Genomic DNA, 72,089 nt, shown 5'->3' on the forward strand with positions numbered 1-72,089 from the left:
CTCTCCTTAAGTCTCCTTGTTCGAACAAAAGAATTTCTTCAACGGACAGTCTCTCTTTTTCTCCTATTCTCTACTTGATATCAGACTTTTCTCATCGTGGTGAATTGTTTTCTCTACTTGAATTGTTGTTTGCTCCAAGAGGAATATTTTCTTCACTCTTTTCTGTTTCTCTCTCGAAGACGTAGATAACACCAATATTTATATGTCTCTTTTTCCTATTTAAACAGAGGTATATGGTGTCGTCCTCTATACGAATGCAATTTTTATTTCGTTATCACCATACAGAAAAAAATAAAGGTTGAAAGACGTTAATAAATTCCTACTGGAGATTGTAATACTTCATATATATATTTCTGGAATTTTTGTTTCTGTAATAGTAGCCGTTTGAGGTATATCAAAACAAAACAAAAAAAGATAAAATAAAAAAATAAATAACTGGGGGAGCAAAAATGTTTCACAGCAGCTTTAAATCTTTTTCTTCTTCTTTTTTTTTAAGTTTATGAGAACACTAAGGAAGTTGCCCTACTTAAGATAATGATCCAAAAAGTGTTGGTTCGATTAGAATTTATGGACCAGTTTAAGCAGTGAGGCTATATCAGACGTGGACCTACATTTTAATAGTGGGATTCGAACCACATGAGAATCGAACTTGGGTTTCCCACACCAAAAACGCGTACTTTAACCATTAAGGGGGGCGTAACCATTTATGCCCCCCTTGGATCCGCTCCTGTATATATATATATATATATATATATATATATATATATATATATATATATATATATATATATATATATATATATATATATGGGTGTCTTAAAAGTCCCTTAGATATAGGTTAACTCCGTTATTACCAGAGATACAACAAAATGTAAGAGTGAAAACTGTCTCCAAATATGATGTTTTCAATTTAAAGTGAAGGGATTTAAAAAAAAAAAAAAATCGGACGAGCCGTTTAGGCTGTATCCTCTTTATGCGCCCAATGTTAAATGAAAACCCAACGTTGCCATTTATGTGGATCCACAACATAAAGTATATGGGGGGCATGTTTGAAATGGAGGTTGGCCATCGACACGTTAATGAAAAAGACAGTAATTCATTCACTTATGTTGTGGATCCAGCCGTCCAGGTAAACGGCAACGTTGCATTTTCATTTAATATTGGACGTATAAAGAGTGTACAGCCTAAACGGGTCGTCCGATTTATAAAAATGCCTTCACTTTAGATTTAAAAACATCATATTTGGAGACGGTTTCACATCTTACAGTTTGTTGCAACTCTGATAATAACAGAGTTACCCTATGTCAGGGGACTTTTGCGACATCCTGTATATATATATAGGGTGTTACATAAATATGTCACAGTATTTTGGGAACAGGTTTTTCACATCGAAATAAGAAAAAAATTCATATGGACCTGTGCTCACAAAGTGGATAGTTTTTGAGTTATAGGGTACCAAAAACGTGAAAGTTCATACGAGTAGCTCCACTACTACGGAACCGATTGTAGTCGGATGAGGATATCACTGAGGAATTGGTATGGTGAACTATCCAAATATCCATCTTTCAGAACCTCCGGTACTTGCACAACCATTTTTAGAGAAGTTGTTTGGTAGTACTTGATCACTCTCCACGTACCTCTAAAAATTGGTATACAAGTACTAGATCATTCTTAAATATGGATATTTGGATAGTTCACATACCAGTTCCTCAGTGATGTCTTGACTCGATTACGATAGGTCCTATAGTAGTGAAGCTATGAACTTTTAAATTTCACTTGTTTCACGTTTTCGGCACATTATAACTCCGAAGCTATCTACTATATGAACTTTTTTCTTAATCGCCCTCAAAATTGCACCTTCAGAACACACACACACACTTATTCCATCGCTTCTGTGATTGGTGGAAGCTCTCACGTAAAGCCTCTTTAATATCTTCTGAAGTTCAGGCTTCGCGGTAGTTTTGATCTCTTCTACGTTGGCAAAATGGAAAGGCCCATTTTAAGCTTTGAGAAGAGCCAAACATCCAATATTGATAAACGGTTTTTAAGGTTATCAAATTCTCTAAATCAGATGTTCCCCAATTTGAACATGAACTTGATGTTTACGCGTTGCGAGATAGGTGATATTGCTCCAAGGTGATATTGCTCCAACTGGATCACGGGGGTCGCGGTGGCTCAGTGGTAGGACTCTGGTGCTTGGGGTCCCGGGTTCGATCCCAGCCCCCCGCCAAGTGAACTTTGTGGTGGACAAACACCGTGCTCGTGGGTTTTCTCGGGGTTCTCCCGTTTCCTCCCACTTTCTTCATTCCACCATTTCACTCATCTCTCATAATCACCGTCTCCTTTAGCCTAACCGGCATAACCGTGGGACGTAAAACTCAAAGATTTCATTTTCATTTCATTCCAACTGGATCACCACACACTTCTCCGTTCAGCTTCACTACTCGTATACTGCCTGTTAAGACATGTTCCCACTTGTTAAATTAAGAATTAGACAACCTAAGGAATGTATTGGCTAAGATGTATTCGTTGTGATTGCATCACACATGCCAGAACTACAACATTTCGGTAACTTTTAATAATAATAATAATAATAATAATAATAATAATAATAATAATAATAATAATAATAATAATAATAATAATAATAATAATAATAATATAAACAGTATTTATTATGTTATAATTTGTAGTAACTTAACTAAATTTTTCTCAATTGCCCTTTGTATTTGTAAATAGAAGTATTCGATCCCGAACAGCACGATTATTACATAAATAGGGTGACCAGATTTTTTTAAATCCAAAAGAGTATATCCAAAAAAACAAATTGACAGTAAGTATAAAGACAAGATGAATTACAGTATTTTATCCAATGCGCATGCAAATGAGTTAAATACTTCACCATCATTCATACTTCTGCGACGATCTTGCTTTCTTGAGTAAGTTAATGTCATCCTTTATTGCCAGTCTGAACTTTTCACAGGTCATGCTTACATTGAACTTCACTTTCATCACTTGTTCCAGTGTCGACACTGTGAGTTGACTTTTTTCCTCGCTCCAGCAAGTGTTAATAGCATTAAAGAGCCTCTCACAATCAACATTAGTGCCCGGTGAAGTAAACAAGAATTCCACGAGTAGCACAATCACTTTTAAATTTGACCCAGCCCGCACTAAATCTTAGTACCCTATTTTCCATTTGCCCATCATTGTCTCTCTTTTCTCTCCCCATTGTTCAAGGTGTTCTTGAACACATCTGGATATTGCACAGTAAGTGTCAAAAATATCATTATCACTGAATTCCAACGAACTGTCTACATGTTTTACCTGCTCATAGAAATATGCAAACGACTCCTGAAATTCTTCATAGATAACTGATGTGTCAGGTAGTAAATATTTCATCTTGTTTACTTCTCCGAAAAAACGTTGTGACCACATCTCTAAGTATGTTATCACTTCAAAGTAAAACCTTCTTGACACTGAGTAGGCATATTCCTCTTTTATATTCCCTTCTTTTACAAGTTTCGTAAGTAAATTTCTAGCAGAAAACGGAAAAAAGTTTTGTTCAATTCTATCTTTGTATTTCCTCAGAAGTTCAAAATATTCAACAGAAACTTCAGTCGCTGTTATATCCTTCCTTTCAATTTTTGTAGTTGTTTCACTGAACAAGATTAGTTGAGCATGCAGGAAATACAGCCACAACTCACTTGTTTCGTTTCGAAAGAAATTGACTATAGTTATTGGAGCATTTTCATCACTCAAAAAGTACCGCTTAAGTGGTTCATACTGACGTATAATTTTTTATACACACGGAAGCAGAGACAAGAATCTCGTCTTTGAATGATACAAAAGACTCTCATAATGACAGCCAATGAACTCACAAAAGTTTTTCAAATTTTCCGTCCTTACCGTAAAAATACTGAAATGGTTGTATGTTTTAAAAACCATTCCAAACATCGATCGGTATTACTCTCGAACACGCCACAGAATTTCCATTGTGAAGGACATGAGCCCCACACCCAATAGGCAAAACATTTTTCTTCAACCTGCACTCTAGTTCGCTATGCGCATTTCCTGCTGTTTTATTTTCTATGCTTCCAAAATTTACTGGTGCCTTATCAGCTACAAAACCGATGAACTTATTTTCCAAACAAAACTGATGTAATGTACCCATTAATACGTTCGACACAGTTTCCGAGGTTTCATTTGACATGCTATGAATTTCTAGAAGACATGTTTTTACATTAATATCAGTATCTACTTCACAGTACCACATTAAAACAGGCATGAGTTTGGTTGCTTTACGATTGGAAACATCACAAGCAACAACAACGAAAGGAGCCTTTTAAACACTATTACTTAAAATATTTTCTGACCACACTCCCACCACATTTGTTAACAAAGCCTCCGTTTTCGTTCTCGCACATGCAAATTTTTTATTCACTGTTGATTTCAAAATTTTGCTAGTGCAGTCCATGCTTCTAAAAGAGTGGTTATGTTTAACATTATGGTATGACCACACAAGTTCTAGTCGCATTAAATCTAGCTCTTCTGAAGATTCTGTGGTGAAAAAACCATCCAACTTACCTGCTTCGGAAGTTGATTATCATTCAGTGTGCGACTTAGATTTTATATGTTGTTTATATCATATTTACCTTTATTTATTTTTTTTTTTTAAAGAGAACTCCTTACATACCGTGCACTATGCTTTGTAAACATCGTTACTGCGGACCCTTTTAATGCAAGGATAGCTTATTTCAAACGCTTGATTATACTGACATTTTCCTCGCGACATTGTTAATAAAATAAATCCTTCCAATCCTCGAATAATATAATTGATTGAGTGTACGTGCGCCCGTTAATTAGAATAATAATCACTGCACGATTCCCACTACCAAAAACTGACTCACTTTGAAGGGGAAACAAAACCCTGTGCCATGAACTGTACGAATGCCAGATATAAATTCCGAAAATATAAATCATTCCAGGTACTCAATCAATTTAATTAACAATTTAATAATTAAAACGTTGAAAGTTTGGATAAATCTATCACTTTAATTTTGCCGTCTTTACTATAGTTTTAGTACTAACTAATAAAAACAGTTTAGTTATATTATTATTTTTTTCTTTTGCAAAAAGAAAATCTGGCAACCCTACAATGCAACGAGGACGAGAAACGCAGCACAGTGCAGCGCACTGTTGCCACACTTGGTACAATTGTACCAAATTCAGCCCTTTTTGTCATTCATCGGCCCGTTGGTACCACGCTGGCATTTTCAGCCCATTTTGTGAAAAAGTTGGTACAATTCTACCCAATTCAGCACCATTTAACAAATACTTGTCATATTTTCAAAAGTGGCAGGAAGACTTTTCCTACATCTCATGTTACTCATATTGTGTGATGTCATGAAGAGCGAACTCGGATATGATTGATTTGTTTCTCCCTTTATATATATATATATATATATATATATATATATATATATATATATATATATATATATATATATATATATATATATATATATATATATATATATATATATATATATATATATATTTCACATATGGCCATAATATCGTTTTGATTTATGGTCACTTTGAAATAGAGGCGCGTTTGGTTTCCTTGCAATACATACCGAAGATGATAACCATTTTCTCTTAATTTGCGGCCTCTGTTATACTTCCTACGTACAAGAAAAGTTTCATCTACTTCTACTTTGTTTGGGATCCTCCCAGCGGCGTAGCAATAGGGTAGGCAGGGTAGGCATTGCCTACGGGCGCAGGACGTTTCGGTATATTAGGGGGACCCCAAGGTTTTTAATAAAAAAGAAACAAATTATATAAATGGAGCCCCAAGTTTTCGTGGTCTTCACTTTCAAAACATGGCAAGAATAAAAATTCCTTCCCCCCTATCTCGCAGTTTATTACATTTGTGTATCAAATTATTGGTATAACTGTAAACTCGTCGAGGTTTTAGCACTGTATGATTAAGAAATTAATCCTCCTGGTAGTTAATTATTACCGTATTAATACGATACCAGTACTATATTACATGTACTGAGCTTACTAACTATAAATAAAATTCCCCTGTGGAACAGGATTTCAACAATAACGACAAATTCTCCAAGCACCAAAGGTTGGGCAAACCGGGCAACTGCCGGGACGCTAACGTCAGGGGCGCCCAAACGAGCACCCGAAAATAAATTTTCGAACATATTTTCTAACATCACTGTAATAAAATGTAAAATATAGGCTACGACTAGGTATGGGGGGGAGACTCATTGGCAGGGTGAAAATTTTGCCTTCGTCCGCTCCTGATATTGACTGAGATGACGTAGTGTTAAATGGATGAGGACGATACTGACCTATTTAGGCTCTAATCTCAACAACGTGATAACTTCTTCTTCTTTTTTTTGCAGTTAGCGAATTTTTAGCCCTGTTTTAGCGGAAAGAAAAATTTCATATTGGCAACACTGCCCAAAACTAGTCAAATGTGGGATGTGGCGCATACGCGTAAGTTACAGATGGTCATACATTGGTCTATTAAATGGGTGAGGGGGCGCCACTAGGTATCTAGGTATTTTGCTTAGGGGCGCAAAGGCCATTGTTATGCCACTGGGTCCTGCTATTTCGATGTTTTTAAAAAAAAAATTTAAAAAGAGCACTTTCTTGATTTGGACTTGGCAGAGGGGGTGTGTGTTCTAGAACTTTACCTCTTTTAGTTTCGTGTTATATAACCATGTATTACACTGATACAAAATAATGAATTCAGCCCGTTTTGTCTCAATTTGGTACTATTTTTCAGCCCACTCCAGAGCGAGGATTGTGGCAACACTGGTGCAGCGGGTCTGCTACTACGAAGTACTAAACAGTGCTGTCAACGTACAAGTTTTTACAGGGAAAAAAATGCGATTTTCAATGGGAAAATGCGTTAAACGTTAAATGAAATTGAAAATGCCATAAAAGAGTATAATTCGATATTTTTGGGAAGAAAAAAGAGTATAGAGTATATGAACCTCCAAAAGAGTATAATACTCTTAAAAAGAGTATGTCTGGTCACCCTATACATAAACAAAACATTGAGCAATGTGTATTCCAAATTTAATTTTAAGCAAAAAACATTAGGTGCTATTTTTGTCTTTGGTCCAATTGTTCTTTAAATTTCCTCCAGGTAGATCCGGCTTCGAATTCGGGCGGGAGATCATGTCTTTCAGATTCCATGTTAGGATTCTATGTTTCATAAAAGGACTCTAAATTCTAATTCATCCATCAATATTTAAAATTTCCTGTTTCGAAAATGTGAACAATTTTTAGGCTAAAGAAGCGAGGATGATGAATGAAAGTGAATGATTATTTTTAAAAATTGGGAAATGTGAATGTTGGAGGAAACGGGAGAATCGCGGACAACGCATGGGCATAATACTGTCTATCACAAACTCACATTTTGGGGACATAGTAGTTCAATGGTAAAGTGCTTATCTCTAGTGCGAGTGGTCCCTAATTGGGTCCCTGGCCACACGAGTTTGTGATAAACAGAATCGTGTCCGTGGGTTTCCTCGGGATTTCCAAATTTCCTTCCACATTCTCATTCCACGAATTGGGGCCACGACGGCTTAATGATAAAGCCCTCATCTTGATATGTAGGGTTCCTGGTTCGAACCCAGCTCCATCCAAGCGGCTTTGTGATTTGACAAAACATCATGTGTGAGGGTTTTCTAGGGGTTCTCCTGTTTCCCCCATTATGAACACTCCACCACTATCATCTGTCTCATTATCATCGTCTCCTAAGCATCGGTGCATAATCATGGGGCGTTAAAGTAAAAAATCATCAACTATTTCATAATCATTCACTTTCATATTAGGACGTTAAACTTTTTTTTAAAAAAAATCAATTATTTCTTAATAATTCGCTTTCATATTGGGATGTTAAACTTTAAAAAATCCATCAATTGTTTCTTAATCATTCACTTTCATATTATTACGTTAAACTTTAAAAACACCCATAAATTATTTCTTAATCATTCACTTTCATATTAGGACGTTAAACATTAAAAATCCATCAACTATTTCATAATCATTCACTTTCATATTAGGACGTTAAACTTTTTTTAAAAAAATAAAAAATATTTCTTAATAATTCGCTTTCATATTGGGATGTTAAACTGTAAAAAATCCATCAATTATTTCTTAATCATCCACTTTTATATTAGAACTTTAAACTATAAAAAAAATCCATCAACTATTTCTTAATCATTCACTTTCATATTAGGACGCTAAACTTTAAAAAGTTAATCAATTATTTCTTAATCATCCACTTTTATATTAAGACTTTAAACAATAAAAAAGCCATCAATTATTTCTTAATCATTCACTTTTATATTATTATGTTAAACTTTAAAAAAATAATGAATTATTTCTTAATCATTCACTTTCATATTTCCTCTACCTAAAAGGCCTATGAATGAAACAGTAAACTAGAAATCGCACTTCATTTCATTTTCATAAACTCATATTGTCTGAAGTCGAAGCATAACTCTTTGCATCTATGTTTCTGTATGTATACTATAACTTTTTATAAGTTAGAACTACGAAGTATTAGTTTCATGCTCCTTCGTTATCGACTCGCGTGCTTTCTGTTTGCGTGATCCGAGCTAAATTCCCGGTTAATGTAGTTGCTAGGATGCAAAACCTAGTAGGAGTTCGGATCCTACTTTAAAACAGTAAGTTTCGTTTTAAATAATGCAATATCCTGCACATGGCTCTGTTTACAATCAACCAACAGGTGCTCATATTTATAAACACTAACAATGTGCGTCCTACTACCGATTACTTCAGTGTCAGGCGGCAGGAACACCAGCAACACCACTGGTCACGTGACAACGAAGGACCACCAGCGACACCGTCACACTGGAGCAGCTATAAAACCAGGACTTCAGCAGCAACACCACTGGTCATGTGACAACGAAGGACCACCAGCGACACCGTCACACTGGAGCAGCTATAAAACCAGGACTTCAGCAGTAACACCACTGGTCATGTGACAACGAAGGACCACCAGCGACACCGTCACACTGGAGCAGCTATAAAACCAGGACTTCAGCAGTAACACCACTGGTCATGTGACAACGAAGGACCACCAGCGACACCGTCACACTGGAGCAGCTATAAAACCAGGACTTCAGCAGTAACACCACTGGTCATGTGACAACGAAGGACCACCAGCGACACCGTCACACTGGAGCAGCTATAAAACCAGGACTTCAGCAGTAACACACTGGTCATGTGACAACGAAGGACCACCAGCGACACCGTCACACTGGAGCAGCTATGAAACCAGGACTTCAGCAGCAACACCACTGGTCATGTGACAACGAAGGATCACCAGCGACACCGTCACACTGGAACAGCTATAAAACCAGGACTTCAGCAGCTACTATCAGTTATTGGCTGGTCACCTTGTAGTGTCTGCAAATTTCCCAGGTTAATTTTTTGCTTAATTTTTTTTCTTGAATTTTTGTTATTGCAAGAGAATTAGTATTTCATTTACTTCTTTTTAAATACGAATTCGTGTTGAGTATTTTTGTTCTCTGTTTGTCAAAACGAAGGAATTATTGCTCTACTTGTTTTAGCTGTTTATCTCCCCGCACGCTAATTTCAAGTTCAAGCTCTCTGGTAGATAAACGCCTCCTTCCAGGGAAATAAAGATGTTTCACAACTCTATGTATTCTGCATGTGTAATCTTATTATTATTATTATTATTATTATTATTATTATTATTAATGGTAGAAGACTTTAAGAGAAGTCCATATAATCCGTGTGTTTAAAATCTTTTCATTTTTGCTTCTAAAAGTCAGATAAAGAAATATCTGTTTCTGTCCTCAAACTGCAGATGTATTATATGTTTGAAAAGTGTTTTTTATAGATAAATTACAGGAAGAGGATCCATGATACAAACGTATATAAAATCTTTCATGTTCAATATTTTGAATAAGATTATTTATCATTATTGTACATTTCGATGTAAACTACTTCTCCAGAGTTTGAAGGCAACACACACAAAGTCACGGAGCACAGAATACACCTACAAACACACATTCGCCCAAACAGAACTCTTCTTCTCACTTAGCGCCGACCTGGCACTTTTGTGTAAGCCAATCTTGATGTTAAATACTGTTATCAGCATGACGTGTTCTAATCTATCTAGACGGAGTCCGCAATGTCTTTAGTACGACCTAGCTCAGAAATTTTGAGTGGTTCCTAGCAATCTTTGCTATCTCTGCCTCACTCTGCTGGCTTCCCCGGAAGCCTTCCTTATCCTCTTAGTTTCCATTCACACCCTACCCTATTGGCTAACTTGGTAATCTGTTTCAGAAAGCTTGACGACAGCCAGGGGTCTGCCCATAATTGCTGGTCGGCTTAGGAAACTGACGGTCAAAGTCTGCCTCTTTCGAACTTGGCAATCTGCTTCTGCAAGTTTAGCTACAGCCCGGACCTGCGCCCAGAAACTGCTGGCTAACTTGGGAAGCTGACGGTCGAAGTTTTGTTACTCCCTTATTTGATGTGGGTTCAGATAGGCTCTATGTTTATTGCCTAGCTAGGTTAAACTCACTGGTAGTTCAAATAGTCACACTTGGTAAACTTCCCTTATTTGATGTGTATTTGACTAGGTTTATTGCATAGCTAGCTTAAACACACCGGTAGATCAAATAGTTACACCTGTACACCTAAAATTTCTACTAGGATTGACTCGTGCCCTCCCAGTCTAGTAAAGTTTTCTTTTATTTTGTCACTGAGTTTTTCTCTGTGAAAGCGCTTAGAGATTGGAACTTGTCACGTAAGTTACTTGGATTTTCTATAAACACTTATCTACACTAAAACCCCGGATTATGCACTTGTACTATCAGTAGAACCAATAAAGTGCAGGGATACTGCAACGGACTGCAATTCTTTCGAATTTTTGTTCACAAGCGATATACCTAAGGTTTGTTAGCTAATAAAGCTTTTATCAGGATAAACTCCAACCTTTTATTAGAGGTTTAGTCTTGGCCGAGGCCAACCTACCTTGTAAAACTAAAATCTTCAGATTGGTTTTAGCTGAGTTCCTATTCCAGTTTATAACTTTGCCGCTCGAGTTATAATTGGTGATTTGCTGAAACTTTGTTAACCAATTAACAGTATTTTGGTTAGTTACTAAACTCTCTTGTGTGGGTACCGGTCTACGCAAACGCATACCGCCGGCCTACCGCAACTTACACTGATTGAGCTTGCTTGAAGCACTTGGAGCTGCCTAACCCAAAGTCTTTAGCTTGCTTAAAGGTCAAAGCCTCCTTTTTTGCCCACTTAATTTGCTCGGAATTCTGTGGGACTTCTAAGTTTAGTCACCCAATTTGCGTGTAGCTTTGTCCCCCTCCTCAAATCTCCTCTGCTTACCTCCAGCATTGGGGATCCTGAATCCACTGCATCCTTTCCTAGGCTGCTCGGGTCTTGGGATACCTCTGTTTACCCAGTATTAGGTTCTTCTTATATTAGAGTGATTTTGTATTATACACGATTAATAATAAGAAGATTTTTATAATAAAATTCAGTAGTGAGACAAACGATCCCGTGTATATTTTTTTTTCTCTACCTATGCTCTGCCTATACCTGCATAAGAAGAACTTTACAGTAACCTCTGGTGCTGAATATGGAAGTTGAACACTAATCAACAAACAAATAACATATCATCGTTGTAAGTTCCGTATGCATCATATTTCTTTGAAACCTGCCGATAATAAATTATGTTAGTACTAGCGGAAATACGTCATACATTAAAATTTGTAATAGAATTTTTGAAACTTCCAATACCTGCGGCGCCGCAAGATGCGATGCGTTGAGAGACCTTTCTTCTTGTTGTTATTTTTTGTTTCTTGTTAAACTAATAAAAAAATAGAAGCCAAGCAAGGAAATGTGGAAGAATAAGGAATTATACTACCCCCGTAGCTTCCCTTTCAGCAAAAAAAAAAAAAAAAAAAAAACATTACATTAGAAGTACCAGCAGTTTAACAAGTCATACCAATAAAAGCAGTAACGTAGTTCGCGGTAGCTGTACCAAAGGAGACAAAGAGCGGTAAGGAGACAAATGAAGACTAGGTTAGTTGGCTGCTACAAGGAGAAAAGAATCCCCCACAGTCTATAAATTAATTAACGTGGAAAAGGTATAACAAAGAATATCTTTAAGGGAAAAAAAAGAAAACGAAAATACCCTGTCTTTTAGAGGAATCGCACACGCTCTAGAAATTGTTTTGAATTTATGAATCATCTTGTAAAAATCGCCAGCCATTTTGTCATTCTTATAAACACTGCGAAACAATACATTTTGTAACTTGAAAATATAGCAAAAAGACAGAAAAAACATTTACCGTTAAGTATTACGAAGTTTTTCTTTTCTCTTATTTTTTTTCTCTTTTCGTTTGTTTCGTTTCTCACTTTTTACACTTTGGTTGTTGCTGGAAAACCTGATGTAACACAGATACAACACGATTTGGTTTCCTTGTTTAGTTTCAGAGGTTTTTTTTTTTAACTCTTCTATAGCTATGAGACGCGGAAATCTGTTTTTAAACCTTAATGGAGTATAAAAGCCCCGAAGGTCTGGTATAGATACATCATGCCTATATTATTAAAAAAAAAAAAAAAAAAAAAAAAAGAACATGAAGAAACAGTGTTACAATGTCAAGTCTGTTTTTTACTTCTTTTTATAGTCTGCATTGTATATATGGAACAAAGTTATTAAAAAAGCAAAATTTAATTTACCGTAAAAACTCGTTTAAAAAAGCCTCCATTGCTAAGCGATACAATAAACTAGTGTAAACCTAAGTAAAAGTTTGAAAACTTTGCTTGTGTGCGGGAACTTTATTACATATTTATCTAAATGTGAATATAAAAACTTCGTGAATTACATTTTCTTTTTTCTTTACACAGAAGACTTTTGCTAACATCATGGACGATATAAGAGCACGGTAGTTCAGTGGTACAGTTCTTTTCTTCCAGCCCTCGAGACGAGACTCGAGTCGAGAAATGCTTTTTTTCTAAATTCGAGAACGAGATACATGGCAATTCTCGTCTCGTTTCAAGAGGAAAATCGAGACGATATAAATTTCACAAGGCACTCGGACGAAAAAGCGTAAAAATGCTTTTTCAGGCTAGCCATCCTGAATGAGGTAAATCCTGAATGACGTTTTCCTCATTCACACTAGGCAAATGCCGGGGTGGTACCTAACTTATAGGTCCCAGGCCGCTTTTTTCCTTCCCTTTCCCCGAATAAGATGCTCGCCGAAGGACGTCATCCCTCAAACGTGACGGGCTAAATGGTCATTGATGCCGAAAGCACAGAAATCTAAAATCCTAAAACAAATTTCACAAGTTCCCTGAGCAAAACTAAACGGCGTGACAAACATCTTGGCATTTGAAGGCGGCGCTCCAAGATCCCTTTAAATGCTGCTAGAAAATGAGAGTCCAGCGGTATTGCCACGTTTATTTTGTACACATCCACGTCTATCCTCTGCCACCTGATCGCGCTGTAGTTTGCCTGCTTAGCCATAGCCACACCCCTTAACACTCGGCAACGTCGCGTCAGAGCTTGCATTTTATTCGTTTAGCTGAAATGCCAAGATGTTTGTCACAGGCTTTAGTTCACCCAGCCAAGTTTAAAATATGAAAGACTGTTTTAGTGTTACACGACTCACATTATAACAAGTATAAATTAATGAACTGATTGTACGAATACAATGAAGATCATTTAACGATCTCTAAAGACACACAAGTCATTACACAATATCTATACTCCAATAATATATATAGTTTAAATGTTGATATATTACACTCTTCGTTGAACGCTTGTGACAGGAAATGATTCTGATAACTTCTAAATGAAATTAAGAACGAATGAGATCCTAAACTTTGTACATAAATTTACAAAACGATACGTAAAGTATGAAATATTTTTCAAGATGAGATGTAAAAAGCTTTCCCAGCATCGAGACTTGTGTTGATTTATGAAACAAATCGGGGAAGAGGAGCTGGTATAGTGAGCCACTCACTGGATTGATCCAGTTTGTAACAACAATATTATGGCCATGGAACGTCAAACTTGTGTTGAGTTGCTCAAGGTTCTTAACATATTTCAAATTCTGTCGAGAATCGAGTTCAAGATGTATATTTCAACATGTATATTTCCCTACCTATTCAAGAAACATGTTTCAGCATATAAAGACACTGTATTTGTGTATAACCTGCAATATCTTGCATTTCATTGCAGTTTTATTTTATTCTTATTATAAAGTATTGTTTAGTTTAATAGTGAATTGTTCATAATGTTTGTCACATTATCTTCGAAATCTTTGAAATATAAATGTATTCATTTTTTATTTATTTATTTATTTATCTAACGAAATGGAATGGCATAGTAAGAGTTTGAACTATGTTTCCTCTTTTGTTTAGAGCAAAATATGAGTATTTTGTTTCTAAAGAAAAAGAATAGTTATATATAGTACCAGAAATAAAAATAATGGAAACCAATGTGCTGACCACAAACATAAGAAATGAATTCCATCTGTTGACCATAGCTGTTTATGGCTGTAAACTTATTCATAGTTTTTATTAATAGAAAACTCTAGAAGGATCTTCATGCTTTAAAATCCTACAACATCCTCTCCACTTGACATGAAAGGGAAAAGGAGGATTGTACCTAGTAGAGTATCGAATCGAGTCACATCTAAAATTGTAATCGTATTTTTCTTTTTCCTGTTAGCTACCTGATCAATGAAAAAACGTGACGAAGATGGGAAGACCGGTCGCTTGGGTAGGAGTCCTGCATGACATTAATAGTCCTATATGATATTTCTTAGCATGACTGTTTACTTTTAGAAATTCGCGACGTAGCGTTTATTATAAGGAATTCTGGAATACTCATTGTGCCCCTTGTCTTCCTACAACCAACATAACACATCTCTTAAGCAGAGTTGTATAACATTCCAGAATATCAGCGTTACATATTAAGATCTTTTTTAATACAGGGCCTATATGTATACAGGGTGTTTCAAAACAACGCCGACAATGTTTGGGAGATGATTCATGACACCAAAAATATACAAAAGACAAAAAATATAGGCCAACCTGGGTGCACAAGTGCTTCCTTTCGGAGTTATAGGGTGCCGAAAACATGGAAAATTGAACTTTAAATATCCATAGCTCCAAAGCTGTGGGACCTACCGCAGTTCTGCACCCAGGTTGGTCTATACTTGTTGTCTTATCATGGTGTCAGGAATCACCTCCGAAACGTTGTAGGTGTTGTTTTGAAAAACCCTGTTTATAAATAGGATTCTATTTCGTTGGCTTTAAAAGGATATTTTGGTGGACTGGATAAGCTTCTAGTTTGCATGCGGACTAATCTCAATCATGTTCGTCGTTAACGGGGGGAGAGGTCGGGGGAACATCCCCCAGATTTTAGTCAAATATATTTAAAGAAACTATACTACTTTGTATATTTCACTTTTGTCGGAAAGAGGATTTTGATTTTGATTCATCTGACCTCTCCCCCAAATTTAAAAAGTTAACGACACCAGTGCCTCAATGTTAGACCTGAATAAATTATTTCAGTTACGTACTCTGAGTTACGCCTTTTTAAATCCCTGTTACACCCCAATATCTACTTTCTGCTCCCCCTTCTAAACTGCAATAATCAAAACTAATATATATATATATATATATATATATATATATATTCCAATATTTCTGATATCGCGGACCCCCCGAACTGACAGCAAATTAACCACGGCCCCATGAAATCAAAAATGATATTTTTAGCATAAAAATGTGACATTTATCTCGGGTTCGATTCTCGGAGGAGGCACTCGGTCGAAAAAGTGTAAAAAGCTTTCCCAGGCCATTCATCCTGAATGAGGTTTTTCTGTGTTTTCCTCATTCACACCGGGCAAATGGCAGGGTGGTACCTAACTTATAGGTCCGAGGTCGCTTCCTTCCTTCCCCAAACCTTTCTTCCTCCCCTGGACAGCGTGCTCGCCGAGGGACGTCATCCTCCAAACGTGACGGCCATAGATGCCGAAAGCCCAGAAATCTAAATCCTAAATCTCGTGATAGTTGATGCTGTTTTTCAGACGTCAACTTTCCATGTGTCTGGGTCAAAACTGGATAATCTAAGACATAGATATGACTCCAAGTTAAGTGTGTTTGTCTTCCATATGTTCGAGATGGAAAATGTTATCTTGCACAGATACGTACATACGTAATTGCAAATGGCAATAGATGTCTTACAGCTCCTTTGGAAATTTTAGAATATGCAGGTTTAGACTGAAAACAAAACTTCAGTAACGATAACGAAATAAATAGCATTTCGAACATCAAACCACAAGGCAGCTCGATAAGTTGTTCTTTGACAGAACAAAGTTCATATTCCGAGTCTAGAAAGGGAGTTTTCATCTAATGATTTTTGAAGGGTAAATTGAAAAATACAAATTTAGAAATTTAGCTAAGACACCAATTATTCCATGCTTTTAAACATTAAGGTCTGTAAACTGAAATCAGTGAAATCACTCAAGTGTGCGACAGGAATCATATTTTCTATTATCTAAACGGTTGCACCACAAACATAATGCAACAGTCCATAATCATTGGTGTCGACTACGTGCAACAGTATACTAACATAGTAATTGGGCTAAAGCCACAGATGGTAGAGGTACTATTATAGAATTGGGATCGTCCGCGAGTAGTTCAAAAGCTAGACAAAATAGGATCACAATTAACCAACAACTACAGATTTCAAACCAAAAGTTAATATAATAGATAAATAAAATTATACTGTAATAGAGGATAGAGTAAATTAAGTCTACTTATGTGTTTCTCCAAGAATCTTATCCTCAAATCACGTAAAGATCAAATAACAGAAAACAGGTAGCTGTTTGTAAAGCAATAATGTTCTTTCTCAAAATTTCCTGCACTTCTTATATCTTGAAAAATTTAATCCTTCAACAAAGTTATTTTCTTGTTAAAAATTATCCAATAAAACTTTCTACTGTATACTTTGAAGTGTTATTAATGCTAATTGTATTGTGGATCACAGCAAAGAAGAATCTGCTGTCGTAGCTGAGCAGATGTTGATTAACAAAATTCATTTCTTTTTTTCACTTTCATAATATTTTCATTTTCTTCCGATAATATATAGATATATAAATGGAAAACTTATCTTAAAACTTTTCAATCAATTTTTCTTTTGAGGTAAAGTCTCTCTCTCTCTCACTCTTACTCGAAGCTCTTTCTATTGTCATATTTTTTTTAAAAAAAAAGAAAAACGTCGTTTAAAAATAAAATGGAAACGGGAGAAAATTATTATTTTTGCAGATGTGTTGAAGAGAAACAATTTTCATTTAAAATATTGTAGAAGTAATTTACTGTTTGAGGACGGTAAGCTTTTTAAGTTTTACAGTCAATTTTCGTTGTTTATTTTTATAACTTGGGAATAATCAATATTTCATTTCAAGCTGCAACTTTATGTCAATATTTTAATCATTTCAACTTCAAAGTACTTCACCAATGTTGGCATGAATTCATGGATGTTTTTGTATTCATGTGTGATTTTTTCCTTTTTTGAAGGAGAGAACTCATACTATATTATAGTTATTGGATCAGAAGATCAAATATATCAGACAAAAATTTTCTTGTAGGCCTTATATTTAGAGAACTACATGTAGTGTAGCCAAACCCAAAGTATCACCAAACTCAATATGATGTGATTATGCCGTAAAAAAATACGAAAACTCGATTTAGGAGCCGTTCAAAAATTTCGTAACCCATGATCCAAAAACTATGCATTTTTTCGGACATTTCTAAAATTCTTGGCCAAGATTGCAATCTTTTGATCCATTTTTTTGGATCATGCCTAAAATTCTTGTTAGTAAACTGTCTTCAGTGTCAGCAAAAATTTGGATCATCCCTCTCAAATCTGAAGTCATATTTATTATTTTGTCCACCATCTTGTTCTGATTCGTCTTCTATGTATCTGAAACTAATTCATTAGAGAGTAGTATCGGTTTCAATACTATAAGAACATTCAACCATGTTATCCAATACTCATGGTGGATCCATGTAGCGTAATTGAGTGATAGCGAGACACTTAATTTAGAAGATTAAATGTACAAAAAAAAAATATATATATATATATATCTCAGAGCCAGCTACTCGTTCTATAAGTCTGGATGAGAGATAAAAATTTTATCCCTGAGTTCCTTCAGTATAGATGACGCAGAGAAATAAGGTTCTTCGGTAGATGATTAGAAGGCAGTGTTCAAAAAGAGTGTTCCTCCGCCACAAACAAGGACCATATTCATACACTTGGCCAGGGGCGCATCTACGGGGTCCACCGGGTCAAGACCCCCCCGTACACTTTCGCAATAAAACTATATTTGTTTAACAAGAAGATTGATGTATCATGAAAATTTGATCTTACACTTGATTAGTATTCTTTCTCTTATAAAAACAACTAGTTCTAACATTTTGTTTCAGAAAATATAGGTGGAAGTAATTTACCATTACTTAACGTCTTTTCGGGTGCGGAATAATACCCGTTTAATACTACATAGACGTAGTTGTTTCTAGTATTGGACCGCCCCTTCCACACACACACACAAAGCTTAGATCCCTCCCAACAAAAATTTCTGGATACATCCCTCCACTCGGTCTTCCAACTGACCAAGCCGCCACACGTTCCACAGAATTTAAAAACTTCTCACTACAGACTAAGAAAATACCTTTAGCTACTTTTTCAGACTAAAGAGAAAAGCTACTAAAGCACAAAATACTACATATGAAAAATATGGAAAAGCAATCAGAAATGAAAGTTTCAGAACATTTAATTTAAAAAAAGAGTACAAACTATAAATATACCACATTGACTTGATCTCTAATCTTCCGTTGCAAGCGCTGCTATCGGCTGAAGGAATTCCACTCGCTTTCTCTCGCTTAGCAACAGCTGAACCCTTATTGGCTCAACGCGTGGGTGTGTGAGGGTGTGAGCTTTAGTTCGCATTTTTCCCACGGCTCAAGACATTTTGGCAGCACAATAGCATTACTAATGTAAATTTGTGTATATCAATTACAAAGAGAACCAGTTGAGAATGCTCCAAGAGCATTGCCAGAACGAACTTAGAATAATTAACTTTTCGAAATGTATAGGTCTATAAAATTGTATATTAAATTTATCTGATTAACTAATGACGCAATAATTATTATTGAATCAATAACTGTTATGTTATTGAATTAATATTGGTATTGATGAACACCAATATTATTTCTGTATGACGTAAGGTTCCTGTGATATGGCTCCATAAATCTCCCGAAATCGGAATTTCTTTGGCCAATATCTTGGAAACGGTAAGAGTGAGGCGAAAAATTCCATCACTTCTTTGAGACAGTTTTTGATGCTCTATATATAGAATGGAGGGCTCAAAATTGAAAAATTCGCAAATTACAGACATACACACACACATACAGAAATAGAAAATTCAGTTACAAACTTTTTAAGTTCGATTCAAAATGAAGTGATTTTTTTTAAATCAACACGAATGAAAACATCCCACAGAACCCGCTTATCGGAAATATCATTTCTATAAACATGTATTTGTACAGGACATTTGTAGCGCATCTTAAGACCTTTCATTTCCAAAATATCAAAAAAAAAAAAAAAAAAAACCTAATGATATTGGATATTTGATTATACAGTAATTGCTATAGCACAATGTTCTCTTTCTTCCATTCATCGATTCTATTATTTTCACCACAGTCGTTTTTTTTATTTATTAATTAATTTCTTTCTTTTATTTTCAGCATCAATTTGGTACTAAAAAAAATAGTCTGTTTTCCATTTTTCAAAATTTCTTGATTGGTTAACCGTTCATCATATTCCAGCTTCACCAGAATTAATTAGTTGATCATCAGTTTCTTTCTGCATGACCTTCGTATCATGATTGACCATTGCATGTGAAAACATTTCTTGTCACAGCCTAGCTTTGAAGTCCTTTTTTTTTTTTTATCTTATCGCCAATTTCACTGTCAGCAGTCCTTTTTTGTCAGTTTTAAAATCAACGTTTTTCGTTTCTGTTATTCCTTTCATATACGTACAGTGTATGTGTGTTCTTTTTTCTTCATTCTCTCTTTCTTTGTTAAGTGTTTTAATCCAGTTCTCTACACACGAAAATGACAAGATTATAACTGTTCTATTTTCTGTCTCTTCCACCGTTACAACCCTTTAGCAGAAGATTAAAAAAAAAAAAAAAAAGAATTTGACAGGACAGCTCCTCTCTCTTTCTCTTATTCTTTCTCTATCTCTATGACAGTTGTTTTCTTTGGGATTTGTCGCTAATGGAATTACGTCCGGGTGATGGAGCTAATCTTCCACATACACACATACATACATAGTACCAAAGAAAAAAAAGCAATGGACGTTTGTTCTAGTCGTTCAAATAATAAAACCATGAGTCGTCACGAGATAGCTGGATAATTTTTTAAAGGACGTACATAGTAGCAGCTACAAGCAAAAATATAACACTCTTTGCAGAAAGGAGCCTTCCTCAAAACTGTACAACTACATGCAAATATTGTTAAACGTCATTAATGGGAAACCTACCTAATTCTAAGAAGTTACCTTCATCATCACTTAAGTTCCTTACACTCTCATTCACTAGTCCACAGCCTCAAATATTATTTATATACTCACCCGTTCTCACAGTCAACTTCTTCACATTCACTTCCTCCTAACATCAAATAATCTTCATGTTCTCCCTCATTTTCACTCAACCCCCTTACACTCATATTCCCTCCATTCACCCTCAAATAATATTGATACAATCACTCTCACACTCAACTACTCTCACAATTACACTCACTCGTCCTCACCATCAAATAATATTTATCCCATCACCCTGTTCAACTCCCTGACACTCACACTCTCACTCACTTTCCCCTCAAATAATATTAATTTCCTCACTCTGACTTAATTCCTGACACTCATTCTCACTCACACTCCCGTCAAATAATATTGATTTCTTTACCCTGGCTCAACTGCCTCACACTCACACTTTCACTCACTCTCCCCTCAAATAATATTGATTTCCTCACCCTGACTTAACTCCCTGACACGCACACTCTCACTCACTCTCCCCTCAAATAATATTGATTTCCTTACCCGGCTCAACTCTCTCACACTCATACTTTTACTCACTCTCGCCTCAAATAATATTAATTTCCTCACCCTGACTTAATTCCTGACACTCATTCTCACTCACTCTCCCGTCAAATAATATTGATGTTCTCACCCTGGCTCAACTGACTCACACTCACACTCTCACTCACTCTCCACCCAAATAATATTAATTTCCTCACTCTGACTTAACTCCCTGACACTCATTCTTACCCACTCTCCCCTCAAATAATATTATTTTCCACACCCTAACTTAACTCCCAGACACACATTCTTACCCACTCTCCCCTCAAATAATATTAATTTCCTCACTCTGCGTTAACTCCCTGACACGCACATTCTCACTCACTCTCCCCTCAAGTAATATTGATTTCCTCACCCTGACTTAACTTCCGGACACTCATTCTCACTCACCCTACCGTCAAATAATATTTATTTCCTCACCCTGGATTAACTCCCTGACACTCAGTCTCACTCACTCTCCCCACAAATAATATTAATTTCTTCACTCTGATTTAACTCCCTGACACACACACAACTCGATCATTCCCCCATCAAGTAATATTGATTTCCTCGCCCTGACTTAACTCCTTGACACACATACTCTCACTCATTCTCCCCTCAAATAATATTGATTTTCTCACCCTGACTTAACTCCCTGACAGGCAGACTCTTACTCACTCTCCCCTCAAATGATATTAATTTCCTCACTCTGACTTAACTCCCTGACACTCATTCTCACTCACTTGCCCGTCAAATAATATTGATTTCCTCACTCTGGCTCAACACCTTCACATTCACACTCTCACTCACTCTTCCCTCAAATAATATTGATTTTCTCACCCTGACTTAATTCCCTAACACACTCACTCATTCACCCCTGAAATAGTATTGATTTCCTTATCCTGACTTAACTCCCTGACACTCACTCTTACTCGTGCTCCCCTCAAATAATATTGATTGGCTCAACTTCCTTAGACGCATTTCCTCCATTCACCCTCAAATAATGTTGATGCTTCTCCTTCACTCAACTCTCGTCACAATCACACTCACTCGTCCTCACACTCAAAAATCTTGATTCTCTCACTCTGACTCAATTCTCTGACAACCACGCTTTCCCCTGAAATAATATTGATTACCTCACCCTAGCTCAACCCCCTGACACTCACACTCTCCCCTCAAATAATGTTGATTTCCTCACCCTGGCTCAACTCCCTCACACTCACACTTTCCTCTCAAATAATATTGATTTCCTCACCCTGATTCAACTTACTGACATTCATACTCTCCCGCACAAATAATATTGATTTCCTCACCCTGGCTCAACTCCTTGACACTCATACTCTCCCCTCAAATAATATTAATTTCCTCTCTCTGGCTCAACTCCCTGACACTCAGTAGCGTACCCAGGAATTTATTTCGGGGGGGTCCAGACTAAATATGAAGGTATTTTATATTAAAATTCCTAAAATTGCCCCTAAAATTAGGCTAAATATTAAAAAAGTCGAAATTTCGGGGGGGGGGGATCCGGACCCCCAGGTCCCCCCCCTGCGTACGTCCCTGCTGACACTCATACTCTCCCCACAAATAATATTGATTTCCTCACCCTGGCTCAACTTCCTGACACTCATACTCTCCCCACAAATAATATTGGTTTCCTCACCCTAGCTCAACTCCCTGACTCTCACACTCTCCTCAAATAATATTTATTTCCTCACGACACTCCTACTCTCTCCTCTAATAACATTGATTTCCTAACTCTGGCTCAACTCCCTGACACTCACACTCCCCTCAAATAGTATTGATTTCCTCACGCTGAATTAACTTCCCGACACTCACATTGTCACTCACTCTTGCCTCAAATATTGTTGATGCCTTCACCTCCACTCGCGCTCACCATCGTGTGGCAAAATGGGGGTAAGTAAGAATGGCTCTCGTGGAAGAAAAATTAGTGAGGTCCCCATCCCTAGTGTATACATCTTACATGTTATTTAGTTAATTACTTCGAGACAAGTTCATTAATTTTACAAGTAGCGTGTGTGTCTCTGCTAAGAAGTATAATAACATATACAAGCTGCTGGTTAAAAAAGTGACCTTTTATGTGTATTTCACGTCGTACAATACCTAAGTAAATAAACAATTTATTCTAGCAGCTTAAAAGCCATTCCATCAAGTATTATTAGGAATGAACGACTTGCTTTATAGCGGCATTAAAATTAAGTTTTTTTCTTGATTTTTTTAAATAAAAACTAAGCATGAAAATTCACTTTCAAACATGTCGCTTGATGCTAGCTAAGGATTTCTATGTGTCTCATCTGCAGAATATAGTAGAACAAAAATGTAGATTTAAGATTTGATCATAACTTTAATCTGTCGTCTTTCTAGTGTAACAAGGGGGCCGCGGTGGCTCAGTGGTAGAGCGTTCACCTCTGGTGCTTGGGGTCCCGGGTTCGATCCCAACCCCCGCCAAGTGAACTTTGTGGTGGACAAACACCGTGGGTTTTCTCGGTGTTCTCCCGTTTCCTCCCACTTTCTTCATTTCATTCATTTCTCATAATCACCGTCTCCTTTAGCCTAACCGGCATAACCGTGGGACGTAAAACTCAGAGATTTCTAGTGTAACAAGAGCTTAAATAAGTGTGGGTACATTTCAGTATCAGTTTCATGTTAATAATCTGAAATATTATTGTACCTATGTACAACATCAATTTTTAGATTTATAAAGAAAGTAGTATTTGAAATATTATAGGTATATTCCCAGTAAGCAAGCACGTCTAAATGGTAAGTTCGAGTTCCCCCTTAATTTCCCTTGATAGACTGAACCTTAGAGATTGTCTATGTGTATGGCTTTGACAAGCGTAAATATTAAGTCATGATTGACAGGTGTAGCAATTCAAAGGAACTTTAAGGCTAGTCTTATATCACGCATTATTGGCAAATCTGAAACAAGTTTGCAATCGAGAAATTAGCAAGTTTGCTATATAGTCTTTGTTAGGTCTGTGTCAGTGTAAACGCAAGCTTATGCAGGCAGTGGTGGATCTAGAAGGTAAAAACTAGGAGGGGCAGCCACAACCCAGATTATGGTACGTACGTCATGAGTTTACTATAAACTTTCAAAAATATATAATAAATAATAGTTTAAATTATTTTTGTAACTTAAAAACTGAGGAGGCCAAGGTCCCTCGGCCCTGGTCTATGGCTGCCACTTTCTGCAAGCCTTCAGACTTAGCCTCGAAAACTTGAGTAAGGATATTAAAAGTCTGGAATTCTACTAAGGTTCACTGTATTTTTATGGTTTAATTTCTCTTGACAGTGATACGCACAAACCTAACAGTGGAGCAATAATCCTAAGACTGATGCACATACTTGTAACAGTGATACATACTCCTGACAGGGGAGCAATAATCCTAAGACTGATGCACATACTTGTAACAGTGATACACATACTCCTGACAGTGGAGCAATAATCCTAAGACTGATGCACATACTTGTAACAGTGATACACATACTCCTGACAGTGGAGCAATAATCCTAAGACTGATGCACGTACTTGTAACAGTGATACACATACTCCTGACAGTGGAGCAATAATCCTAAGACTGATGCACATACTTGTAACAGTGATACACATACTCCTGACAGTGGAGCAATAATCCTAAGACTGATGCACATACTTGTAACAGTGATACACATACTCCTGACAGTGGAGCAATAATCCTAAGACTGATGCACATACTTGTAACAGTGATACACATACTCCTGACAGTGGAGCAATAATCCTAAGACTGATGCACATACTTGTAACAGTGATACACATACTCCTGACAGTGGAGCAATAATCCTAAGACTGATGCACATACTTGTAACAGTGATGCACATACTCCTGACAGGGGAGCAATAATCCTAAGACTGATGCACATACTTGTAACAGTGATACACATACTCCTGACAGTGGAGCAATAATCCTAAGACTGATGCACATACTTGTAACAGTGATACACATACTCCTGACAGTGGAGCAATAATCCTAAGACTGATGCACATACTTGTAACAGTGATACACATACTCCTGACAGTGGAGCAATAATCCTAAGACTGATGCACGTACTTGTAACAGTGATACACATACTCCTGACAGTGGAGCAATAATCCTAAAACTGATGCATATACTCGTAACAGTGGGACACATACTGCTAACAGTGCTGCAGATATTACTTATAATAAATTACTTTTAGAAGAAGAAGAAAAAAGATCAAATTTTTCGCTTGCAATGTCGTGATCTACGATTCAGAAACTTCGACATTACAAAATGTGACAAAAAGGAGCTAGAGGGTTTTGAAATTTGACGTAGAAAAGAATTGAGAAAATCAATGGTTGAAATTGAAAACCATAAAGAAAGAGCTAGAAATAGGAGGACAAGATAACAATAATAATATGTGGGAAGCTCACAGAGACCACCATGATCTTCTATTGCGTAAAAGATGCACTCAATCTAACCAAAACCTAAGATAAACTAAAGCAATTATTTCTATCTGAGTGATATATATGACGTAAAGGCATGGTTTTGCAATCGGAGGAAGGTCTGTGAGAGAGAAATAGATGTAGTAAGCTAGGGGAGGGGTTAATGTAGAAGAATGGAATATAACAAGTGTTGGCAATGTCTAATAATCAAGTGGCGTATCGGCAGAATTATTGAGTATGCCATTGATGTTCTTGTTTGCCAGTCAACACTGTCTTTTATCAACACTAAGCTTGATGTGTATTCCTTGTTCTCTCTGTACAGTTTGCTGAGAATGTGAGCAACACAGTAGAATTGCAGAGCATTCAGTTAGACTGACTATCCTTATTATGAGTCACAGTCTGTTAGTTATCCCTCTAGTAGTTCACTGTCAGGCTAATAGTTGTCGGAAGCTTCGCTCGTTGCTACCTGACATCAAGACATGTCGCTAATGTGCATATAACTTGCAGCCAAGATGAAGGCTTGGTGGGAAGGACTAGCCTACTATAGAAAGTTCTATATGTTTCACGTTGCCTATATACCATTAGCAATTTACAAGTAAAGTAGCCTCAGTCTAAAGAAAGCCACTTGCTCAGAAAGGGATGTTGCCCCCGTGTGAGGTTTCCTTTTATACTCTCTTGTTTGGTTTTTCTCTCCCTTGAAAAGTAACTAACAGACAATAAACTGAATCCAAACTGTTACCAAATCTTTGTCAATGATCATTTTTCTTTGACACAACCTCCCCCCCCCCCCGCACACACACACTGTTAGAAACATGGATGAAAGAGAAAGAAAGGGGAGAGAAAAGGGGGCAAGGGAAAGGAAGGAGCTACATATGGCAACGTTTAGATTTTTCTTCTTCCGAAGAAACAACAAACGTTATGACTGCTTCTTTGTGCTAAATGCAGAGTCTCCCGACTGGTTATCGTCTGAGCGTGCCTTCTATACTCATTTGTATATACAAAATTGTAATAGAACATTTTTACACATAACAGATCGAAAGTTCTTTTGGTGCAGTTCTACTATACGGATTCATACATTTATAACATTTACAGAAGAAATTTCTAATAACATTTTAAGTGAGTAGTGTATAAGTAATGGAAATATGGTGTGCACTTACCTCTCAGATGCGTATTTACGTGGAAATAGAGAAATTAAAGTCGAACCTCAAATGAACGTAATCTTCCATAAGCTAATTACAGATGAATTTCTAGTTTGCGAAATGTTTATCATAGGAAGCTCTGACACGAGGGGAGAACGTATTTCTCAAGTTCTTAAAAATCGTCAGCAGAAAAGAGTGCTAACGTCCAGATGTCAACAACAATAAAATGTTTTTTTTTTTTATTAACATATCCATAGATTGTAAAATGTACAGAAAAATTTTGGCAAGTCTATAATTTCCCCATTTTATTTCGAGAACAGAATCCAACCAACCCCTGCGGGGTTTCTAACCCGTTCCTACTTCTACTATTCGTTCCTATACCTACCCTTACTCCTACTCTTACTCCTACTCTTACTACTACTACTACTACTACTACTACTACTACTACTACCCGTTCCTACACCTACCCTTACTCCTACTCTTACTACTACTACTACTACTACTACTACTACTACTACGTTACTACTACTACTATTACTACTTATACTATGGATCCGTATAGTAAAACTACACGTTGTTTGCTATGGTATTAGTGCTTTCTAGTGGTCATCTAGCACAGGTTGGTTGGTGTTTTGCAGAAGACCTGTTAAAGTGAACCTGCACCAGAAAATGCAAGGCCATACCTCGAAAATGAAAAAAAAAAGAAATGAAATCTTTTAACTTTAACGTCCCACGGTTATGCCGGTTAGGCTAAAGGAGACGGTGATAATGAGAAATCAGTGAAATGGTGGAATGAAGAGTGAGAGGAAACGGGAGAACCCCGAGAAAACCCACGAGCACGGCGTTTTTCCACCACAAAGTCCACACGGCGCGAGCTGGAATCGAACCAGGGACCCCAAGCACCGGAGGTGAACGCTCTACCATTGAGACCTCGAAAATGATTGCTAAAGATACAGAAACTGAAACAAGAGAGAAAGAAGTATGCTTTTATGAAATTCTCTGTGGATCCCTGTAGTAAAACTGCACTATTCTTTTAAACTATTAACACTAGGATAATAATAATAATAATAATAATAATAATAATAATAATAATAATAATAATAATAATAATAATAATAATAATAATAATAACTAGCAGCGTTCACCCCGCTTCGCTGCGGTCACCCCGGAACGCAATAAACTTTGTTACTTAGATAATTTTTACTTTTTCGCTTTCAAGTGATATGATAAAAACCATAGAAGATTGCAGTAAATGTTAACATTATATCGCCTGTCATTTATAACCCGCCCCGCTTCGCTGCGGTCACCCCCGAACGCAATAAACTTTGTTACTTAGATAATTTTTACTTTTTCGCTTTCAAGTGATATGATAAAAAACATTATAACGCCTGTCATTTATGTTAACCCGCCGAGTGACACGGTCATGCGGGTTGCATATACATACGTTTATTTTTATACCTATAATGAACTAACAAAGGATTTGTACGTAATGGACACCTGAATGGTCAATTATCTCAAGACACTGGTAATTGAAAATTAAAGTGATATGATAAAAACCATCTAGGGTCCAAATCCTAATAACCCCCCAAAAATAAAAGAAATTGGTTCAGCCGTATTAGCGTGATGAGCGGACAAAGAATTTGTACGTTCTCTTTTATATATATAGATAATAGAATCACAAGTATTTCCATTTTAACAATAATAATAGCAATAACAATTAATTATATTGTCTTCATAACCACATTACCGTAACGGAATCTCCATATGAGTCAACGTAGGTAAAAAGAAAAAAAAAAGATATGAACGAAGCCACGTGGGCAAACAAAATAATAACTATACATCTTTTTTCCTACCCCCAACCTGTCACAAGTGAAAAGTATTCATTAATTTCAAACGGACGAACCATGACGCTGTAAAACACTTCATCTGCTTTGAACATTATAGAAAACACGTCCAGCTGACTCGTCAGGGCTATTTTCTGCCTACAGACCATTTCACGTACACTATAAGAATTCAGCTTTCTGTTTCGTGCGAAGAGTTCCAAATGCTCCTATTTGTTTCGCTTTTTTCCATTCTATTTTTTTAAATTATAAAATACGGTTGTCAAGTATACTAGTGTTGAAAACCATGAAAAACTAAATGAATGAAACATACCTGAACAGAGAAATGTGTTTTGTGTTAGTGTGTTTCATGCGTGACTGAATCAAGTTAATAGTACTTACTACTTCCGTTCCGGTAGTAAATTTACAGCTTTATTTCATTATTTCGTTTTCTACGAATGACACATGAGGTAAAATCACACACACACACACCTGTATATATATGAAGAATTGACGACAAAGAGAAGCAGAGATGTTCTACAGAGACTATTGTAAAATCTATGGTATCTTCAGATTGGCTGTGGAATGGACGACAATACTTCGAAATTTTGACTTTTTTTTTTTTTTAATAAAGCGCCTCAAAGTCTTTCGAAATGCAAAGCTTTAGTTTACTTCTTGAAAATTTGATAATTTGCAATTGGTTCTGTACCTTCTGTGATGTACGCAGGGGGTGGGTCATGGGGGTCCGGACCCCCCTCCCACGAAATTTCGACTTTTGTGTAAATTTAGCCTAATTTTAGTGGCAATTTTAGGAATTTTAATATAAAATATCCTCATATTGAGTTTGAACCCCCGAAATAAATTCCTGCGTACGCTACTGCCTCTGATCCCTGGTTTTAGGCCCAGTAATGCTCAGAATCATGCTTTGCCAGGAGTTCGCAATTGGCGTTGCACGTTCGACACTAGAGATCCAACTTCTAGATTTCCTTTATTCTAATCCTTTGGTTGAGAATATTCAGTTTATTGAAGAACATGTATGCTGGGTGGTAAATTCCCTTAAAAAGATGCACGGGTCCCTTACGAACAGAGGAAACTGACACCACTTCCACATTTGAATTGAGTAGTATGGTGGATTCATTTCCAAAAGTACGGTAGATACCAGCTGCGACCAGGGTTAGTTTGTTGATTTTCTGTTGAGTGACTTTGAACGTAACCTCTCAGAATTTTGGGTAGACTTCAGCCTTGTAAATAGCGCCAAGCTGAGTAAACAGTGAGATTGGTTCTCTTTAAAGCCAAGTATCAAAGTAATATCATCACCTTATTTTTGGTTTTACAGCTGAGCTAGGTAACATCCTTTCCTTAGGTTTCGGCCAGGTATCAAAATAATACCTTCATCTTCTTGGTTTACATCCTGATATTCTATTGGATTTCAAACTATACTAATCGCTTTTCATAGTAGCTCTTTGATTAAATTAAGTTCCTGTAAATTCTGCCAATGGCTGCGAAGGTGTGCGATAAAAATCTGAAATCTGCTGTAAGGTAATAACCTCTTATAAACCCTTAACTGTGACCAAATATCAAGGTAATATTCTATCTTATTCGGTTGTAAAACTAGGTATTCAGGTGACATCATACATATTGAAAGTGTCTAGATCTGTTTATCGAACTCCCAATTCTCGTAAATTTTAAAGAATTGCGGTATTGCAGTTTGCAAATGATATTTATCTTTTGAATACTAGAAAATATTCCACCACAGTTCACTCACCCTACTTGTGGAACCTGTAATGTTCCTAAAGACTAATTAATGCAGCCCACTCTGCAAGGAATACAGATTCTCTTTAATTTGCTGCCTAGTAAAAAATACATCTTGGATCGGTGGCTATCAAGTCTTTAACGAGATAACGATTTCCGGCTGTTTGAAGTTAAAGTTTGGTCAAAACCAACGCTACCTTGTAAAGTTAAGATCTTCCAGATTGTTTAGTAGTTGATTTCCTATTCCTAATGGTAATTTTGCCGTTCGGATTATAATTTAGGATTTGTACAAACTTTTAGCAATCAGTCTTTAGAACATCTGCTCATTACTAAACTTGTATGCGGGTGTGTGATTACCTAAAACCATACAGCCCATCATTGATCGGGTAATACAGCACTAATGCCCTTAAAAATATTTTTAAATGATAATACTTATAATTGTATGAATTATTTATTGATTGATGACTTCTGTTACATGGCAAATCTACACAGAGAAAAATCCGTTCTCCGGACAGCGGCATACTGTACAAATATACGGTATCCTCTTGCTTACTATAGTAATCAGTACCGAGCATACGTTATCCGTATGCTACATAGGCATTGCCCTTGTTACATCATGCCGTTGCAGGATGTCTGACATCTAACAGTTTTCCGTACATCACATGCATATACTTATGTTACCTTCGTCAGTTATATGTTATATACGTTCATTTGTATGTGAGATCCTGTCCGTCTACACTGTTTCATACAGAAAGTACGTATAGATGGAACACTTATGCAGAAAGTATTATCAAACATGCGTTTTCAGTTATATGTCCGCTGTACGTTAAGTCCAAAAACTACAGGAATTACGCATGTAACCTATCTTTTTAAGTACGCCACCTACAGTGGCGTATTCACGATTTTGTTTCGGGAGGGACTTTGCTAACTTTGGGGGGGGGGGGCTTTGCCTGGAAATGTGAAAATTCTGCAAGATATTTCATTTACTTTACTATACTAAGTAAGATTTCGGGGGGGGCTTAAGCCCGGAAGCCACCCCCCTAAATACGCCACTGGCCACCTTCAACTTTTTTTCTCAGTGTACCATCACATATTGGAAATCTTGTTTCTTTAAAAACAAAAGAGAGGGAGTTTCAATAGTATAATAAATTATAGTTGCAAATGGTTAAAACATGCTCAAACATCAATTAGGTCAGCAAAAACATAGGTTTTTCTGATAAAATCCAAATCTAATACGCTTCATAAATTTCTTACTATTACTATATTTGTTGCGTAGAGATGACAGTAAAACAACAGTATTGAGAACTTTCGTTTATCAACTTTTTTATCATCTCTACAGGAAAGCACAATATTGGACAAAATTGTCTCAAAGTGCTTCAGTGCAGTTTCTATACCTCGCAGATTACAAATAGTATGTTGAAGACTCAATTTTGTCCAGTGGGATAGAAACTTCTATATGATTTTGTAATGCTACTCATGAAAATTATTTCTTTTAATATCTTCTTAACACTTAATAGAATCACTAAATTTTAAGTGAAACAGTTTCTAAAGATAAACTTACGTTAAGCATAATTGTTTAACATTTCCTTTGAATCAGTGTTGCAACACTTGGTACAATTGTACCAAATTCAGCCCTTTTTGTCATTCATCGGCCCGTTGGTACCACGCTGGCATTTTCAGCCCTTTTTGTGGAAAAGTTGGTACAATTCTACCCAATTCAGCACCATTTAACAAATACTTGTCAGTAAGACTTCTTCTACATCTCACGTTACCCATACTGCGTGTTGGATCCTTAAAAATGCTGTTGAACATTCATTCTGTGACGTTGCACCGCATAGCGCTACGAACTTTGTGTGGAATATTCGTAATTCAAACTATATGTAATGAGAAACAAATGACGCTAGATGGGCGCATCCGCGCCGCGCATAGAGACGAGAAAGAAGTGTGAGGGAAATTTTAACTTGCAATAATAAAAAAAGCACACACACACATACACACACACCTTGAATCAAGTGTTGAATATTCTGAAGAAGAGCTTGTGTGCTCAAGTAAGTCTTAATTTATGTGTCGTTTCAAAAATTCTACATCACGGTTTTTCAGGGTGTTCCTATTTTATTTGGTGGTTTTTAAAGAGTAATTTTTAAAAAGAGCACTTTCTTGATTTGGACTCTTGGAAGAAAAAGAGGGGGAGTATTATAGAACTTTACCTTTTATAGTTTAGTGTTATAGAGCCATGTATTACACTGGTATTTAAAAAATGGTGAATTTAGCCCTTTTTGTTTCAATTTGATACTATTTTTCAGCCCACTCCAGAGCTAGGACTGTGGCAACACTGCTTTGAATACAGTTTTGAAGAGGTTCATTGAATCGCATCCGCAGGCTAGAAAAAATTACTTCAGTGATGCAGTGATATTTTTCTTTAAAAAAATAGTCAAATGATTATTATCTTCGTGAAATTTTATGAAAATCCGTTTTGGATACTACGGGAAAGATATTGATGTACGGTGTTTCTTTTTTATGTAAATTTATCTAAGGCTATCTCTAGAAATACTCATTCCGCGAAAATTTAAGTTTTCACAAAATCGTGGGATGGGGTTACTTGAGCGCGTTTACAAACACTGATGACTTCAGAAGATTTTTCTCAAGGGGATATTCAATACATTGGAACTGAAGATAGTACTGCGAAAATACTGGTCACCCAAATAAAGAATGATAGGAGATATGCCCTCCCAGGGGGAAATTTCGTAGCTCGAAGAAGAATCATCACTGATTGCGAATATGAGAAATCCGCTTTATCACATCTCGACTTGCAGAAAACTCATTTTTAAGAATGCTGCTGATCTTACGAAATGGATAAATCTTCAGTTTTGAGTGCTGGAAAGCTCTTCGTTAAATTTCGATTTTGATAAATACTAATTTAAAGGTTGCAGACCAACATCTAACGATAACGTTATTGAAAAGTAAGTTAGTTTTCAAGTTGACCCCTGGTGACAATGAAAAGCAGCAAATTGTTTGTAATTGAAGTAAAACTATACTAATTTACAGTCCGCCGATAATGCTCTTCTGACAGTTTAACCACTGATCAGAAAAGTTGGCCTGTTTTGATAACTCAACCAACCATAGCAATATTTCTTACTTGTTTCATCGTATTATTTTTGTTGTTAGTGTCAAATCTTGGAACTTAAAAATGAAACACTTCCGGACTTATAAAACTCTAAAATTCTGTACAGATACGTGAACCCGATGACAATACAACATTTTTCACATAATGTTTTTGCTCTATAGCAGCCATGGGTACACAATCTTTTCCACTGGCGCACCACCAAAGGATATTAATTGTTAATCCGCCGTAATTCATACGTAACAATAACAGCAGATCGCGTACGACCAGTGGTACGCGTACCGTAGGATGCGTATTGTTTAACTGCGAAACTAATTAAGCAATAATAAATGTACACTAGTGTCCAAAGCTTAAAGATGAAAGTAAGTTTCGCATACTGTGTCAATCCCAAGGGCATAGATTGGTGAAACTTGAACCATATATAGAAAGTAGTGCTACAACATGATTCGGGAAATAACATGAAGAAACCCAGATTAGAAGAACAAAAATGGTACTTTTATACAGAAACAATGGTGTACGGTGAAGTAACCGACTCATGATGTACCCCTGATGGTAGTTTAACAGAAGGCGTGAAATGGTTCTTAAAATGTTGTGTGATCACCATGAAATGATACGTGCTCCCATGCTGCTCATAAGGTTGTTAATGAGTTATTGTGATATGGAGTTCCATTCTTTTACCAGTGTTGCTGACATTAGCTGGAGAGTCCTTCGTGCATCTTGACGTTCTGCAAGACGTCTCTCTAGCGATGAGTTTCAAGCCGAGAGAACGGGCAGGCGAGTTTATTTGCTTCACAATAGTTAAATTACAGACTAAACGAACTTTTCTTATCAGTGGTCGATCTGTCAAAAGGGCACTTGCAGCGGACTGTAAATGAGTTTAATTTTACTTCCATTGCAAACAATTAGCTGCTTTCCATTGTTACCAGGGGTCACATTGAATAATCTTGCCCTTTTATCTTGACTTACAAGGAGAAAAATCAACCGGTTTTGCCCATCCTTAGTAGGAGTCTCATTTTTAATTTTTCCTGTAGTTTTAATTACTTTAAAAGGAATTAAAAGGAAACAAATATGATTTGTGGCTTGTTTTATTTTAGTCCCTTCTTCCACGGAATTAAAGACTGTATTTTCGAGTATTGCACAATATTTTACTACATATCTAAATTAATTATATTTTGAAGTAGTTGTGTACTAGGTGTAAAGTACCTGTGTATTAACAGTGATGTGATTATGAGATGACTGTGTAAACTCTTAACTTAATTCGCTAACTTCAATTATTTAATTAAATTACATTTATCAACGACAGAACCATGAACATTTAAAATCCAATAGAACAAAACTTTTTATTAAGATTGTACATTGCCATACAGCTTGAATAAGCATGTATTTGTTAATTGTCACTTTTGAAATTGTCAATAAACTCGACTAGTTTCCTTCTTGCCTTTCCGTGTTCTTTTCCGCCTAGCTTGACACATCCTGGTTCACTGAACGTCAGAATCATGCGGTTCAGCAAAATCATGGGGGACAAATCGACTGGAGGCATTCGACACAAGGCTTGGGAAGGTGCAGGATCGTCGTGAAAGGCACATCGCTCCATTGGAGAACAATCAACTCCATGTCTTGAGAGTGCCATTCTGTCGGTTCATCGCCGTAGAGTCCAATATCTGACTAGTGGGATAAAGGTGTAGGAGGACATCATTGGAGACGCATCAAGACGAGAGAACTCGACACCCCTGGCAGTCCAGCAGGATTGAGTTCCAGTTGTTGGCAGACTCCAGTATATCCATACTCCTCCAAGGAAAATCATTCATCATCCAGATGACCAGGGCGACACTAGTTTAATCGGATCTGTCAGGCTAGTGCTCATTCTTTATCTTCTAGACAACCTATTTCTCCCTCTCACCTTTTCACCAACTAGTCATTTTCAAAATTAAAACATTTGAATTTTATTTAAATTCAATCATATCTTTGCAGTTAAGTACCGTGTTGTGCATCAATTTCATCCCCAATTTATTGCATTCATTTAATGAGTATTATAGAGGTTATTCTGACCTACGACTGATGGCACACCACCGGCACAATATTTTGGATAGCATGAAAGAGTCTTGGTGAATACAAATGTATTTTTTCTTTACTCAATTGAATGACCTCAAATTTATGGTATTGACAAAATTCTTCAAACCAGTTTTGTTCCGTAGAATAATACTTACTATTACACATACAATCTCAATCAGTAGATGAATATCATGGAACAAGTACAGATTAATGGATACTTTTATTTATTTAGAATATTGTTCTTTGCTAGTGTTTATAAAACAAATCTCACAAATATTTAGGCTTGATTGCCTTCTTATTTTAATTTTTGGCACAAATCCATGCACAATGGCCCAGAAAAGATGGCTATCTATTCAAATAATTGTTATAAATATTAGAACAATTATTATTATTAGTGAAATGTGAATTATAGAATATAATTAGAGTACACAAGATATCTATTTGTATATGGGTGAATATTAAAGTACAGTAGTGATATATGTTATAATATGTGTAGAAAGCATGCAAGGCTGTCACCGTATTTTTGATTTGATATAATATCGCATCTACAGAAAGTAATAATTTAATATTTCATAAACTATCCGTGTAAATACCTGTGCATAACTTTGTATGAAAAATGTTAAATATTTTATTTAAAAATTTGATAATTGCATAAGCACTGAAAAGCAATTACAGTGACAACTATTAAGAAAATAGTGAATTAATTCACATTAGTTGTCACTAGAAGTTCATTACAAATTATCTTTTTCTTTTGAAATGCCTATATGTATATAATATGCTGTGAATAAAGATTAACCTAATTACTAAACGATTTTATTTTCGCATTTAGCTAAATAATTTCCTTGCATTTTAGAAGCTGTTTCATTATAATTCTTAAGTGTATTTTCAAATTGTGAGCTTTTTTTTTTCTAGTAGTAACAATAGGGTTCTCATGTATACAAAGACGAACGTGAAACATATCTTTTAAATTGTAAGTTGACGGGTTTACGATAAAGTCAAATTTGAAGTTGTGAAAGAATAATAAATATTATTTTTTATTATTTTATTTTATTTCATTTAAAGAAAGAAGAAAATTAATATATTGGGTGTATCCAAATTATTAAAGAATTTACATTAAAAATACATAAACATATTAAATTATAAAATAACAATATATAAAATATTAATGGAATAAAATAAAAGAATAAGAAAAAAATGCTACAAAAATTAACAAGTAAATTTTCTACTTATAAGTGCTATTACTTCTCTAAAGGAAATCGGACTTCCTAGATTCCCTTTATTAGTAGAGTTTAACGTCCCCGGTATTCAGAGATGACAGGACTTCGGACTTCCAGAAGTCGTGTCTATCTTCCGGTGTCGGGTAACTTAATTCAATGCACTTATTTCTTTATTGTGTTTTATTTTTGTATTTTTTATGCAAAGAATAAAAAAGATAGAAAATGGCTCACATAAGCAAATGCTTGTGTGTGAGCTTGATTCTCGTGTTTTATTTATTTTCTCATCGTAACATATGAGGTTTATAATTCTTATTTTAGCTAACAATAGTTTATTAAAACGCTTTTTAATTCTTTTAACCACTGTAAAATTAACCTTTTATATGTTTTGAAATTACTTTCATCTTTGATTCGGAGTGGGGTTCATTATAGATCTTCGGAGCTCTGTAATATATGTTTGGTATTGAATTATATATAGATTTACTCGTTGCTCTAATTTCTAAATTTTTGTTTGTCACATTTCTGGTTATATACGTATGTTTTATTACTTCCAATTTGTTTCTGTTCTTTTTAACATATATTAATACCTTCTGCAAATATAATTTTGAAAGTGGTAATACTGAGAATTGGTCATAGAGTCTATCTAGTCTACTTTCAAGTCCCTTTTTTAAACATAATCTTACAATATTATATTGCTGAACAATCAGAAAATAATATTGTATCTCGCCTAACGATTTATCAGCCACTGATGTCTCCAAGATAAGAATATCCGCCATTTTAGGCGAGATGGGAATTCCCATCTTGCCTAATCCCATCTCGCCTAAAATGGCGATAAGATGCAAGGAGGGAATTTCTGCATTAAAGAGGGAATTCCTGTACTAGCATTTTAACCACCAGCACTAAGAAATTGTGAAATCATACGCACATTTCAGAAAAGAAATACTCTATGTATTAGTCTTTCATACATAAGAAAATCAACAAGCTAGTTTCAGTACATTTTAATCCATATAGGAAAGCTTTGTTTACTATTGTTAACTTCCCACTGCGTATACTCTACAAATAAGTCACAGCCATGTTTAGAACAATCTCATAAAGAGTATCTGCTACCTTAATGTATCAGCAGCACAATTCATTAAAAGTATACAGTGTGTTCCAAAACAACACCGACAGTGTTTGGGAGCTGATTTCTGACACTAAGGTAAGACAAAAAGTATAAACCAACCTGGGTGCACAAATGCTTTCCTTTGCCATTAAGACCAGCCAAAAATCTGTCGGAAACGTGCAAAAACAACCATAACTCGAGAACAAAATGTCAGATCGAAGTCTAGTAAAAGGAAAAGTTCATTATTTTTAGTCGTAGATTCCATTAATGCACAATCTGATGTAGTGCAGGGGCGGCACAAGGGTAATCTCCAAAGAAACTGAAGAATTCCTGAGATATTTTATCAAAAGTTGACTGAGGAAAATTGGCTAAAATCAAGTACATTACGTCAAAGAACAAAAATCGTGATACATTGTCCAAGTTAGAAGAACGCTGTTAGAATTCATAAATAGAATAAATACACACGTTTGATTAACCTAGTTTGCCTCAGAGCAGAATAAATTTTCCAAAGATGAACTACGCTTCCGATAGACATATTCTGTGAGTGTATGACTTATCGTTTTTGGAAAATACTAAAATATGTATGTTGCATGGGAGAGCGCAGCTTTTGTAAGTGTAATTGTTAAGAATCCGTTGTATCTTATAACCAATACATTACTTTAATTTGTCTCTTATCTTTCTTTCCTTTTCCTTTTTCTTCCTTTTTTCTAAATTTTAGAATATATCCTTAGTGTGTTTACATTCCTGAACTAATTCACTATTGGACTTAGGATCATACGAATTTCTAACTTTATTACATATGTTACCTGACTGTCTTTTCCATCTTACAAGTTCTCATAGTAGAAGTTTTATTCACACGTTTCGTTCGCGGTGCCCTAATACGTTTGCGATACCCCGAATTATGTAAAAGCTAAGAATTAGTGGCAACACCAGAGGGGACTAGAAGGAGGAGAGTCCCTACCTGGTGACGACGTCTGTCTCCCCAGACAACTTGTATTATGATGTGGATGAAGTAATATAAAATTACCCTTTTTGTATTAAAAAAAATACTGTCTCGCAATTTTTTCTGCCCCTACGCTACTCCCACCAAATTAATTAAAACTTGCGTCGTCACTGTTAAGAATCTTTCAGTGAGTTTCTGTATCAATTTTATCCGAATTTAAAGTACTTTTCATTGAATATTTTATAGGTTAAGAAATAGTTACTAACTCAATGAAGCAATCGACGCAATTTAGTTCACTATTGTTGAATACTTAGGTCTTGTGAAAATGATCTTCAACCGTCTATTTAATCGTAATTTGAAATATCCTTACAATGAGGGTACTCAATATATATCCTCACATATTAATGTCTAGATCTTATCAAGTATAAATTAAAGTAACCTGCCCTATTTTTCGACGCACTATCCTTTCGACACCGTTTTTTTTTTTTTTTTTTTCACCTGACTATGAGCCTCTTTACTCAGTCATTGTACAATTATTTTCCCCGTTCCTCCATCAATAGAAAGTTGTCTGAACTATTTGTTCTCCATACTACGACTAATAATTCTAAGAGACTCACAAATAATCGAATTTAGTTAGTACCTTTAGCATTTCTTACAATCAATTAGAACTGTAGCTCTCAGTCTTTCGAAAATTATGAGTTCCATAGACTGCTTCTTCCTTACAAACAATAGCAACCCCGGAAAAATGAAATGAAATATTTCCGTTTAATCATCCACGATTATGCTCTTTAGGTTAAGAGAGACAATGATTAAGGGAAACGAATGATGATGGAAGATATGGTGGAATGAGAATGTGGAAGGAAATTGGAGTACCGTATCTCGAGAAAACCCACAGACACGATACGATGGTGTCTACAACCAGTGGTGGCAATTGGACGTTAAAAGTGTGGGGGGCGGGGCAAAACATGATCTGAATATTTGTATATCAATGTTAGTTTCCCTAGTTTAACACTTTGTTTAACGAAAGGTTATATAACTAATAGGATACTGTATTTTTTGGTTAAAATACAGTGTAAATTGATAAGAGCAACGCAAGTAGGTACCTGCCCTTTGTATTCTTAAACAACGAAAATGTAAGAGGAGGTTTGATTCCTTGTTCATGAACATCTTAAAATTCTGTCTGGAAAATTGTGTGATCAGATTATTTAATAACAAATTTGCAAAACAAATAAATTGAAAGGATAATATTAATCATAGTAATGAATAATGAATACAACCCGGATGTATATGCAAAATGCATGTTTATAGTAATATGCAGGAACGTATGGAAAGTGTTTTCTTCTTTCTAATGGACTTGCAAGGATTCGTTTGAGACGCATGTGATGGTGCATATAAGTACATATTTTGAGTGAATTTCGATGTGCATGCATATTTCGTAAACTTTGCAGGATACTGCATATTTCCGAATTTTATTTCTGCATTCTAGCATATTTGAAAGTATATCACAAGAAAATAGGTTATATTTATAGTGAACTGGCTCACTTTGTAAACGCAGATGTAGAATAAAATGTTGTATAGAATAATAGAAGAAAGTGTTGTATCTTATCCTAAATTGGTCCACCTGACTTGTCTTGCACACGGTCTTCATCGTGTAGCAGAAACAATCAAATGCTAATATCTAGCAGTAGGCGCGCTTGTATCAAATGTAAAGAAAATATTTGTGAAAACTGCATCGCGTGTACTTATCTTTCGCTAAGTCGCGAAAAATGTTCCAGTACCTTCTCAACCAGTGGAGCTCGTGGCTAGAGGCTGTGATGTATTATGCAGATAACCAAAGTCAAATGAAGACAGTTGTAGATTCACTAAGTCCTGATGATGCAGCCGCTATTAAATGTGTCTCAAAAATGTTTCTCTACAAGTGGCATTGAGAACAAAATTAAGTACATATACAACCACTTCTCGAGAATACCTGAAACTATCAGACAGTTGGAATCCCGTAAGAATGCTTTGCAGCATTCACTCTTCTTGTTGGGCAAATTATCGCAAACTTTGTCCAGTGAAACAACTCACGGTCTTTGCGAAAATAGCGCCAGATAAACTTTGCAAAGTATTAGGTAAAAATTCTGGGTACAAAACAATCTGTGCTATTGCAAATGTACTTAATGGTGAAAACATGGAATTGCAAGAGAACATAACACAGGAAGACTTTGGTGTTTTTCACATGCACCAGTGACTTCTGCTGATGTAGAAAGAAACTTTTCGACCTACAAAACGTTTCTTACTGATAAACGCAGAGGGTTGATTGAAGAAAACCTAAGGAAGATGTTAATAGTTCACTGCAACAGAGATCATTAAGATAAGATATTTTTGTAAGAAACTGACATTTTATTTTCTTAGTGTACACGTATATTTCAGTGCATATGTTAAATCTTTAAATGTATATTTTAGTGCACATTTTTGATATTTTTCGTGCATATTTTGAGGTTTCTTTGTGCATGGAAATCCGGGCTCTAATAATGAAGATTGTTTTGCAAGTTATATTGAAACTGGGAATTAATGAACAACTAATATTTTTAATTCCATAATACTATTATATTTACGTTATTACTTTTAGAAAGACAATAAATACTACAAGCATATGCTACGATATTTAAAGAAATACTTTTGCAGCTTCCCGAAACATGTTCGTGTATCCCGTTCGGTGCAGTTTTCATTTTCTTGGACCACATCAAAACACAACAATACTTAGAATCAGTCTACACTCCAGTTATACAAGATAATCCTAAAACCTAGAGTTATATTGAATTCAGTAAATTTAATTGTATATACACTCGTACAACCCTAAACACACCACTTCACTCGTGTATTACACTGCAAAACAATGGAAAAGGTAGAAGTTCTTTCTTATTACTGTTTTTTTTAATCAATATTCCTAACTATTTAGAAAGAAGAAAAGATATTTTAGGAACTTTCGATTTTTGTGCAATTAAAGAATAACTTATGAAAGATTTTCTTTTCTTCGAAATATTCTATCAATCAGTTTCAAAGCGGCTGACTAACATCTTGAACTCTTGTAAGAAGAAATGAAAGTACGCTGGAGCAGTTGTGCTCCAATGGGTTAATTTTGGGACCATTTTCCGTGGAAGTTAAAACGCAATTCCTGTAGATTTCTTAACTGCACGGGAAGACAACCAATACTTATTCACGCAACGCTAAATACTACCATGGCACCATTTATTCCTATGAACCAGTAATACACATAAAAACTTAACATTTCGAAATGAATCTATATATATTAATGGGTCACTTCAAAAAAAAGTGGGGGAAACTATCTCCCTTTGCCCCCCTAATCGCCGCCCATGTCCACAACAGTTACTTGGCCGGGATCGAACCAGGGAATCCACGTACCAAAGGCATGCTGTTTACCACTAAGTAACCGTGCTTCCCACAATTTCTGAGAGACATGGACAACCAGTTAAGAATAACTGACTTAGAGAAACGTGCTTACCTTTTCCGAACGAAGGAAGCTGTACGAATTCCACATTCTGACCGTTTATATTCTTGTATATTGGTTTATCACACACAATATTTACTAGACCGATACATATGTCAGAATCGTAGTGTTTCCTCCAAAGTAGGGGCACGGTGGCTTAGTGATAGAGTGCGTACTTCGATGCGGGATGCACCTCGTTTGATCCCAGACTATAAAAGTTCGTGGTCAATACCATTGTATCCGTGAGTTTTCTCGGGATTAGCCTGTTTTCTCCTACATTCTCATTTCACGAATTATTTCCCAATAATTAGCTTTCATCTATTATCTGTCTCTATCATTGGATCATATTTGAGTTTAGCATCCCTTCAGTAGCAAAGTAATATGAAACATGGAGCTAAGGATTAACGTGAGATTCGAACCGCTTGCGCTACCGCCGGGAATCGGAGCCGGGTCTCCTATGAAAAAGTCTCGTATCCTACCCACATAGCCATGAGTGATCTCTCTGCCTTCATTAGCCTAGAAGACATTTAAACTTTATGGACTTCATATAATTTCAGTTCTTGCTCGATGGTCAATTCTGTACTGAGACAAAGTAGATCAATCAAATGTGTGCATTTTTCCTTTTTCGAACCCTAACGATGTTCTTGTAACTTGGACCACATTCTAAGACTTTTGTTTGTTGAAGTATCGTATTTAATTGTAGTTTATTTGTCTCAGTCAACGTTTGATAAAATATCCCAGAGATTCTTCAATTCCTTTGGGGTGATCCTCGCCCCGCCAGTGTACCACATCGAGTTGAGCATTATTGGAAGCTACGGCTAAAAAGAATAGATATTCCTTTCCCCTCGAAATCGATTCAACATTTTGTTCTCGAATTATGGTTGTTTTTGCATTTTTCCGACAGATTTTTGACTGATCATAGCAAGGAAGCATTTGTACACTCAGATTGGTTTATATATTTTTCGTCTTATCTTGGTGTCCGCAGTCAGCTCCCAAACGTTTTCGATGTTGTTTTGAAACACCCTGTATATTTCTATCCTGTTTTTGATTAGTTCCTGTCTGTCAATCACCTTCCAGTATTCCCAAATCAAACCAAAAGTGAACTAGATTCACTAAATCGCCTTCCCCCTATGCTTTCTTGTTGTATATTACATATTTATATTCTAGTTGACAGAGATGGCCAATATTGATTGAAATATCTGCTTAAAATGCTAGTAGAAGAATTCCCTCTTTAGTGCAGAAATTTCCTCCTTGCATCTTACCGCCATTTTAGGCGAGGTAGATTAGGCAAGATGGGAATTCCCATCTCGCCTAAAATGGTGGACATTCTTATCTTGGAGATATCAGTGGCTGATAAACCGTTAGGCGATGTGGGATTAGGCGAGATGGAATGGAATCCATGAAAGAACGGCACCACGGTTCGGACCAGGTCATTCAAGAGACCGTAACGAGGGAACTGAAGACCATTCCAGTTTCTGCGTTCCAGGGAGCCTTCAGTGATTGGCAGACACGGTGGAAGCGCTGTGTTGGTGCAGAAAGGTCATAGTTTGAAAATTATTAAGTCGATGTGTCAAAATTGTGAATATATATATATCTTAATTCAGTACTACGTTCTCTCCGGACAAACCCAGTACGGATAGTTTAAGCGGTTACATCTGAAATATAATTGCATTATCTCGTCAAGTTTTTCAAGTTGTATTCTTCTGCTAAACATCTCTTACTTGTCATATCTGCATTAAAATTTTCAAATGACTCCATGGACGGATGCATTTTAAGATAGTTCAAATGGATTCCGAGTCTTCAAATTAGTAGAAAAAAAGCTTAATCAGAAATATATCCAGACGTGGGCACTTTTATAGGTGATATGATCAGTAGTTTTCTGTTTTGTACACGTGCACGTGTAATATTAATCTAATCCTGGAGTTTGAAACTACATAATAAATTTCATTATGCAGTAGAGGCGTACTTCGAAAAATATTAAGACAAGGAAAAGACTCAAAATCAATAGGTTTTCCCTTCTTTCTTTCCCTCTTCCTCTATCGTACATTTTATTTTTCATTTCTTTTTTTACAACATGCCATTTCTTCTGCAGTTTTATTGACAATACACATCTCGACGAAGACCCCTCCTCCCAGCTTTGTTATTATTGATCAATGCATCAATTCGTGAAAGCTTTTGGGAGGCGGCAGAAAAGAATTTAGAAGGTTCCAGATGTTGTTTGGAGATAAAGAAGAACTTTCCTTTAAAAAAAAATAGAAGTTATGAAAATTGTATACATGTATACATACACACAGCACCAGCATTTACACTAAATTCACACACGGAATACGCACATTCACACATAATTATTCCTGGAGTAATTATTCAGTTTGTTTCTTCGTACCGGCGATGGCTCAGGAGACGAGACGAGAAATGACGTTTTCTCGTCTCATCTCGTCTCGTAAATTTTATTTTGATTCTCGAAAAGTTTTTCTCGTATCGCTTTGTTTCTTAAATTTAAATACAAACATTATGATCTGATTTTTTTTTTTTTTTTTTTTTTTTTTTGCTAATTTCATCTAGAAATCAGAATTCTTCCGCGTCACAAAAGGTCCACGAGGGATAAGATGTAACAACATTTAAATTATATTTATAATTGGAGTATATTAGTATATTAAGTATTGCGTATTTTTAAACGTTGATAAATGCTCTTCATTGTGTTGATACAATCACTTTATCAATTTATAGTTTTATACTATGCATTATGCAACACTAAAATAGTGTTTGAGAACTAAGACTTGGGTGAACTAGTGTTGCCTACGAGAGTCGTGAAATTTCTGCTCTCGTCTCCATTTTATTGTCCGTTCACTCTAGGATGGAAAATTGTTTACAAACAACAATTGTAGTGCGAGCGTCAAAACCTTGCTTCTCACCCCTATATGGTTAATTCATGGTTGCCAGACACATGAATCGCCGAACCAAATGTACCTACTTCTGCACACTCATAGAACAATTATTATTACTACATAAATTGCTACTTTTGAGATGACTGAGATATTAACGTTATGACAAATCGAGTTAGTTATTATGTAATACAATCTTACATATAATGCACACTCAATTTTGTACAATCCGCGGCAAAAAACCTGCAACATGAGGATGTAAGTTTATTGTGAAACTACGCCTAACAGCACAGGGAATGAACATAACGTCTAAGTGGAACGAATCACGCCAGAATAAACCTCGGCCTCCTCCGTCCACACTTATTTTGGAGCAAAAGACTTCGTCATTTCACAATAAACTTATATGCTCATGTTGCAGGTTTTTTGCCGCGGATTGTACAAGTGTTCTTGTTCGAAAATGTGCGAAAACCTTGTACGCCTGGCAATATTGGAAGAAGGCAGTTTGTATTGTAAACAATAAACAGAGAGAGCGAAGACCGTTAGGTTCGCTGGACAGCCTTGTTTTCATGATAAGCGGACAGAGACATATTTTACTGATTGTAAACAGGGGCTGGGAATTTCGATGCGAGTATAGGTGGAAATATTCTCGCCACATTATTGCCTGTTCGTGAAGATTTGCAATGTTGCAAACTGCCAAGTCTAGAATTTCATACTAATTGAACGAGCTTTGAGAAGGATTAGTGTGATGCAATAATTATAAATACTAACAACCATAGACTTAAAGTATTAGGAAATAACGCATGCTGCTGTAAGAAGAATATAATACACATTGAATTACGTGTTCAAAGTACAGTATAAAGCTAATTTTAACATGTAAACATTTTAAAGCAGTACGCATTTGCCCTGTTTGGGTGCCCTTACCAGACACTGTCCAACACCAAAAAAGGCATTAAAATAGGTAAATCGAGCGTGGGCATGAACCCAGCTCTGGCTCCTTATTAAGGTTTTCCTCAGTCCCACGAGGTGAATGCCTAGACGGTAGTTTCTGTAAGGCAGGAGCGGATCCAGGACGGACTTCTGGGGGGGGGGGGTAATACTGCTACTTAGAGCTACTTTTAAGAGCTCCAAACTCTGGGATGGGTTTTATTTAAATATATAAAATAAGAAAATTTCCTCTCCTGGGGGGACGATCGCCTCCCCTGGATCCGCCACTGCTGTAAGGCCAGAATTGGGCCAAACACTGAGGCCCCAGAATTGGCGGGAAATATATTCCACCAGAATATTATGTTGCCAACACTTCCACAAATATTATGGTGGTGGGTTCCGATATCCCTTTTTCGTTTATATGTGCTTAAATTCATTTTGAAGTAAATGTAGAAGTGTTTCTTTCATTCTCTTTCTTCTCATCTTTCTCATCCTCGCTCTTTTCCCCACCTTCTTAAAATCTGAGTACTATCCTCCTGTAAGATTGTTTTTCTCCACGGCCCAAGGTTTAAAGAGACCAACCTGATATAGTTAACTATTACCAGTACTGTACCAATAAATTCACATTAGAGACAGCGCCGTAACTTAGATTTTTTCTGGAGGGCAAGCATTAATATGTGTATTTAGGCCTCCTAGAAAAAGTTTTTTTCTCATTCTTGGCCCCCCTCTTTCTATCTTTCTCTTACTGTTTATGTCCCCCGGAGCCCGTAGGCTCTCCCTCACGGCAAGGTCTGCGGGGCCGTTACTTACGCCCGTGGGCCCCTTCCATACATGACAAATTAATTAAGGGGACAATATTGACAAATCTCAAAACCATACGAATAAATGTTATTTCTAGGGCCCCTAATAGTAGACGTTTTTTTACTGAAGTAGGCCCACGATTCACTTTTGTTTTATTTACCTTTTGTGTGCTGTTTTGTTTCTGTAATGTAGTGAACCTGTTTGATTCTTCATTTATAATTTCATGCTCATATCGTATATGGATTAAGAAAATTTTGTCTCAAAATTGGCCCCTTCGAACGGCGGGGAACCTTCCTGGGGGGCAGTTGCCCCTCCCCTGCTCCACACAAGTTACGACCCTGATTAGAGTAGAAGTAAACTGTTTCGAAATTTACGCAACTTGCAAATACCAAACCCTACTAGTGCTAAAGTTGATGAGTTAGTGCCACTGTTACCACTGCGATAAGGGGAAAGAAGGGGAAGGACTGCTAAGATTCGCTAGCCAGGTTTTGTATCAAAACACAGCGCCAAGCTACAGTAAACGGACAATAGTAATTGTAATGTCTTGAATTGTTATGTTTCTCCTTTCGTCTCGAATTTAAAACTATGCTTTCTATCGACTCTTGTCTTCTCTCAAAAATGAGACTACATATTTCCTATATCGTGGGCACACTACTTCCTACTTTGTACAATACTTTCGTCTAATCTCATTTAGTGTCAATTTTATAGTGCTTCTATAATCTCAAACACAACCTCTTAAAAAAACTCATATCACGTCTATCCCTTTTCATACAAGATGCAAATATTGCTATGCTGATATTAAACTTATGAAAACATACAATTTGTACCACAATATTCCAGCTGCTGATACTTCTGTTGAAACTAAAAGCATCTATATGTACTACAATTGATATTGTTCTATTGCTGTAATAGTTCTAGTACTACGTAATAAGTATATGAAGCTATATAAAAACGAAAAAACTTTTAATTTGTGGGGGGAGGGATTGACCATTACCATAATTTCACATAACTTTAACACTTCTGGACACTGAACCTAGAATTTGAATTAGCCTATAATTTTTCCCATCCCCACAATAGCCAACCTGTCGGACCACTAAGAGCAGAAAGACTGATATTTTGGGGGGCCCGAGATTGATGTGTAACTTGAGTGCACTTCAGAGTCTTGGCTGTTCATTTTTGTAGGTTGGTTTAAAGGGACAAGTTTTGCCGATAGATGTCCCTACAGTCTTCGTATCTTTCTCATGTATTTTTTATCTTTCACGAAAATTCACGATTTATCTTACAAATTTCAACGTAGAGACTTTGAATTTTTAGAGAAGGAACTTCATGACCTATCGAAGGCAACAATCTGTGCCGAATTTTCTTCATTGTTGAAATGGCTTAATTGTTGAAATTGGATATCCTAATATTTAGCAATATAGTGTTTCAACAATGAAGACAACTCTAAATAAGAAAAATCGACACGGATTGTTGCCTTCGATAGCTTATGAAGTTCCTTCTCTAAAAATTTGAAGTCTCTAGGTTGAAATTTATAAGAAAAATCGTGAATTTTCGTGAAAGATAAAAAATACATGAGAGAGAGACGAGGACTGTAGTGATATCTATCGACAATACTTGTCCCGTTAAACCAACCTTAACTTATTGTTTCAGGAGGAGTTTAAGGTTATCGCAGGGGAATCTGTTTTACCACTAGCCACCCATAGATACAGGTCTGCAGCCAACCGCAAACTGAACTTCATGACGTTTCTTCAGAGGTAGCCATTTAATCCAACATGACACGATCACAGAAACTTGGAGGACATTTAGAAACGCCCATTCTCTTCAGTGAGACTCTAACCCAGTACTCGGCTATTGCCACAGGCTTTTATTGGACAACAGAATCCTTTCGCGTCGTAAGAGATCTATGAAGGATGTTATATAACAAAATTAAAACTATATTTATTATTGCAGCGTATTGTGTATCTTTAAACATTGATAAATGCTCTATTCTGTTGGTACTATCACACTATCAATTTATTGTTTATGTACTATGAATCACGTAACACTTTAAAACAGTGTTTGAGACCTAAGACTTGAGTAAACTAGGGTTACAACATTGCTTCTCTCTATCGTCTTCCAATTAGTCTAAATCGATATTCTACTTAAACCAACAAGACAGGGATATGAACATATAACTTTGAGGACAGTTAAAAGTGACCATGCTCTTCAATGGGACTCAAACCCATGATGGATTTGTGATCCGAAGCTGAACGCTTGAGACCACTCAGCCATTGCCACTGGTTGAGCCCTTCTTTCTCCTTATTGCGTTCACCTCCGGCGCTTGGGGTCCCGGGTTCGATCCCAGCCCGCACCGTGTGGACTTTGTGGTGGACAAACACGGTGATCGTGGGTTTTCTCGGGGTTCTCCCGTTTCCTAGCACTTCCTTCATACCACCATTTTCACTGATCTCTCATCATCACCGTCTCCTTTAGCCTAGGGGGGCGCGGTGGCTCAGTGGTAGAGCGTTCACCTCTGGTGCTTGGGGTCCCGGGTTCGATCCCAGCCCCGGCCAAGTGAACTTTGTGGTGGACAAACACCGTGCTCGTGGGTTTTCTCGGGGTTCTCCCGTTTCCTCCCACTTTCTTCATTCCACCATTTCACTCATCTCTCATCATCACCGTCTCCTTTAGCCTAGCCGGCATAACCGTGGGACGTAAAACTTAAAGATTTCATTTCATTTCATTTTTTCCTTTAGCCTAACCGGCATAACCGTGGGACGTTAAACTTAAAGATTTCATTTCATTTTTCTTTCTCCTTATTCTTCGTATTCTCATTTAGAGAAGAGGACAATAAAAAAAGTTCAATACATGAGTTTTGTCTTATTTCAAATGTGTTCCCAGAATTATATAATATATACATTTACTTGAGCTTTAAGAAAATAGACAAAAAAAGAAAAGGACATATTTCATGTCAGTTGAACTGAATATAACAGAAAAGGCGTTAAGAATTAAGAATAGACAATAACAAAACAAGTAGAGAAGATAGAGAAAAGAATATAAAAGGGAAAAAAAGAATATGTGATAATTAGAGGGGCGGAAACTGTTATTACAGTTGTCAGTTTGAATCACGAGGTGTTCAGTCTGCAGTGAGCATTTTAACACGCCATTAAATATAGACTAACACAGACACACATATAAACGCAATACTTTGATTTTTATCCTCGCCGACATTTCCCTAATCATGCATAACATTTGGGTTGCTCTTCCCTTCCCCCACCCCTAAATTTGATGCCTTCAGGAATGAAAATTTAAGGTCCAGAAAAGAAGCGTGACTTTGAAAGTGATGGCAGAAATGACAACCGGGTTAGAAGCTGAAAGGGTTGAAAAATATGTTAACAGGAAGAGGTAATTTCTTGTCTTGGATTTATATGCTATGTCACATGTTATATATGCAGAATCTTTCTCTCTTTTCTATGATAGAAGTCTTATTTATCTAATGTCTTATAGAGTAACGTTTTTATATTTCAGAGGATTATATTATCACGTGGATTATATTTTATATGTAGTAGTACATGGGGAAAGAGTATGTATGTCAAGTTAGGAAAAGATAAACAACAATCTGCTAGTTAATCATGTATTTTGCTGCATATATTATATAAATAAAAGTTGTCGCTAACGCTGTCGCATTTGGTGCGAGCGGTCCCGGGTTCGATTCCCGGTGGGGACACTCGGTCGAAAAAGTACGACAGCTCTTTCAGGCCAGCCATCTTGAGTGAGGTGTACTGAGAAAAAAATTGTAGGTGACGTACTTAAAAAGACAGGTTGTATGCGTAATTCCTGTAGTTTTTGGACTTAACGTACAGCAGACGTATAACCGAAAACGCATGTTTTATAATACTTTCTGTATAAGTGTTCCATCTATACGTACTTTCTGTATAAAACAATGTAGGCGGTCAGGATCTCACATACAAATGGACGTATATAACATATAGCTGACGAAGGTAACATAAGTATATGCATGTGATATACGGAAAACTGTTAGATGTCAGAGATCTTGCAACGGCATGATGTAACATCTAAGAGGAGCAGTGCCTATGTATCATTCGGATAACGTATGCTCCATACTGATTTCTATAGTAAGCAAGAGGATTCCGTATATTTGTACAATATACCGCTGTCCGGAGAACAGATATTTCTCTGTGTGTTTCCTGGGTTTCCCTCATTCACACGAGGTAAATGCCGGGATGGAACCTAACTTCATGGTATCAGGCCTCTTCCTTCCTTCCCTTTCCTCGGATAGTGTGATCGCCGAGGAACATCATCCCTTATATACGTGATGGGCTAAATAGCCTCAGATGCCGACAGTCCAGAAATCTAATTCCAAATTCCTACATAAATAAAAAGCAATTTCATCCAGCAATAAACCTCAATCATTATTGGCAAAGAACGAAGTATATTCTAGCGTCACAAATATTCGTTTGTTTTTTTTTTTTCAGATGCTAATTTCTACAACTTTGGGCGAGTAAAATTCGAAGATACCAATAGATGTCTTTGTTTTTAATGTTGTAAGAAGAACACGAAATTGAGACTATACAATGCGGAATATTTTAAAATGGCTTTCGTAGCGATGAAGGTTGACTTCTTTATATCGGAATGTTTAATATGTGAAAAAAAAATTGAACGATCTCGTGTAAAATTTTGTGTACTAATAGGGTGTCGTCGTAAGGAAAAGGTTGGAAACCACTGATGTAGAGAGTCGAAAGTTAGGAATCCAGTTATCGAAAATTGGTTCCCCATATATTTGTATGAAATTATGAATATCATCCTGCTTGATAGACTATCCGCAGTGCTATTGAGTTTAGCGGATTACTATAATGCTCAGGATGGAAAATGCTAATCTGTCTGTGGAATACAACGCTAAAGTGAAAATGTACATGGGCTTTAATATTCCTAAAGTATGTTTTATTTAATTTTAGGTAAAATACAGTATTTAAGCATATACTTGGTGAAATTTACTTAACCAAAACCAAACCAAACCAAACTCCTTGACATGGTATACGCTTTGTCACTACTATTTGTTTTTAATTGACTTTAATATCCCGTGATTAAACACCGAGGCTAAGGAAAACATTGATTATGGTAATGGATGAAATGGTAAAATGAAACTGAAATTTTCTGTTTTACGTACCACGGTTATGCCGGTTAGGCTAAAGAAGACGGTGATGATGAGTAATGAATGAAATGAAGAAAGTGGGAGGAAACGGGAGAACCCCGAGAAAACCCACGCAAACGGTGTTTGTCCACCACAAAGTTCACTTGTCGGGGACTGGGATCGAACCCGGGACCCCAAGCACCAGAGGTAAACGCTCTACTACTGAGCCACCGCGGCCCCGGATGAAATGGTAGAATAAAGAAAATGAGAGAAAATAAGACAATCCCGAAAAAGACATCCCCCACAGTGTTTGTTCACCAACCACAAAGTCTACTTGACACAGGCTGAGATCGAACTAGGGACTCCATGTACCAAAGCTGGACGCTGTGCCACTGAGCCACCATGGTCTTTAGTGAATAAATGAGCGTGAGAAAAATTAAGTAAAAGAGATTAGTCATAGAAAATATGAAGGTGTAAAAAAAAAATCAGAAACGCTTCACTGTATCACATTCAACCTGTACTACCATTTACGTGCCTGCCTTGGAATTTCGCTGTTTATGTCGAGGTTAATCAAACCGGGTTAACGGGAAACAAGCCCAAAGGGAATGAATGTCGATCACACGTTAAATTAGGGACGGGAATTCTCACCACAAAATTCCCCGAGGCCACGTATGACAGCGGCAGAGAGAGATTGGAAAACCCACGTATGGTCACACATTACCAATAACCTAATAGTAGCACATTTAAAAAAAAAAGGAAAAAAGTGCAATATGCGTAACTTCGCTCAAATGAGCATGACATTTCATTTAATTGCTGTGAGGAGTGAGGTAATGAACATAAAGTTGCTTGACCAGAAATTCTGCCGTAGTATCATAATAACTTACAGAAATTACATAATAAAGTGTAATATTAAACGCTAAATTTTACAATGTTATTTGTACTTAACGGGAAAATGTCTTAAGATAAAGCATACACGAGGAGCTGTTGAAACATTCGTAGTCCAATCCAGAAGGATTACATATAGAATGATGAAATCTTATAGTTTTAAAGAATATATCTCTCTATGTATATACAATATACCGCTGTCCCGATACCGGATTTTTCTCGGTGTACAGAAAAGAGAGATAGAAATTGAAAAAGAAATACTTTTTACATGTATAATAACGTGATGGATTTAACAAATCCCAAACTTTTAATAACAAGTTGAATCTAGTTTAATCCAACCTAAAGTTTTGGGTAAACTATAGCACGGTATTATAATAATTCAAATAAATTAACGAGCTTAAGCAACAATCGGATAGAAGCATTATTCATGAAAGTATTTTTCCCCCCCTGCACATTTGAGTTTTTAAAAGGAAACAGAAACAGCCATAAATCATCGTTATCGTAACAAAACGTTCTGCTTTCCACAAAACTTCTTAGAACTCAGTTTGATTTATTAAAAAAAAAAAAAAGTATAAGGAATGATTATTTCAAAACAGATCTTTCATTGAATTGAATTAAAGTTTCTTGGGCGAAAAGCGACGTTTTCGTATAAGAAAAAAAGGTATAGAAGAAAATTTTTACCACTACCTGAAGAATGTTTCACAAAAGAAACCTAAATCTTCCAGCATTACGTTGCAATTAAGATTAGATTAATGATGCCATTAAGACCATTTCTAGCGCCATCTGCAGAGACGAACTTCAGTTTCTGGAGCAAACTTTCCCAAAACATACGTAAATGTATGTATTTTAAAAATCCTTCCTCGCTAGGTATATACCCTTATCAACTCTTTAGATTTTCTTTACTACTGAGTAATATACTGTAAATATCATCAAAGCTCATTGGGTCTTTAACGAAGCATGCATTTAAAAATTTTTCCTATTAACAAAGGTTAATGATATACAAAGTGAAACACGAAAAAGAATGGTGATTTCTTATCTTGAGGAGAATACAATTCTCGCATATACAAGTGATGGATTAGGCAGAGACAAAAATTTGATGTGATCTTATAGTAGGGAAAAGCAAGAAACTAGGGCCATTTATAATTGTATTGAGCAAAGGTTGTCAATCTTCTCCACTGACGTAGCACACATTTAATAGAGAGAATATAAATACACTAGTAGTCGAAGTTATTCCATAAAACAGCGTTTCCCAACCTTTTTCAACTTGCGGCACACTACGGGTGTTACTTGGATTCTCGCGGCACACTTATAGACATTATTATTTGTAAATATAAAACACAGTGGTATTTTTTTCTGTTATTGTTGATCTCCTCACAGAGAAGAAAGCTCGATCGCTGGTTTTCCCCCGTGGTAAATAATTATGCTTATTTTTCATTCAAATTTAAAAATAGAAAACAAATGCAATGAAAAATTGGACTCAGGTTTTTAGAAATACGCTTTCTTTTTAAAAACTGTATCCAACCTTTTTACTAAGAAGGAAGGTCACTAAATAACGAACAAACAAACAAATATCTCTTATTTTTAAAACACAAATGTAGGTAATTTTTTTGAAAGGATTGAATGATATTTTAAATTTTCAAGTTACGAAATAGTCTGCAACGGCATGATGTAACATCTAAGGCATATATAGCATCTAGGATGCATCTAGGCAGTGCATATATAGCATAAGGATAGCGTATGCCTCGTACTGATTCCTGTAGTAAGCAAGAGGTTTCCGTATATTTGTACAATATATCGCTGTCTGGAGAACGGATTTTTCTCAGTATATGAAACTTAAAATTGTAGATTCATAGTAGAGGTTCATAGTAATGTGAAATACAAATATACATTTTTCTCTACGTTTTGCAATTTGATTGCTATAAAATTAATAATTTTGTTTCGATTTCTCGCGGCACACCAGCGGCCCATTCACGGCACACCAGTGTGCCGCGGCACACCGGTTGGGAAACGCTGCCATAAAAGCATGATTTCTTCTTGCCAGGGGTGAAATTACACACCTCTTGGCTATTAACCAAGTAACCAAACCCAAACCACTTAACGTAACGGCCCGATTTGTGGAACTACTTCCAGCCACGCCATCTGTTAGCGATTGGTGGAACTACTTCTAGCCTAACGACGAACGCGTGATCAGCTCACCGCGTCGCCCTATCGTTAACCCGCGTATCGGGAGCTTTCTAGACGTCTTTTATTCACGTGACTCCCCAATTTGCCTCACGACGCTGGGTGGACCCCGAAAATGGGGGAAGCACCGGCCGGGAATCGAACAACGGAACCACGCGGATATGAGTCCAAAGCGCTCTAACCACTAGTCATCTTTTAAAATGCAAATACACATTTAGAGATAAACTATTCTTTGGATCTACTCTATGAATTATTAAAATATCTCATTTTTAAAAGTAAAATAACGTTAAGTGAACACATATTTTTTTAAAATTTTATTTCAGTTCTGAAATGAAGTTACTATCAATTCAGTAGAAAATTCATTCCCAATTAAAATAAATAATACTGAACTTCGTAAAGGTGCTTCTGTATCGTCTAAAGTCATAAAGTCAAATTGTTTTCTAAGAACAGCACTTTTTTTAAAAAAAAAATTACTTGTGAAATTGTTTGAGCTGCAGGCAAATTCCATATACCTCCTTGGTGGTTTCAAATTTTAATAAACTTATTGAAATGTATTTAAGTATCTTTTCTTGTTTATGAAAACGTAATTTTCAAAACCACCATAATGCTGTATATCCTTCCTTTATAGGTACTTCTCCATTAACGAACGATACTGCATCTTGGGTGTGGGAAAAATAATTAAAGATTTTAGCATTAACTTTGATAAAAAGAGGGGCAACGAAAACTCGTTTACCAACTTCTAAAAAAAAGTTCACGTAAGATAGTACTATCCATGCAAGATAGTAATTTATTCCCAATTTGTCCATTGACCAGGAATTGAAGACTTTGGGGCAAAAATCTATCAAGTCCAAAAAGTGAAAGTGTAAAGAAGATAGCTTCACAAGGGTTTCTCGTCATCCGATTTTCTGGGCACATATATACTAGACCGAAAATAAATCGAAACGTATTTTTTTTTCTTTCGGAAAATAGGTTAAAGGGCAAAAGGCCCCTTTTCAATAAAGGGTCCCCTTGATTAAAAGGGGCTACATTAAAGAATCGAAACTGCCGATGCAAAGATGACTTCAAAGTAGGAAATACGTATTTTGTCTTTTCTGCAAGAAACGGGTTACAGGGGACAATGCTTCCCTTCGAAATAACAAAGGGCCTAGCGGAATAAGCATATGAAAACTCCCTCTAAGCGTATCTGCACCAAAGTTACAGTATCGATTAACATTTATGAGAAACTCAGTTTCCAAAAGTTTCAGCCCCCCAAGGAGAGGGGGAAGGAAAATTGAAATTATTATTTTTTCTCCTGAACGGCTGAACCGATTCGCATGAAAAAAAGATGTTAGGTGTTCTCAACAAGAAAAAAGTCGGAAAATATTTTTTGGGGTTAAAAATTGGTCATTTTTTTTAATTTTCCAAAAAAAAAAAAAATAGTGGAAGACTAACTGGGACACCCACAATTGTTTGCCAGTTTTGTCTTGAGAGGATTATATTTTTTTCATTTTGTTTGCAAGTGTATCTCATAGTGAAAAAAAGGCAAATTTACATACGTCAGCATCTATGCGGTATACATACGATACACACTGTACACCACTAGGATAACTAATACCTTTGAATGGGGGGATGAAGTTGTTATAACATTGAAATCTTATGATAAGTATTTTTTGTCTTAATGGTAATTGGTCTCTGAGGATGAAGGGGGTTCTCGACCCTGTTCGCACCTCCCTTGGCTACGCCACTGCTGTACATCAACTGAAATTATACATTCTCGCATTTTTGTGTTAATTTTGTACATAATCAATGTTCTGTGATATTTATAGATCTCTGTTTAGTAATTGTTCTTGTTTTGTAACAGTTGGTTAATAATATGCCTGTTGTTAATAGGTATTTATGTGTTTAGTTTGTTTCGATAGTATTACTGTATATGTGTGTTTAATATGATCAAATAAAGAATGAATTAAAAGAAATTAATTCTCATCACTGTTTTCGTCCACTACTGGAACAATTTCGGTTTTCGTGAACATTTTACTGAGTATTTCAGCTGGTCGAATGATTTTCGATAAGTATCTCGCATATGATAAATAATACACAATAGCAGCAACTTGAGAACAGCAGCCAACAGTTCTGTTCACTATTGCAAAGGTATTGCTAATTTCATTCAGCACAAACAAACGTATGATCTAGGAGGGAGGGGAAATCTAAACTTTGGACCATTCCCTGAAACCATGATTGGGACAAAAACAACCATATACAACATCCATCTTTCACGAAACCCAAACCATGGAGAGAAAATGGAAATGATACCTTACAGAATATGTTACCATAAAATATATTCTAATCTTTTTCTTCTTAATTACTTTATTCAATAGAAGGTCAACAAAGCAAGATAAGATTACCTTGACAGTCGAAACAAGTGATTATCGAGAAACACGAAATGGAATTTTCATTATATCTCCTGTCACGCTTTGTGAGAATGTGACGGATTAGGCGTGGTGGCTATAGATGAATATATACAGGCGTAATGCCATATAAGATGAAGAACATAATATTGTCCCCTAGCGGGACTACCTACTATCAAGGACATAAATGACTACTATACAATATAACTTACTAAGTCTAATAAGATACTGATTGATTATATTGTCTTTCCCCTACGGTATCCTTCAATTTCCTTTTGACTGGAGCAATTCGTGACTCTATTTTTTCTATTCTCTAGAAACCAATATATGTGATAATGAGAAACATACCACGCAAAATATCCCAGTTTCTTCAATAAGGAAGTGATTTGTGGCGGAAAACAACATTCATTTTGTATATTCGCAATAGTGAATTTTTGTGTATCTCGTCCTTGTTCATTTCTAAGAAATGAGTTAGTTATATTGGTGAAGAAGCAGAATTTACATGTTTACATGTTATATATATATATATATATATATATATATATATATATATATATATATATATATATATATATATATATATACAGACTGTTTCATAATTCGTGTCATTTTCTACAGCACAGGGAGATGAAGTTTTCACACTATTAATGCAAAATTTGGCACTCTTATTGTGAAATATCTGAATTTTTCGAATTTCTAAAGGAAATAAGAGAAAATTGCTATTTAGCCCTCGTGAATTTTTAATGTGATATTTGGAAGGGGGGCTGTAGCTCAATATCAGTCAGTGGCACATGCAAGGAATATCGGAATATTAATTTTGTGTTATTTGTGATCAATCTAACACACACTGGATTTTTCAAAATAAAATTTGAAATTTTTATAAAGATCCACCAACTTATGCTTCAGTTCTGTGCCACCCTAAGGCGGTACATTACAAAAATAATATTCCAGATTTGATAAACACATAATTTTTTGCTAAACCGTCGCCAAGTTTCACATTAATTGAGAGAAAAAATATTCTTCTCGTATGTCTATACTAAAGATATTTATGGTGATTTTCTTTTTTAATTTTTGAAAGAGGACTATAGCCCCATATAAGTCACTAGCCATGCAAGGAGCATTAGAATATTAATTCTGTCACATTTGTGAATAATTTGACGCTCACTGGCATTTCCGGAACAAAACTTGGAACTTTTATAAAGATCCATCATCGGATGTTTCGCCCTCTGTGCCCTCCTAAAGCGGTGCGTTACCAAAATAACATTCCAGATGTGAAAATCTCGTACCTTTTTGCTACAACGACGCCAAATTTCACATTAATTGACAAAAAATACTTTCTTCTCGTATGTCCCTACTAAGGATATTTATGATGATTTTTTTTTAACTTTTGAAAGGGGGTTATAGCCCCCATAAGTCACTGGCACATGAAAGAAGCATTAGAATATTAATTCTGTGACAGTTGTGAAAAATCTGACGCTCACTGGCATTTCCGGAACAAAATTTTGAATTTTTTATAAAGATCCATCATCTAATGCTTCGCTCCCTGTGCCCCCTAAGGCGGTGCGTTACCAAAATAACATTCCAGATTTGAAAAACGCATACTCTTTTGCTACAATGACGCCAAATTTTACATTAATTAACAAAACATATCTTCTCGCATGTCCCTACTAAGGATATTTATGGTGATTTTTTTTATTTTTGAAAGGGGGCTGTAGCCCCATTATCAGTCACTGTTACATGTAAGGAGTATTGGGGCATTAATTCTGTGACATTTGTGATTAATCTGACGCTTACTGGCATTCCAAAAATAAATTTTGGGATTTTAGTAACACATTTTTACGCCCCTAGCCCCCCAAAAGTGGGGCCTTCCCGAAATAATGTTTGAGACGGCTTTACTAGCTTTGTGAATGAGTGTTTTTGCATTTTATAACAAATAAAACTCATTTGCCCCAAAATCTTCACGAATAATTATTGGAGAAAACTGCTTCCAAAATTTAACATTGAATCTCCCATAAGGAAAATGAACTTTCGTGTTTACACCCCTAAAAGGAGGGCTAAACAGCAATTTTCTCTTATTTCGTTTAGAAATTCGAAAAATTCAGATATTTCATAATAAGAGTGCCAAATTTTGCATTAATAATGTGAAAACTTCATCTTCTCGCAGTGTTGTAGAAAATTACATGAATTATGGAACAGTCTGTATATATATATATATATATATATATATATATATATATATATATATATATATATATATATATATTGTGGATACATGTAGAAGAATAGAGAATTATTATAAATTATTTAATTATATTTTGCCTAAATTGTAGTAAAATAAAATCAAGTTTTGGCTTTGAAGAATAATAAGCAAGAATGTAAACAGTAACACGTGGTAAGTGGTTGCCCATGGATTTGTTATTGTTTTGATGTAACATTGTTCAGACACAAGTCTGCAGTATGTGGTAAATAGAGAATTGAGAAAAGGCAATGTAATCTTAAAATTAAGAAAGATGTTTTGTAGAATCAGTTTGTCAACAAAAACACAATTTAGGATATGACATAATATTCAGATTTGCAGAAACAACTGTCTGGGAATTTCAGTCATGGTGTGACAATGGAGAAACGACAGTTTTGCCAACAGCTGAGGTAACTGACGTTGGTTCAGACATGAGATGACAAATTCCATCGTCTGGAGAACCAGGATAAAAAACCAAATCTTCGTTGGATTGAGATCAGAAGTCGACGACAGGTTGATCAGACTTGGATGAGAAACCAGTAGGAGACATTCGAAAGTAGTTGGCGTTTAGTCGGCTATAAGTTAAAGAGCCGAGCATTCTACGTGAATAGTAGTAGCCGCAAGCTCCGAGTTTCAACGTTCAGTTTCTAATAATACAAACTGCATTTCATCGTTTCTCTGTATCTACGTGAATTAGAGATATTCCAATTGTCATCATTGAGCTCCAAGAACAACAGCTGTGAGATATTTGTTGGACGTTCCCAGACAGGACTCCAGAAGGTGGATCAGTTCATCGTCAGAATCATCAGCCCAAGAACTACAACAGGTATGTGTTCCTCAGCTATATTGTTGTCTATGGCTAAATACTCAGAAGCTTTGAGCACTGTGATCTGAAAGCGTTATGTCATACCCATTTTTTATACACTACATGTTACACATTTTTGAATAATAAGAATACACAAGTTCATTAGATGAATTGGAGTATTTAGTTATTTAATCAATCCCCTCGCAAACTAGTAGAGTAATTTGGTATCAAAACCTGTCCGTTGCAGATAATGGGCAGAAGCGACTTTCTCGCGTCATAGAGCAAAGGTCCCCAAGTTAAAGGCACGATGCGAGGAGGTTGTCAATATATATATATATATATATATATATATCCGGAAACTAAGTGGCAAATGATATTGTTAGTGGCCCCGTGTAGCGTAGTTACTAACGCTCTCGCCTTCGCTGCTAGCGGCCCCGGGTTCGATTTCCGGTCGAAAAAGTGCAAAAAGCTTTTTCAGGCCAGCCATCCTGAATGAGGTTTTTCTGGGTTTTCCCCATTCATACCATTCATCCTTCCTTCCTTCCCTTTCTCCGGATAGTGTGTTCGCCGAGGGACATCATCCCTCAAAACGTGACGGGCTAACATGGCCATAAAAGCCGAAAGCCCAGAAATCTAAATCCTAAATCCTAAATTATATTGTCGTAGCTAAGGTGGCCAGAAGTCCCGTTTTAGCTGGGGAATGTCCAGTTTTGGAACAAATGTGGACAAAGTGTCCCGTAATTGTTATTTAAAACATAAACGGTCAAAGCAAACTCTCTCTTTCGTTAAAACTGATTGTGTATAGAACTATTTTAGTACCAAGATTTACTGGGAATTTCAAGGCCGTGTCTGGAACTGGTAATACCTAAGAAATACTGGGGCATCAAATTTACTTGTGTAATTTGTAACTTGAAATCACATCTGGAGCTCAAAATGCAATCTGAAAATTTACGCCCTCGCGATTCATATTAAAATTCTAGTCACTTTAGTCATAGCACCATCGTTACCACTAAACCATAAAACTATACGGTTGATAATAAAATAGACTATAATTAAACTTAGATATTATGGACCATACATAGTCATTCTGACGCGTGATTAGTGCGATACTAAAGAGTTCGATACTAACATATGTTTCTTGATGGTAGTCAGGCCTTTAATATGTTGCTAATCATACGTCAAAATGACTCTGCATAGGGCCGTATATTTCCAAATCACTCAGTCTTACAGAATGATTCTGTCCATCGTCCTTTCACCATCGCTCTGGCTTTTGGCAAATATCACAGCAAAAATGGTAAAGGTTAATTCACATATAATGTGACGTTCCCACGTCGTGGTCAACGAAGTATATATTCAGATTTTGACATTGCAAATTTATTAGATTATCTTTTCTTAATTCACACGTGACGTGCCGTGTCCCGACAGGCCGCCTTGAAAACAAATCACCCTGGTCGCGATACTTCGGCTTTCCTCGGAGTACTCGAAGCGGCACGAAGTTGACTATCCTTGTAATCCATGTCTTGGAAAATGGTGTAGAAAGCGTAGTGGGACGGCACGGCATGGCATGGCATGGCATGGACGGAGCATGGCAGGGGAAAACGGCGTAGACACAGCATCCTATGTGTGAATCAGCCTTGTGGGACAGAACGGCATGGTATGTGTAAACGGTCATGGCCATGGCACGGCGAAGTATGGCAAGGGAACGGCATAGGCATGGCACTCTATGTGTGAATCAGTCTTATCAAACGGCAGGGAACAGCATGGTATGTGAGTGGTCACGGTAGTGGCATGGACGGAGCATGGCAGGGAAAAACGGCATGGACACGGCACCCTATCACTTTCGCCAATACCGGGGGGAACGATGATGAGTTGTTAATCCCCTCCGATCTTGGAACTGAGGGGACTGTTCCCCCATTAATCGGATTTGAAATGTGTTTTTTGGCGGAGGAGAAATGTGATGATTTGTGTCCGATTGCCACAAAGAAAAAAGTAAGATGAAATTGATATCCCCCAGAATAAGCCTCAAGTCTGCCCGCCTCCCAATATTGAAGACAACTCTGCTCTCGTGCCCTTCCACAGTATTGTTTTTTCAACTTCATAAATATTTTGAACATAGGATATATATATATATATAAACGGTCTTACCCGTCACCTTCCTAATGTTGAAAATAGATTTCCGCCGCTGCACCCTATGTGTAAATCAGCCTTAAGAGACAGTGGCGGCCCCGGTAGATTGCTGTTTCGAGTGTTGCAGTACGAACTTTTTCGCTTTTTAAAACGGATTAATGGATTTTACAGTTTAGAAGAAAAAATGTCATTTAAAGTATATATGGGAGTATTAGAAATATTTTTTTCTGTTTTGTTTTTCTTGTTCTGTTTATATATATCATTACTGTATATTGTAGCTAAAATATTTCGAGCATATTCTCTATATAAATTCGAGCATATTCTCTATAATAGAATATTTCATCATGTCAAATTTTACATATCTAAGTTTCAACATGGATTTTATCACGGAGATCGACTGTTACTAATTTATTTATATTTATACAGTCCATTTCGGATTCCCTTAATAATGGTTTTCTGTGGATGTAATTTTTACAGATTTTGCGAAGGCCTTTGATAAGCTAGATCATTCTGTATTACTTGCAAAATTATCTAATTGCGGCTTTTCAAAGCAACTATTATTATTAATTACTTCTTACTTAAATAGTCGAAAAAATATGAAGTGTTTAATAATCATAATTTTCAATTATTTAATGTTAATTCGGGTATACCGCAAGGCACTAGTCCAGATCTCTTTTTTTCTGCTATTTGTTAATGATTTTCCATCTGTATTTGAACACTTACACTGTTTATTATATGCGGATGATATGAAATTATATAAGGGAATAAGAGAACTGGATGATGCCTTAAAACTTCAGAAAGATTTGAATAACTGCTATTTGTGGAGTGTTGAAAACAAGTTACCTTTTAATAGTAATGTAATCACATTTTCTAAAAATAGAAATCTTTTATACTTTAATAAACACTATTCTTAATAGAGTTCAGGAAGAAAAAGATTTGGGTGTCATTGTAAATACCAAATAGTGTTTTAACGCACATATAGAAAAGGTTGTCAATGAAGCTTTCAAATCTCTAGGTTTTGTGATAAGAAGTACCAGAGATTTTAATAATCCATATGTCATTATTATGTTATTCAATTTTCTAGTACGAAGCAAACTTGAATATGCAAATATAGTATGGACACCGTATTATAAGCAGTACATTGCAAAAATTGAACGGATTTAGAATAAGTCTTTGAGATACTTATATTACAAAACAGAACAGAATAAACCCTTATGAAAATAAAATATCGTATGCAACTCTTCTAAGGTTATTTGATGTTGGAACATTATCTGCTAAACGGAGGTATTTTTCAAGTTATATTTCTTTTTAAGTTAGCAAATGGAATTGTTGATAGTCCTGAGTGTTTGAATTTATTAAATTTTAATATTTCATATAACTGCTTGCGGACAAGATTGCCATTTATTTGTAAAAACAAATCCAAAACAATTGCACATTTGAATTCACCTTTGATAAGTATGTGTAGATTATTTAACAAATTAATACAAAATAACAACACTGAAATTGATTTTGCTATGCCACACGTTGCCTTTTCATAATTGGTAAGTATTTGATGATGATATTGGCAATGTTATGCCTTGTTTATTATTTAAGGCAATTTAATTGTAATATGATAACAATGTAAGTCATTAACACTTGAACAAGCCTTCTATTGTTACTATTTTGAATTTGCTTAGTTGCAATATTGTATCTATTAAAAATTGCTTTGATTAGTTAGTTTATGGATGTTGTTATGCCACTTTACCAAAAGATGGCTTTATAAAGTTACTTTAGAAATATCTCACTGTTCCTGCGCTCATAAAAATTATTATATTAGGCTTTTAATGTATCTTTTGTTGTTTTTGGTCGTACGCGATTTAGTAGTTTGTTTATATCTTTTCTTTCTGGTATTTTATTCATACCTCTATCTTGCTCTCTCCCTATGCATTTAGCATTATATATCCTGATGTTTTCTTGTGGATATTTTTAATTTTTTTTGTTCTTCTATTGTTCATTTGTAGATATAATATTAATTTTGTAAGCCTATTGTAACTGGGAAAAACTCCTGTAATAGGCAGAAATAATATATATATATGTCAAATGATTTGATATGAACTTAACGTCCTAAAAACAGATTCTGTTTCTGTCCTTATTCCTCTACGTATTGCACTTTAATGATCCAACTCTTCGATTAATTAGAGATCTTAACACAACTTCAATCTTCGATAATGTGTTAAACGAAACGTGGCATTTAATTCAGAAGTTGTGTCCATATTATGACTCATATTCACAAAGATGTGAAGAATTCCAAATATCTCATAATTAATCAATTTAACGGAACCTGTTCTTCCATAAGAAAAGTGCGGGGTCTTTGATATTTGGAATTTTTATTTAAAATAATTAGAAACATGTCTCAGCATGTTTTTCATACTCACTGTTGCCAACTCGCCAGTGTGAAATGTCGCTAGTTTAGTACTCTAAAGTCGCTAGAAGTCGCTAAACGCCTTCTGCCAAGTCGCTAACAAAGTCGCTATATAATTTTACAAAGAAATTAAAATAATTTAAATATTTTTCGTGTACAATGGAAGACTCGAGTATTTTTTCTTTTAAAAAAAATGTCCATCTTGACAAAACCACTACATTATGTGCTTTGAAGAATACAAAATTAATAAATATAGCATTAAAAGTTTGCAAATACTTAAAATTTTGAATTACATTTCCCCATTCCCTCTAATAGAGTACGATTATCTTTTTTTTTAGGGGGGAATTCATGTTGCTTTCGTATTGGAACACATCACCCAACTCATCCACGAAATTTCTGTATAATTTATATTAAGAACAACCGCAGTTAAATTAATATATAAATCACACGCACTACACTGAACCAGAAAAGACAATGTTCTCCAGCGTCACTGTCACTGTACGCACTGTGCAATGCAAGAGGTTACCAGCTATTACGCAACTAGTTAGATACGGGAAATTCCCGGATTTCCGAACCGCAGTGAAGAAGGCATAATCCTCATACCAGCGATGAATACAACGAAGTAAGTCGCTCATAGCAGTAGTGCAACCGAGTGTCTAAAAGTAATTATTAGTATCATAAACTGCAAAATTTTGGAAACTTTAATATAAATATAGAACAAAATATTTGAATTCCTAAATGTCGCTAGGCGCTAAATAAAAATTTTTGTCGTTAGACACTTCCAAAAGTCGTTAATTCTAGCGACAAAGTCGCTAAATTGGCAACACTGTTCATACTCGACCTACGAAGGAATAAAGAAGAGGAGGACGGAATAGATTACTAAGATGCCCATACGAGGTGTTTGAATTTCGTGCGAGACCTCAAGTTCAGACAAATTCTATATGAAAGATACGCAAGTAGAAACGTATTATCTAGAGAACCATAAAGGGGCACAAACTAAACTAACTCTATGGCCTATGGAACCCGGAGGTTCAATGCCGCGTTCACAAAAGCTCTACACTGTTTTTTATCCTTAGCCAACTTGATCCAGTTTCTACTTTGTATTCCTATTTCTGCGAGATCCATCGTATTGTTGTTTTCCTATCTGCGCCTAGGTCTTCCTAATAGTCGTTTTCCAATTGGTCTTCCAGTTAAGACTTTGAAAGCATTTCTACTTTCTTCCCTCCTGGCTACCTAACCTGCCCACCTGAGCCTCCTAGAATTGATGACCCTAATATAGGGTGACCAAATCGTCAAGTAGAAAAAACGGGACACCTTTTATTTTTTGGATAGGTTGCTCCCCTAAATATATTTTTAGCCTCTTCGCCGTTCTTTCTCTTTTTGTATCTCTCATAAAAAGGGGCAAATTTACACTTTTTCGTTTAAAAACCTATTGAAAAAGTTGTAAAATTAATTAAACAACAAGTAACTATCAGCAACTAACAAGAAATGAAAATATAAAATAATGAAATATTTGAAAAATTACTAAAAATATATGAAACATTTTATCAATTATTAAAATTTTAAAAAAAACGAGGTATGTTAATGACAATAATGTAATGCAAAACATGAGTTCATTTTATGAGCTAGATTCATGAGAATACCTAGCTGTTGTCCTAGTCATCTTTAAAACTTCCTTCTTTTCTAACAAGTGTACAAAGTTATAACAGTCACAACAATCCATTTTGAAATTGTATAGCATTTGAAGAATTGCAGAAAGGGCCTCCACTACTATCCTGTTTCTTTCGTCTGTCCATTGGGTGTTCATGAGCGAAAATATTGTTTCAGTATTGCCATTATGGGCAGGGATCGCAAACACACGTTGGTATATATTTAAAGATTCAGAGTGCTGTTCAGACCTAGTATGAGTTTTGAAAAAACAAACCCACTTCTCGTGGCACTGGAGGGACTTTTTTTTTTTAAATCCCATCTCCATTCTTTTATATTATTATTAACGAAATCCTTCAACGAAGCCACGTGATCGAAAAGGAAAGAATCATTCATTTCAATACTTTTCTCTTTGAAGTAAGCAACACTATTTTCAACCTGCCCCTAACTGAAGATGTTCAACAGCATCCATTTGAATATTGAAAAAGTAGGGAACAATACACTCCATTTTCTTAGACATTCAATGCGTTTCATAAAACTCATTAATTTCATTTTTGAAGTTGATTTTGTCTTGTTGCGTCTGTTTCTCTTTTCTTTTAGATATAGCTTTAAGCATGCTTTCCATTATTGACATCCATAATACTTGTTTTTGCACTTCCTTTCAATTTTCTTAGTTCCGTGGAGGAAGATACTATATTTATGCTTCACTTAAAGGATTATTGTCTAGTCAAATCACGGAGACACTCTACTGTACTGAGGACAGCGCCTCAATTTTCCACGGCCCAAAAGAGAGCAAAATCAGTTGATTTGAATTGATATTGAGTTGAACGTCCCTTTCAACAGCGAGGTTATATGAGACGGGACCTACTGACTAACGTGGAATCCTACCACATGAGCTCCCACCGGAAATCGAATCCGGGTCTCCCACGCCAAAGGCGCGTACGCTAACAGTTTAACCACGAAAGAGCTCGAGAGCAAAAACAGGTCACATTTGTTTTTCATAAGGCTTTCAGTCCCTTGCACTGTCATCTGCGGAGTGGAAGTCTTGGAGTGAGGAGACCTGGGAGGAGAAACAGTGCAGCCACCACACCCACCGTCGCAAACGTCGTAGTGATGTTGCTCAGTAATTAGAAATGTTCTAATATAATCACATAGCTTAGAAAATAATATAAATTAGGAAATTTTAGCGATTGGAAAGTGTCTTTGTACCCAATGTAAATACGGGACATTGTGGCGTCCCGGGAGATTTTTTCGGGACACTGGGAATGGTAGTGGAAAAACGGGACAATCCCGTTTTTACGGGACGGTTGGTCACCCTACCCTAATAGTACTTGATGAACATTATAAATTGTGCAGTTCATCGTTATGAAGTTTCTACCATTCCCCATTATCGTCCCTAAAGATCCGAATATTCGTCTTAGAATCTTGTTCTCAAATATTTTCAGTCTACGTTTTAACCTCAGAATAAGCGACTATGTTTCGCAACCATACAGGACAACAGGCATGATTATCGTTTTATATATTTTAAGCTTCAAATTACTCGAGAAAATTCCCGACGTCAAAATATTTTGAACTGAACAATAACACGAATTCCCTGCTTTAGTCTACATTTAATTTCTTCGTGAATATGGTTTTTGTCTGTTAATACTGATCCTAGATATTTGAAACTATCCACTTTGTCAGTTTTTCGAACTTCGGCTTATTTACAAACAAGTTTCCCGATTTTTAAAAATAAAAACCGTTTTCGACCATCATACACATACTGTATATAAAAACTCTATATGTCTTACCGTTTTAGCTTTATGGTAATGCAGTAATGAAACTGGAAATGGTTGCATCTACCATTATCAGTTCAAGTAAAGTGATAAGAACGGCGTATGGAATGGAAATTTAAGAACTCTTGATATTTTTTCCCGTTTTCCTTTGATTTAGATGCAATCAATATTCGAACCGGAAGTACTTAAATATACTTCCTGCTTCAATAGAGCGATACAATGGAGATAAAACCTAATTCTTGGGATGCAGAATCCATATCCAAACATCTCGTTATATCTGACCATTTCTGCTTTGATACCTATAGCAGACGGGTAGACGGACATGTACGACCTATATGATTTCCGTATCATGTTTGATTTTCAGTTTATCGTACCATGCAGTAGCGAGGCTATATGAGATGTGCACCTAGAGCATAACGTGGAATCCGAACTACATCGAGATTCCGCCGGTTGTCGAACCTGGGCCTCCAACGCCAAAGGTGCGTACGCTAACAGCTTAGCCAAGAGGAATTTCTCCCAAACATATGACTAACATAATTTGGAATTCTTTTTAAAACATACTCAACAGGTTTTCCTATATCTTATCAACAATATAATCGAAAAATCATACGTCCCTGATAGGAATTTTCATCATTTGATGCACTTTTTTATTATTACTATTATTGTTGTTTCGAAAATAAATTCTGAACACCACTTGTAGAGCCCTTAAGTAAGTTTCTATGTTATTTTAATTTTCAAGAAATAACCGCAGAATGACATTTTGCGTTCCTTCTTTACGCTCTTTTCTCCCTCTCTTTTTTAAAGAAGTTATTGAAGAATGTTGAAAGTTAAAAAGATTTTTTAAAAAACTTCCTTTCGTCTTCCACTAAACGAGTGAGAAGAAAGGGTGAGAAAAATAAAAACAATAGAAAATCGAAAGGAAAAAAATGATGTTTTCGGGTGGGTAACTAACTAGCAATACTTCTCAACACTATGGAAAAACGATTTTTTTTTTTTTTTTTTTGTTCAATATAGGTTGAAAATTGGGGAAAGGTTTCAGTGAAAATAATCTACTTTTTAAAACTTTCTTGTTTTTTTTTCAAATATAAAAGTACTTCAATTAGTCTTTTCAAGAAGTAGAAAAAAACAAACACCGAAGAAAAATTTAAAGTAAAAAAAAAAGGACAAACAGTTGAAGGTCGCTGATCTTTTAAGTACACAAAGATCATGTTATGGGTCACTGACATTAGAAGGGTAAAATTTCCTCAGGAAATACCTAAACTATCTTGCAAAGTGTTAGTGCACAACACACAAAAAAAGTTTAGGTACTACACCACTAATATTATAAGCTAACAAATTGATAAATCTTTTGAGTCAAATAATTAAGCTCGATATATAGACTGTTCCAAAAACATGAAATCATTCATTTTTGTCTGTTTCCAGGTAGATGACGATGACTAACCTGGAGGAACGTCTTGTATTGTTTATTGAAGCTTAGTGCGCCTTTTTAGCACAGAGACAATACGAGACATGGCTCAACAGTTTAAGAGGCCCCATCACGGCGAAATTAAAATTCCGCTTAATTTATAGTAATTATGTGATATCTTCAAATAGATAAAAGATAATCGAAAAGTGGAACAAGAGCTCGCTAGACAATATTATTTTACATGAGATACCGTTATTACGTACTCACTTATCTACTTTCGATTTCCAGCCATTTAGAAAACTGGCATTTATTTTCGTGTTTCTAAATGGCTGCAAACGGAAAGCTACTATTATGCTGCCAAAATGTCTTGAGCCGTGGCAAAAATGCGAACTAAAGCTCACACCCCGACACACCCACGCGTTGAGCCAATAAGGGTTCAGCAGCTGCTAGGCGAGAGAGCCTTAGCGAAAGAGAGTGGAATTCCTTCAGCCGATAGCAGCGCCTGAAACGGAAGACTAGGTGTCAAGTCAATGTGGTATATTTATAGATGACTCGATATATATCTTCGATTTAGGTACAATTTGATATATATTTTATTTGAGCCTTTTAAATTTTATTCAGTGTTTATCGGGTTGAGCTCGAAGAGTGAATAAGGCGAAATTAAATCACCTTAACTTAAAAAAAAAAAAAGTTTCACTGCAAATTTCGGAAATAACTCCTAAATTTTCATGAAAGTTAAGAATTTCTATGAATTAATTCGAACGTCTAGTGAAAGGAGTCTCTGGTTCAATACCAAGTCGTGAGTTTCTTTTATTTGATTTTTGGTTTCACCTCCCTTTCAGCAGCGAAGCTATATGAGATGTGGACCTAAAGCTTAATGAGAGATCCAAACCTCCGGGAATGAGCTCCTGCCCGGAATTGAACCATGGTCTCCTACGTTAAAGACACACACACGCTAACCGCTTAGCCACGAGAAAGTTCATCATGTGAGATTGTAGTGGACAATATGAAGTCCATAAGTTTTTCTCGGGGTTTTTCCGTTTCATCACATTTTACCATTTCACCAATTATTTCATAATCTGGCATTTAAAAAAGATAATCTGTCTCCTTTAATCTAAAGTGTATAATCGTGGAATGTTAAAACAGAGATTTGATTTCATATGTATATGTCTATTAGTTTGAATTAAAACTATTCAGCGAGAAGGAACGTCAGTTCATCCCATCTTAGAATATATGTTTAACCATAACGCTCCTAAAAATTATCATAATTTCATTAAACATGCCCTTTTTTTGGTCTTCCAATGTGTCCTTCTACTTAAGGTTCTAATCAGTCAGAGTAAGTGGGTGAATACAATACGCGATCTGAGAAACAAGTTTCACTTTCCTAACTTACCCAATTTCCATAAAACCTCCAGTGTATTTTCTTTGAAGATTTCTACAATTCCCCGTTGCTCTAGTGGCTAGTATTTGCACTTCTCGTAAAAGAGGTCTAGGATTTTCGCATGAGACGAGACGAGACGAGATAGAGCTCTTCAAGAAGATTTTTTTTTTTAAAAGATGAAACAACCTCAATTCTTGCGCATCCCTAACGAGGTCCCGGTGAGAGAGTATTGAAAGCATTATTGTGTTTCGGAATTTACCTTAAACTCATGTCTCATATAGCCATTACGTTCATGTCTCATATAGCCTTGAAGCTGAAAAGAAACACTAAGATTCAATAAACAAATAAAACCAGCTGAGAATGCTCCAAGAGTATTGCAAGAATAAACTTAAAAAGAATGGAGAGTTGGAGCGGAAAGGATAACTGTGATTGTTCATACATGTAAAAGTCAATCTTTTTATCCGCACCTTCTTCTGGGTTTCTCGCAAAAATTCGCAAAATATCATCTCTCTGTGACTTACGGTTCCCGAGATGGCTCCTTAAATCTTCCGAAATCGAAACTAATTTTTGGCCAATATTTTGCGAACGGTAAGTTATATAGAGACAATATATCAGTTAATCAATACCTAAGAGAATGGTAAACATTTTGGTACCTATATTAACTAGTGGCCACTGTCCAAACCAGTGGCCAGTTGGACAGTGGCCACCGGTTACTATTTAGTTCCAAAATATTCACCATCCTCTTAGGTATCGATTTCCTTTTTTTATTATTTTTTTATTTTT

This window comes from Thermobia domestica, chromosome 16 (genome assembly GCF_964235325.1).
Source record: "Thermobia domestica chromosome 16, izTheDome1.hap1.1, whole genome shotgun sequence".
NCBI lineage: Eukaryota > Metazoa > Arthropoda > Insecta > Zygentoma > Lepismatidae > Thermobia > Thermobia domestica.